General features: G+C 34.3%; 4 protein-coding genes across 4 annotated transcripts; 1 reads left to right on the top strand and 3 right to left on the bottom strand.

Annotated features, from left to right (window-relative positions):
• Positions 1 to 12288: 12288 nt before the first annotated feature.
• On the top strand, positions 12289 to 35893 carry LOC116129006 (DNA polymerase epsilon catalytic subunit A-like). The gene is made up of 49 exons (XM_031414743.1): positions 12289 to 12441; positions 12756 to 12821; positions 12911 to 12970; positions 13080 to 13175; positions 13918 to 14078; positions 14324 to 14412; positions 14525 to 14742; positions 15166 to 15252; positions 15358 to 15492; positions 15983 to 16105; positions 16371 to 16454; positions 17092 to 17256; positions 17339 to 17515; positions 20063 to 20176; positions 20541 to 20645; positions 21028 to 21146; positions 21258 to 21399; positions 21472 to 21566; positions 21784 to 21889; positions 21990 to 22069; positions 22185 to 22361; positions 22561 to 22645; positions 22804 to 22884; positions 22965 to 23108; positions 23898 to 23993; positions 24868 to 25068; positions 25556 to 25610; positions 25695 to 25837; positions 25914 to 26371; positions 26922 to 27069; positions 27151 to 27348; positions 27463 to 27537; positions 29217 to 29407; positions 30055 to 30235; positions 30316 to 30380; positions 30884 to 31016; positions 31134 to 31235; positions 31325 to 31408; positions 31648 to 31722; positions 31912 to 31971; positions 32094 to 32356; positions 32432 to 32480; positions 32732 to 32892; positions 32965 to 33031; positions 33230 to 33340; positions 33524 to 33694; positions 33796 to 34008; positions 34726 to 34832; positions 35008 to 35893. The coding sequence occupies exons 1-49, from the start codon at positions 12289 to 12291 to the stop codon at positions 35363 to 35365; spliced, it is 6627 nt and encodes a 2208-aa protein (XP_031270603.1). The 3' UTR covers positions 35366 to 35893.
• Position 35894: 1 nt separating this feature from the next.
• LOC116129049 lies at positions 35895 to 39068 on the bottom strand. Its single transcript, XM_031414794.1, has 6 exons — positions 38980 to 39068; positions 38184 to 38333; positions 37724 to 37797; positions 37451 to 37569; positions 36727 to 36810; positions 35895 to 36320 (listed from the first exon to the last, which is right to left on the bottom strand). Exons 1-6 carry the CDS (start codon positions 38984 to 38986, stop codon positions 36227 to 36229), a joined length of 528 nt encoding a protein of 175 aa, XP_031270654.1. The 5' UTR covers positions 38987 to 39068; the 3' UTR covers positions 35895 to 36226.
• A 9881-nt stretch (positions 39069 to 48949) lies between these two features.
• On the bottom strand, positions 48950 to 49615 carry LOC116129005 (secreted RxLR effector protein 161-like). The gene has a single exon (XM_031414742.1). The coding sequence runs from the start codon at positions 49613 to 49615 to the stop codon at positions 48950 to 48952; it is 666 nt and encodes a 221-aa protein (XP_031270602.1).
• An 18960-nt stretch (positions 49616 to 68575) lies between these two features.
• Positions 68576 to 69283, bottom strand: LOC116129004. The gene is made up of 2 exons (XM_031414741.1): positions 69172 to 69283; positions 68576 to 68991 (listed from the first exon to the last, which is right to left on the bottom strand). Exons 1-2 carry the CDS (start codon positions 69281 to 69283, stop codon positions 68576 to 68578), a joined length of 528 nt encoding a protein of 175 aa, XP_031270601.1.
• Positions 69284 to 72089: the final 2806 nt, after the last annotated feature.

The following is a 72089-nucleotide window of genomic DNA, read 5'->3' as shown; positions in this document are numbered from 1 at the left end:
TGGTGTTTGTGCCTTCTTTTTGTACTTGATACTTAGCCGCTTGAGGCTCTTTTATTTTCTAAGTAGCCGTTAGTGGCTTTTGTGTTTCTACTTGTGTTTCTGTTTTGTTGCTTTCCTTGTGGATGGATAATTTGGTTGCTTGATTGTTTGTAGATGTACTAGGGGTTGAACCGACTATTTGTGCTGTGATTTTGACGAGGCTAAATGGCTGGGTCGCCAGTGTCGTGGCGGTGTGTCTTGCGATCAACTGAATGTGTAAGATGTTGGGTTGCTAGGTCGATCTAGACCATCTAGTGGGTTGGGTCAATGACTCGCTGATTGGAGGTGTAAGTCCTCCAATCGGTCTAGGCCGATTGAAGGTGTAAATCTATAAATCGATCTAGGCCGATTGAAGGTGTAAATCAATAAATCGGTCTAGGCTGATTGAAGGTGTAAACTTATGAATCAGTCTGGGCTGATTGAAGGTGTAAATCAATAAATCGGTCTAGACCGATTGAAGGTGTAAATTGTTCTATCGCTAAATAGTACTTGTACTGAATTCGGGCCATGAGGCCGACTGATGGTGAAGGAGGTGGATAGGCCGACTGACGGCGAAAGAGGTGGATAAGCCCACTCATCCTTTTAAAAACAAAAACAAGAAAGCAGAAATATCAATGAAAGAGTTAGACTAAAAGTAGTAACGTTTGAGATGGACTGCATTCTAACTGTTGCTGATGTCTTTGCCTTTGAGGGTTTGGAGTTAGTAGGCGCCCTTCCTTACTTCCTTGGAGATCTTGTAAGGACCCTCCCAGGTGGGGCCGAGCTTTCCACAGTTGATCTCTTTAGCATTTTGAAAGACCTTACGGAGGACCCAATCGCCTGTTTTGAAAGTTCTAATTCGGACGTTGTAGTTGTAGTGTTGGGCGGCCTGCTGCTGATAGACTGCACTACGGATGTTCGCCCGCTCACTTAGTTCGTTGACGGTGTCCAAGTTGTGGCAAAGGTTTTGGCTGTTGGTTTTCTCGTCCGCCGATTAGAGTTTGGTGGAAGGGATTGATACTTTGGCTGGGATGACTGCTTCAGATCCATATGTGATGGATAAATGAGTTTCGCCCGTGGATGAGCGGGCTATGGTCCGATAGAACCAGAGGACCCTGGGTAGTTCATCTGCCCATGCACCCTTGGCTTTCTATAGGCGCTTCTTTAAAGTCTGCATGATAGTTTTGTTCAATGATTCGGCCTAGCTGTTGGACTGGGGGTTGCAAGGGGTAGAGAAGCTAAGGTTTATCCCCCACATGTCGTAGAAGTTCTGAAGCCTGAACTTATAAATTGGGATCCATTGTCGGTGATGATCTTCTTTGGTATCCCAAACCTGCAGATGACGTGTTTCCAGATGAAAGCTTTTACCTCTCGGTCTCAGACTTGTGCGAGTGCTTCGGCTTCGATCCACTTAGTGAAGTAGTCGATGATCGCCAACATGAAGAGTCGTTGCCTGGTCGCGGTCGGGAGTTTTTTGACTATATCTATTCCCCATTTCATGAACGGCCAAGGTGTGAGAGTGGAGTTGAGTCGCTCGGGTTTGGTCAGGGTTGACTTCTATCCCACGCTGAGTTACCATGTACCCCAAGAATTTCCCTAATGAGACCCCGAACAAACATTTGGCTGGATTCAACTTCATGTTATACTTCCTTAGGATGGTGAATGTCTGGCTGAAGTGGTCGAGGTGTTGCTCGGCCATGAGGGACTTGACGAGGATGTCGTCGATGTACACTTCCATGGTGTCCCCGAGGTATTCGGGGTATCGAGATGGCAAACATTCACTGCTTGTAGGAGGTTATGTGGTCATCTGGGTCGGTTGTGCCATCGTAGGGCTTCATGTTAAGGATGGTGAATTTGTGTGGCATCTTGGCTAGCGCGATTGCGTCCATGAAGGGTGAATCGGCATAGCTGTGAGGCCGGCTCTTTTTGGTAGGGATTAACATTCCTGGTATGTGCCTCATCATTGCTTCTATGTCAGCCAGTCTTTTAGCCAATATCTACTCCATGGGAGAGGCAGACACACTAAGTCGTCCTGATTAACTCGGTTGGCCACATGATTCGCACTCAGTACATTTTGTTAGGTCAATCCACGTAGTGTAGCCTGATGGGTCATTCCGTCGTGTGTCACTTGGTAACCTGGATCCCCATTCATTCCTTCTAGTTGGGTGACTCTTATTGTGACCAATCAGGTGTTTTGCCCTACATGGATGGTAAGAGGGGTTATTTGGGATTCGCTCGGTCTGTTGGGATGGATGGACTCGAGCGGGATGGTAAGAGGGGTTATTTGGGATTTGCTCGGTCTATTGGGATGGATGGACTCGAGCGGGATGGTTTGAAGGAGTGGGAGACCATTCGACTCGCGAGGATAAGCCGAGCCGAGTAGGGTTTGGGTAGGGATGGTTGACTGAAGGTGAGATGTGATGGCGAGGATGGATGACTCTTGTTGTAGCAGGCTTTCTGTCACTTGGACGCCTTGATCTTGCGCTTGAAGTGGATCGACCAAGATTGGTTTTATTGGCAGCCGCCGTTCGCCATGAGTTAGGGTTGAATTGTCAACTAATGATGAATAAAGTTGGCACGACCTCATATCCGAGATCATTGGTCTGTGCTTTGGAGTTTGGAGAGGTTGCATAGATGGAACTGAGGCGCAAAACTAATTAGGTTGTACCTAACAAGGCAGAAGCTCAAGATCATAAAACTAACTTACCTTCTCTTTTAGATACTGGTTTTCGGCCCTGATGGAGGTGTTTTTGGTCTGGATGGTAGTGTTCTCAGCTTTCAGTGCGGCCACCTTGTCTAAGTGTTGTTACATGAGGGCGGTTAAAGCCTCCAGTCTGGCCTCGAGTGTAGGATTAGTGTTATCAGAATTTTCAGCCATAGAGAGTTTCTTTACGTAGCAGGGTTTGTGAGACGAATGATTGCCAGAGGCCCCATGGTGCACGCCAAACTGTAGATACAAAAATCTACCCTTACGGAAGAGGGACTGATCCCGTGAGGTTGTGGCCACTAGCGATCTGCTGCCCCTGTACACATAAGAAAACAAGCGTGAAGCGGACGAAAAACACCAGGGTAGTGTTTGCTGTACGCACTTCGATGCTCAATTCAGCAAGGCTGAATGAGGCTAGTTTAGTGAGGGTCAGGGAGAGGAAAGGTTACCGAAAGTCTAGTCGGAGATTGTGACTGCAGCTGTAGTGCAGAGTTCTCAAGAGTGGGAACTCTAGGGTCTGAAGGTGTAATGTGTATGTCCCTTGTGAGAGAGCTTGCCTCTGTTTAAATAGTGATTGCAGGGTCTTCGAATCCTGGTGGGATTGGGAGTCCTTGCGGCGATGGTTTTTATGAAAAAGTGGAGCCTTTGGCTCCCTTATCTCAATAGGAAAGGGAGTCCCAGCATGCCTAGGATACAAAACTTAGATGAATCAAGATCGTGATTGACTTCTTTAGTAGAGTTCAAGTAGTACTATAGTTCGTAGGCGACTCTAGGCTCCGAGTTTATCGTAAGTCCAAAAGGTATTTTAGGATCAGATGGCCTGGGTCCACATAAGCTGGCAGTGAGGCCTGAACGGATCGGGGCTCTGCTGATTGGGTCCAAATGGTGAGCAATTGGGAAAGCATATCGAATGGGCCTCATCTGCAGAACTCTATTGTGGGCCCAATCAGAATTGGGCTCTAGCTTCCAGCCTTGTTGAATGTGTCTTCGTCTTTGAGCCTATTTGGGCCAAGGACATTTTTTGGTCCTAACAATATTCTTTTTTAATAAAATGAATTTTTATTAGTATACAATTTTTTTTTTTTTGTTGGAGAACAAAAATAATACTATAAAGTGCAATATACCTACAGTCACATTTTATCCAGAAAACTAAGATACACCTAGAAAAAAACGTAGTCAAAACCACTAAATTGTTCAAAAATATACAAAATTATATAATAAAAAAACCATAATCAAAAGCTTTAAATAGTCAAAAGCCAACAAATTTATGTAATCTCTGCTGTCGTGTCTTATCTATAGTCATATTTAGATACAAGTTTCAAAAAACCATAGTCAAGAAAAAATAAGTAACATAATCATTACTAGGTGACCTAATGGTAAAAGAGCAAAAGATGATCTAACATGGTCTTTCAAGTTTGAATCCTCTTAATAGTAAAAGAGTAAGAAAATGATTTAGTATAGTCTTTCGAGTTTAAATCTCCACGACATATAATCTCTGAAGCCCAAAGCAAATTTTGAATGCACATCAAAGGCTCCAATGGATGAGGGTGAGGTCTACAAAGATGTGCACTTGGAGTTATACCACCCGTGTTAAAATGCAGACTAAGAAGCAACAATTGATGCAAAAATAACCAAAATATATTTACCAATGTCAGCTGAGTAGTTTTTCTTATATAGTCTTCCACTAAGTCAAAATCATAGTCTTTAAAGTTAGGTTCAACTGCATCCTGAAGATATGTGTAACCCTTAATCTTTCTCGTATCACTAACAACAAAAAGATTCACATGCTTTTCTTCTAAAACCCAAAATCGATGAAACATTCTTTGATTTTTATTCTCTAACTAAATAAGTGTTATAAAATAATCGACAACTACATTTGTAACTGCAAATAATAAATCTATTAAATATAAAAACAATATAATTAAATGTCAATAAAATAAAATGATAATACAATAAAATTAAGAATACCAACAACGTGATCATGTTTAGGAGATCCTTCAGAATGACAGGAAAAGATCTGGTACAGAATACAACCTTAAGATGAATGTCAAGGCCTATGTAACATATAGTTTCCTTAAAATAGATTTGCCTCCTTCACTCGGGTGCACAAGGATTTGAGTAGCGTCTATTTCCCAGAATACAACAACAAATGAATAGCAAGAGAAGCAGCACTCTTATATTCTAATGAACCGAATTAAACCTTAACTCCAAAAAAGGAAAACCTTAAAAGCTAGAGAGAAAATGAGAGATTGAAATTTTGGTGTGTTTGAAATGAGAGGAAGAACACCTTTTTATACTACTCAAGGTGGGACAAAACACTGAATTCCACCATTATTTTCCACCTTTTCATTTTCCAATTCTTAAAACCTCCTCCATTAATCCACTAGCCTTTCATCTTTCAAATTCTCAACTTACACCACCACTTTTATTCCATTTATTTCATTCAATTTACTTAATAAATTCCAACAATCTCCCACATGAATAAATTTGATAGATCTAGACATAAGACACAGTGATGGAGTTTAAACGGTTGGATATAGGATAGGTAGGTGTTACCCTTTGAACCTTCCCTTGTAAAAGTATGTTTACTGACTGATTAGTGGAAATGATGTCCTTGAACTAATGTGTCATTTATGTAAATGATGACATAGTTCATACAAGAATCCTCCTTGACATTATTCAATTCTCATTATTATGTTCATTTGGGCTATAAACATACCCATGTTCCAACGAAAAGTTCTTATGAATTGAGCCCTATACAATTCCCTTTAGAAGTGACCCTACTTCTTCCTCACATAGGTGATTTCTTTAAGAGTAACCTGCATTACTCTGCTTGGAAACCCGATGCATAAGAATCATTAAAAGCTTTTGCTTAACCTTATTCCTTACGGGCATCATTGTTTCATTTAATCATAGGAATGAACTGAGAGTAACTCTCACAACTATCTATCAAAGTCTTTATAATTAAATTGTCTTTTTGAACCTAAATCTTAGGATCTCTAGTCAATTAGGTTGAGTTTCCATTATATCGACTTATTATTTCATGGGCTTTAGTCCAAATCCTCTCGATGATTTTTTAACAACCTCTCTAACCCTTTGGTTAGCGGATCCGCTAAATTATCTTTTGACTTCACATAATCAATATAGATAATTCTCATTGAGAGTAGTTGTCTAATGGTATTATGTCAACAACGTATATGTCTAGACTTACCATTATACATATTGCTTTGTGCCCTTCCAATTTGCATATTAATTATCACAATGAATGCAGATTGCTAGCACATGCTTTGGCCACTTTGGAATATCCTCTGAGAATTGCGTTGGAACTTTTTTGGCTTCATAAAGATGCCTCATTTTGGCCCCAGCTTGGCCTTTTTGCCCTATGTTCTTAAAATTAGAACTCTGACCATGGTCCACAACATTTGCTTTTGCTATTGTAGGAATAAACCCTCTTTTTTCATAACTTCTGTTGTTTTCTTCAATCCGAAGTCTAACAATGAGTTCTTTAAGGTTCATCTCCTTTCGCTTGTGCTTAAGATAGTTCTTGAAATCTTTCCATGCGGGAGATAGCTTCTCAATAATAGTAGCTACTTGGAAAGTTTCACTTAGCACCATCCCTTCAGAATGAATTTCATGTAAAATCAATTGGATCTCTTGCACTTGACTGATAACAACTCTTGAGTCCATCATTTTATAATCAAGGAATCGTCCCACCACAAACTTTTTGGACTTAGCATTCTCAGTTTTATATTTACGGCCTAAAGACTGCCATAATTCTTTGGTCGTTTTCTTCGAAGCGTACACATTGTACAATGAATTTGTCAGACAATTCATGACATAATTTCGACACAAAAATTCAAAATGTTTCCAAGCATCAACAACATTGATAACTTGAACATCGTGCTCATCTTCTTTAAGCGTAAGAGCATCCTCAGTCAAGAATCTAGCAAGATTCAAGGTGGTCAGATAGAAAAACATCTTTTGTTGCCACCTCTTGCAATGCATTCCATTGAATTTTTTCGGTTTTTCTACATGGTTCATAGGAACAGAGACTGGTGCCACATGAGTTGGTGTGGTAGCCACAACTTGAGTCGACACATCACCCGGGTTTGATTCAGATGCCATTTTCAACAAAATCCAAACCAAAAATTATTATGTGAATTTTTTTGCAGTAGTCAATAAATAATTTCTAGGAAACATTAGAGAGGTCACAGGCGGCCCCTCTTAAAATCTAGTCTCCTTAGACATAATTTCTCTAAGTCATACTGTTAAAATTTCACCACCACAATATTACTGCACAAGGACAACAACCTTTGGGAATATCAATTTCCAATGTTTATAAAAACAAAATACAGTTACTAATAAAATCGAATACAAAACAATATAAAAATAAATCTATTGAAAATAAAAACAATAGAATTTAATGTCAATAAAACAAAATGACAATACAATAAAATTAAAAATACTAATAACGTGATCACGTGTAGGAGATCCTTCAGAATGACCGCAAATAATAAATCTATTGAATATATAAATGTTGGAGTATGTGTCATAGATCCAATCAATTATTGTGGAATTGACTCTTTGTAATAATGTTTATTAATCAATAAAAGACATTATCTACTATATCATATAAATTACAGTTGTATTGATAAATATCCTTAGGATCGTAGAATCGTGACGAGAGTATCAAGTGTTTCAAATCTTGATAGTGAGAACTCAATGAGCACATATGATGGTCATTATAGAAATGTCCGTAGCCCCAGTATTATTCTGACCAAGGACACAAATAATACAGTAAGACTATCATAGTGTTGAACGACCTTGTCGAAAGGCAGTGACTAATCTCACTTGTCAAGGATGTTTGCCGACAACCTAGTGTAACACATGGGTGCTTGCTGTAGGTAAGTTCACTATACTGACCCACCAGAGGATTTCATATAGATGGTAACCCCAGTGTCTATGGAAAAAATTCTCTAATGAATTGTGGTGCATGTGATCCTTAGACTTGAGATCACCGGAGCGTCCTGTGCATCAATTGGTGTAGTTTGACAGTAGCCTAACGCAGTTCTATTCAGAGCTGTCAATATGGTAGTGATTAATTGCATCAAGGAGTATATCAAGACTATGGTAGATTGACAAAGGATTCACCACTCTTAGGTACAAGAGAAGTTATCTCACGACGCAGTTCAATTAATGACAACAACAGTAAATCTATGATCATAGTGGGATTGAGTTGTTGCTCAATCTAATTTATTATTCTGGTCATTGGTCTAATAACTGAATATAAATATATCGAGGATAACTGAGGTTGACACTATTTTTATGCCCCAGTCTCGATGAGATAACAGATGATGAAAAGATTTAATTTCACGGCAACCATATCGTTGACAGGTAGCTATTTCGCTGAATCCAAATCTATCGGGTGGCCATAATGCTTTGCTAGAGGCCAATCTTGGTCTGTGTGTAGTGAGACAATTGATTAGTGTCAATCGCGATCCTACTCACTGCCGGTATGACGAGGAGCCTATGGGTCACACACTAAAGAGACAGTTTAAGGGTGGTTAACTATGGAAGGGTATTTTCGTCTTTTGGACAAAAGGGCATATTGGTAATTTTATTGTGTAATTAAATTTACTGAGGTTGTAGCCTGTGTCCAATTTTATTGGAATAATTTAGCAAAATTACGAGTTTAATTATTGAAGTTAGTATTAATATTTAATTAAACAGGGACCTATGTGCGATTTCACCTAAGTTTGCGTTATTGCTAAACTTTGGGGGTGGAATTGATATTTGGCTTTTCTGTATAAAGAAAAGCAAAATAGGTTTTCATTGAATTCTTATTCATTTGGCCGTGGGAGTGAATTCATTCATTCACTTTTGCTTCAGTCGTGGAAGAGTGAAAAGATTAGAAAGAATTTTTCTCTCTTATTTTCTTCATCTCTTTTCACTCTTTGTCCTTCCAAACCTTGAAACCTTAAAGTCAAGGATTGGTTCTAGCAAAACCAATCTTTCTCTGTTGTACTGTCTTCGTGTGGACGGCATGAATTCGGTCCTACACTTGGATCGATAGTGAGATCGCGTTCATAGATATTGATAGAGCCTCCAAACGTTGGTATGATCCGATCCTTTTTCGGTTTTGTCTTGTTTCAATTTAAGCATGTAAAATATATACATATCAGACTCTGATCTTGGGTTCATCGGAGTAATCGATGGGAAAAACTTTTGTTACCCACTGTGTTTACCCCATCGATTTACTAACAAGAAACAATAGAATTAAATGTCAATAAAATAAAATGACAATACAATAAAATTAACAATACCAACAGCGTGATCACGTGTAGGAGATCCTTCAAAATGACTGCAAATAATAAATCTATTGAATATAGAAACAATAGAATTAAATGTCAACAAAATAAAATGACAATACAATAAAATTAACAGTACCAACAATGTGATCACGTGTAGGACATCCTTTAGAATGACAGGAAGAGATCCGGTGGTAAATAATACAACCTTAGGATAAATGTCGAGGCTTGTGTAACACACAGTTTCCTTAAAACAGATTCACCTCCTTCACTCGGGTGCATAAGGATTTGAGTAGTGTCTGTTTCCCAAGATACAACGACAGATGAATAATAAGAGAAGCATCACTCTTCTATTCTAACGAACTGAATTAAGACTTAACTACAACAAAGGAAAACCTTAAAAACTAGAGAGAAAATGAGGTATTGAAATTTTGGTGTGTTTGAAATGAAAGGAAGAACACCTTTTTATACTAATCAAGGTGGGACAAAACATTGAATTCCACTATTATTTTCCACTTATTAACTTTCCAATTCTTAAAACCTCCTCAATTAATCAACTAACCTTTCATCTTTCAAATTCTCAACTTACACCACCACTTTCATTCCATTTATTTCATTCAATTTAATTAATAAATTCCAACAATAAGCACATAAAGAACTGATATTTTGCTTATGGTAACTTGCTGCATCTTAGTAGATTTTAGGATCCTATAAGAAGTTAGAGCAACAACTTTTTGTACCTAAGATGTAGAAGTAGAACAATTACTACAGCTAACACTTAATATATAGCATCCCATTATTTTTCAAAAATTTCTACCATCTTCACCGCAATGTACTTTATCTCAGCATAAGGGGAACTAAACTAAACCACCTTACTCAATGATAACCCCATGTCACAAATCAAAGATAAGAAGAGATTGTTAATTGGTTATTTAGAATCTAAAAAGATCTTTGTCAAATTGTTTAAAAAAAAAAAAACTCAAAATGCTCAACAATTTCCTTAGCCAACTCCCATTTTGAATATGTAGGCAAACACTTACAATTGTTGCCTCAAAGAAGGTAATTATTTTTATCTTTTATCTAAATAGATTGATTTATAGTTAATGATATTGCTCAAAGAAAAAGACACGAGAATTTAACCTCCGAAAGAACCGTAAAAGATGAAGAAGTTTGAGCTATGACAATGAGAAAAAAAAATGAGTAGGATAGGACAAAAAAAGTGAAACAAACAGGCCATAAGCTTTCAAAAAGAAATTGAACGTTTGTTCTATATAGCTGTGATGATACCATATAATAAATGTTTTTGTTTGTTTTTAGAGCTCAGATTACCATATAATAATAGTTTTGTATATTGCTATATTATATGTAATTTTTTTGGTAACTAGGATATTCAGGTCAGCTTACACGTACTTCAACTAATCTCCAAGGTTTATTGAATACCCTACAAACCCAAAAGACTAGGTAAGCTATAATATTATTATGATAGGTGGTCCCAAGATTTTAATCCAAGAACTCAAAAAAGGAAACAAACCTTCTTGATCATCAGACCAACCTCCCTTGTAGTTTGCTATATTTTATGTTTGTCTACATTTGCAAGTAGTTATAGAGAAAATAAAAACTGTACAAGGGAAAGACAAAGAAAATCCTTGTAATTACTCTAGACATTATCATGCAGCTAATATCCATGAGCTATCACATAGCCAAACAAGGAGCAATTGTAGAGCAAAAATTAATAGCACTTGTCTCTTCACTCATTTTGTTGTTGATTTTTTTGGTCCTTTCATTGGGCTGCATTTGGTTTACTTTTTAGACACTATCCCATCTAATCTAATGAAATAATTACTTTTCTATTCAACTTAAAATCTAATATTATTATATTCAACTCAAAATATTTAGCCAATATTTTTCTCAATAAAAGTTTATAAATTAACAAAAACACTTTCACCCACCCAACTATTGTCGATAGCCGGCCACCACTGCTAGATGGTGGTCGAAAGTCACCGAAATGGTGCACGACCGGTTGGATCTGACTGGTCATGCTCTGATATGGTTGTTTCCAGTAAGATCAACTATGGATCTAGCTGGAAACGGCTAGATCTACTACCAAAGATCTGGTCGTTGATGACCAAATCTGGCTATTAATGACGGCTATATCTTGGCTATCATTGACCACTAGATTTTTGGCCGTTGTTTGGTCGTTAATGATGGCCAAGATATGGCCATCGTTAATGGCCAGATCCGGCTAGATATGACCATCAACAACCATATCTTTGGCCGTAGATCTAGTTGTTTTTTACTAGATCCATGATGAGATCAGTCATATCTAATCAGTTGTGTGCCATTCTGGTGGCTTTTGGCCATCGTCTGGTGATGGTGGTTGGCTGTCGACAATAGTTGGATGGGTGTGGGTGTTTTTGTTAATTTATAAATTTTTATTGTGAGGGGCATTTAGTTAAATTAACAAATATATGGGGTTAAAAAATAATCTAAATAATTTCAGAAAATATTTTCTAAAACACATTCTTAGAATCTTATTCTATTTGATTAAATAATATTCTATTATAGAATACTATTCTAAAAATATAAAACAAACGCCAGCCTTAGTCTTTCTTAATAATTTGATTTTCATGTTTCTTGACCTTTCTTTTTCTATTTATCGACATTTTTTTGTTTTTTCTTACTTCTTGTGTGACATAATTTGGGTTTGCTTATTGACTTTAATTATCTTGTTGTGGTATATATATATTATAATATATATATATATTATATATATATTGATATTGCTTTTGTATTTCTTGGATTACTTATCTATTATTTTTTTTTAAAATCATTTATGATAATTTTTGGTTTGATTTTCAAATATATGGCAAAAGAGTAATATTACACTGACAAATACTTCTTACTAATTTTCTTTAACAAATGCAACATGTCAATTCACAATTAATCAATTTATATGAGTCTTATCTGACCAAGCTAATTGTGAATTGTTACATCGCATTTGTAGGAAGTGTTTAGGAGACTATCTTTATCTATGACAAAATTATCAAAATGAACAATTATTATTTAGTTAGCCAACCCAAGTCAAGTCGACAAAACTCGGAGGGCATTTACGTCATTATAGCAATCTATATCTTAAAAGGTATCACTGAAAAGAGCGGGAAAATGCCCTTGCCTGCACTTCATAGTGCGGCAGTGTGAGTATCTGAATCAGATCACAAGGGTTTTGCAGAAACTCTATCTACGAAAACAGAAAAAATGGACGGTCGAAGATGGGAGCGTCGAGACCCTAGACTCACCAAGAAGCAGAAGTTGTTTCGTAGCGCCGAAGAGGAGCTTGAGTCAAAGCTTGGCTACGATCTCTTCTCGGAAGGCGACAAGCGCCTTGGTTGGCTACTCACTTTCGCTTCTGTGAGTCACTTAATGATCCTTCTAATCGCCAATTCAGCAATTTATTGGACTAATTCATTTAAATTCATTTTAATACCTCTCTCTCTCTCGTATTTTTTCTTGTTTATGAATCGTATTTTTTATTTTTATTTATTTTTTTTAATCTCATTTGGTAGCCGATTGAAAATTTAAATCTTAGGGTAGGTTTTAGGAACACTTAATTTATGATTTTGTATAAATTGAGTCTTATATGGAATGTTATTAATTTATTTGTTTATAATTGCAGTTTGAATGCTGTTATTTGAAAATTATTTATTTTTTACCGTAATTTGCAGTCATCTTGTGAAGATGAAGACAGCCACAAAGTCTACAGTTGCATTGATCTTTATTTTGTTTCTCAGGTGAGTGTTGCTTGATAAATTATTTTTAAAACTTGTGTTTGCAGTAGTTGATAGATGTGGAATCATTTAATCGTGTATAAGCATTGCAGGATGGTTCTACTTTTAAGGCAAAGTACAAGTTCCGTCCTTATTTTTATGCAGCAACGAAGGTATAATTATAAATTTTTATTTGAACGAATCTTTTTAATTGCTTGAACAATAGATAGCATCTGGTATGATGGTGTTGATGATAAACCTGCAATGATCCACTTATTACAGGACAAATTGGAAATGGATGTTGAGGCATATTTGAGGCGACGTTATGAAAGTCAGATTGCTGATGTTGAAATTGTGGATAAAGAGGACCTTGATCTGGTAAGTTTTGTTTTCCCAACATGACAAACTTTTTGCCTTCTTTCATGTATCAAATCTTGGCAATGCTTTGTTTTGAATGTGGAAGCTGGAAGGAAAGATCAATACAGTATCTATTCTGAAAAGCTTCAATTATGATGGACAAATGATGCTAGCTTTTCAAATTATAACTTCCATTCAAGATACTAATATCATGAGTTTGAAACTAGTTTCAGAAGTATATAAAATATAACTGACCATTGTTAATTTGTCGCTTGAAAAGCTGAATTAGTTCTGAAGATTATATTTAGGCTATGCGAATTGATGAGCCGTTGGATTTCTTACAAAGAGAGCACTACAGTTTATGATTATTATGTTTATTCGTTGATTGCTGTAATGCAGTGAGCTCTTTTCTTTGCCAAATTTGTGCTATGTACTGCATTATTATTATTTTTTGGTTTTGATTTCCCATTACCAATAACTATACTCATATGTCGTTGGGTAAGATTGTGTAGTATATTCATGTATTCTATTTGTAATTTTATAAGTTTGCGCCGATAGATAGGCTGTTGAGGTGGTAGATCAGGGAGTGAATAGCTTTCTTTGCTGCAGTTGTAATTATCATATTGGGTTTGTCTAGACTGATTAAGCGATTTTCATGGTTACTTTCTGGAATAGTGTAGTTGTTCATGCTTGAGTTTGTATGATCGTTAAGCATGTACTGCGCTAAATGAATATATGATTGTTTCTTCTGCTCATGGAACAGAAAAATCATTTGTCTGGATTGCACAACTTTTATTTAAAAATATCTTTTGATACCGTTCAACAACTAATGGACGTGAAGAGAGATCTATTGCGTGTTGTTGAAAGAAACCAGGCAAAGTTTGATGCTGCAGAAGCATATGAGTCCATACTAACAGGGAAACGGTAAGGCTTTCTAGTGCAGGGTTGATTTCAATTTGCGTAAACATATGTTATTTGATAATTTTTCTTTACTTTTTTTCTTTTTTATTACTTATCATTTGATTGACCACTGGCATCTAGTTTTAAAATGAGTTTTGTTGTTTGGTATTTTTTTTTTTCTTTTTCGTTATCACTTGATTGACCAACTGCATCTAGTTTTTAATGAGTATCTCTTTATTTGACCTTAATTTTGACGTTCTGACGAGCAGAGAGCAAAGACCTCAAGACTTCCTTGATTGCATTGTTGATCTCCGTGAGTATGATGTTCCTTACCATGTCCGCTTTGCCATTGACAATGGTAATTACCTATTTTTTTTCTGTGGATTTCCTAAGTCATTATAGTACTGCTGAAGTTCTAACTTAAAATTGCATATTTACTTTTCTGACACCAAGTATTTCATGCTGCTCAGATGTGAGATGTGGACAGTGGTATGATGTAAGTGTATCTAGTACTGGTGTTATGCTTGAGAGGAGGACTGATCTTTTGCAGCGTGCTGAAGTTCGTGTTTGTGCATTTGATATTGAGACCACAAAGCTTCCTTTGAAATTTCCAGATGCAGAATATGATTCCATAATGATGATATCATACATGCTTGATGGACAAGGCTACTTGATTATAAACAGAGAGGTACATATGGGTTTTACTTTTCTGTTATCACTTGTTCGAGAATATCATTTTCAGGTTTTCTGTGGTGCATGGCTTGTATTCTTACTTCAGATTGGAACTTTGTAAGACTGCCATGGTGGTCTGTTATCAAGCACCAGCAGAAACTTACGTATGATTGTTATGTATTTCAACTTTTTAACCTATGAATTAAAACATAATTTCTTCCTCCATTTTCAAGGCTCAAGAATTATTCATATGTTATCAATGTTTTACTATTGTGATCTTTTTAGACATCTGTTACTATTTATGTGGGTGCCAACTTTTTTTTTTTTTTTGGTTTGCAAGTCATTATCTCAACTGTTATTGCAATGTGTGTATTGGATCGACATATTTTTTGGTTGACTTTAGTTTCAAATTGATCCACATGTATTGCATTTTCTTCAGTGTGTCGGGGAGGATATAGAGGATTTAGAGTATACTCCAAAACCAGAATTTGAAGGGTGTTTCAAGGTGACAAATGTGACAAATGAGGTAACACTAGGCTCATCAATTTTTTTTTTTTTTTTTCATGTATCATTTTCAGGATGCTGATGCACATAATTTCGTTTCCATAATACAATTAGCTGTTTCTTGCAGGTAGAACTTCTTAGGCAATGGTTTGCTCACATGCAAGAGGTCAAGCCTGGTATTTATGTTACATACAATGGTGATTTTTTTGATTGGCCATTCGTTGAAAGAAGAGCAGCTCATCATGGGTTTAAAATGAGTGATGTATGTAGCCTATCCCTGTTTGTGACGTTTACATAGACAATGTAATAACTTTGTCCTTCAGCTTGTGTAAAATATCGAAATGGAAATGCTTAATTCCCTGCATGAGTTTTGTTTTTATGTTTCTCAGTTTTTCCGGCTCTGGGCTCTAGTATTCATTTTTATTCTGTTTAAGAGTATATTAAAATATTGAGCATTACTATTCCAGGGAAATTATGCATCCCATTTTGTCTCAAGATTATTTGACTTCTTGTTATCTTCGCAAGCGTTAGTGTTAGGATGAATTTTTGGAATTGACTGGCTTATTCAGAGATTATTATTTTCCATACTACTAGGACTCAGGTGTTTGGATGCCAATCGTTCTATATATAATGGTCTTAGTGACATTTTCATTTTGGTTCTACTGAAGGATGTCTTTAGTTTTTAGCATATGTCAAATGCTTAACTTACTATTGCTTTATATTTTTTTTCTTTTTCCTTTTTCATCTTTCAGGAGCTAGGATTTCAATGCGACAAAATTCAGGGGGAGTGTCGTGCAAAATTTGCTTGTCATTTGGATTGTTATGCATGGGTCAAACGTGATAGTTATCTCCCTCAGGGGAGCCATGGCCTAAAGGTTCAAATGTCCACTTTCGGTTCACTTTTCATATTAGTTGAGTTTGTTTTTGTTGTATGCATAGTTAATAAAATTAAATGCTGTGGTTTTCCATTGAAGTGATCTAGCTAATGATTGACATTTTTAAGTTTCTGCATTATTTGTTATCATTTATTAATTAAAGAAACAGTAGTGTTGAAATTGCAAGTAATGGATCTTTCTTTTGCTTACATGTTTTCTTATTTGCTGGAAAAGCTGACTCATCTTCCTTTTGGGTATATGTCAGTATGTTACAAAGGCAAAGTTGGGCTATCAACCACTTGAGGTGAATCCAGAGGATATGGTTCGCTTTGCGAAAGAAAAGCCTCAGGTATGTGGCATTTTCAAATAGTTTATGTGGTGTTTACCTAGTTGTTTTGCCTTCTAGATTTTTTCCTACTTGTGTACTGTTGATGGAAATTGTTTTGTAGACAGTTACTACAAAATATGGACTTTAGAAATTGACTGCAACACTGTTTGGGAATGGTAGGCCATGATCAAATATGTTAACCTTGTATTAACAGCTTCCATTGGATTGTAAATTTTAAGAAAATTTTCCTGTAGTCAGTACTTGATTCTGTAATATATCAGTCTCTGTTTATGTGAATTACATACTTTTTGTGCTAATTTTAATGTTTGTTTTCCTTTTCACAATGCAGTACCCTTTTATAATATTTTTGGTAATTCCTAGCAGTAATTTTGTGATGCAAAAAGGCTTTCTTTTTCATATGGCTGTAATGATTTTCTAATGATCAGCATGGCTGTCTGAGGTAGCCTGTTCTGAGATTTTTGTATATGTGTAATGCTTTCTTAGCAATAATACTAAGCATTGCCATACTCCTTTTCCCTGTTGATGTACACCATCATTGTTAGTTACAATTTAGTGGACATTTCCAATTAAGTATTTATGCAGCTTGTTTGAGAAAATGTTTCTGATATTCTTTTTGTTGCTGAAAACTATATGACAGATGATGGCCTCCTATTCTGTTTCTGATGCCGTTGCAACTTATTTCCTGTATATGACCTATGTTCATCCCTTCATTTTCTCTCTTGCCACTATAATTCCCATGGCACCGGATGAGGTTTTGCGCAAAGGTAGTGGGACCCTATGTGAAATGCTTCTAATGGTCCAGGTGTGTTGTTGTGCTCATTTACCCTGAAGCTTTGGAAGTTTTCTTCCATCTATGGGTTACTTCAATTTTTTGTTTGTTACAGGCATACAAGGCAAATGTTATCTGCCCTAACAAGCATCAATCTGACTCGGAGAAGTTTTATAAGAACCACCTTCTTGAGAGCGAAACATATATTGGTGGTCACGTGGAATGCCTTGAAAGTGGTGTTTTCAGATCTGACCTTCCAACTAGTTTTAAGCTCGATCCGGCAGCCTACGAGGCAAGTCATATTCATCTGCCTTATTGTTTGCTGTTCTATTGAACTCTCTCATTCTCTCTTTCTATCTCTTAAAATCTATTTACCATCCATCGAAAATTGCTGACAGAGCTGGATGGATCAATTGGCACACTAATTTAATACGTTGCCTGGTACTATGAATTGGATAATTTCATTTGCTAAAATTGAAAATGCTAACATTTCTGGTGATATTCAAAGGCTCCTAGCAAATTTTTTGTATTTTACTGGTTTATCTTAACACTGACCAATGTATAAGTAGACAAATTGGTCATTTTCATGAGAATGTGCATCTTTCTAATGCGATGAACTTATCTATTAATTAAGATGTTAATTCATGGAAGTAAGAATTCTTTTTCTTCTTTATTCATCACAATTTGGAAGGGTTCTGGGTTGATTTTGTTGGTTTACTGGATTTTTGTCCTAGGAAATTTGCTATAATTTGTATTTACTGGTTGAACTTCATTCATTTTTTGATTCTTTATGGAAACCTGGTCCACACCAGATCTCCTCATCATGTTTACCTGAATGCAAAGATTATTTTTTTTATAAAGAAAAAAAGAAGATTTTTCTTTCTTCTTTTAGGAAACAAGCAAGATTGTCTCTAATGAAGTATTATTTGGTTAAGTGATCAAAATACTTAATGTATTTTCTTAAACTCTAACATGTTAGAGTGTAAAGAACAATTCCCGGTGGCAGGAATGTTTCATTGCCGCCTCAATATTCAGTATGACATATTAGTGATGTTAAGACTGAAATAATTTTGCCAAGTGCTTATCCTAAGTTTAAGCTTTTAGGTCAAGTAAGAACTTTACAATTGAGTGTCTAAGATATTCTGAACATAGATTGAGGTGGGACAACAAAGCTTGTTGCTTGAAGAATAACACAAATTCTTAGATACTCTATTACTTCTGAGTCCTCAGGTTGATTTCATTATTTTTTAAGATTCTCATGAACCTTATCCTTATTTATATACTTTGACTTTGAGAAGTGTTGTAGATAATCATGCAAAATCTTACAGATATTGCATGATTAAGTGTATAAATCTATAATAGGATATTAGGATTGTAATCAATACGTAATAGGAACAAATCTGTAAAATAGGAGTGTATAAATCTATAATAGGATATTAGGATTGTAATCAATACATAATAGGAACAAATCTGTAAAATAGGAAGTTAGATTTTTTTATTTCCTAGATTAGATTATTTATTTCCTAGATTAGTTCTTTATTTTCCTATATATTGATGTATAATTTGTCAATACTATATGAGAAAATTACAATCAGTTCTCTGTTTGTAACAAGAAGCATTACTAGATATTAACCTCATAGACCTTGCAGATTCATTAGATTTTAAGCAATGCTTTATCGCAGTCAGAAGAACTTCTGCAGACTTTTTTAAATGACATTTTAACTAGAAACATGGCACTGATTTCATTAATGATATGAATGGGTTTAAAAATGGTAAACTGGCAGTCTCATCACAAACTAGCAGTGAAATCAGGTGAAAATATTCAAAACGAACATAACACTTGAACCAAAACAACATTTAAATCTCTATGAACAAAAAAAAATTAATATCCTGAAATTTTTAGAAACTGAAGCCACAAAGAATCAAAGAGGCTCTCAAATAAAAAGTCATCCTATTAATAAAAGAAAAATAAAAAAAATCCTCTATTTCTCTCTAAACATAAAACCCAAAAAATAGCCAATACTTAAGTAATCTGCTGTGTGATGTAGTTGACTTGGTTTGACAAAATATTATTCTCAACTAATTGAGTTACATCCTGGTAAAAGTATAAAAGGTAGTTTGGTTATGGTTGTTTTTTGTTTCCTTGTTGAGTTTACAAAAATTAATGTTCTGTAAATATATTTGGCAGTAGTCATAAGCAAATTCTAAGAGATGTTTTAATGAAAAGAAAAAAAAGACCTCTGGATATAGTTGTCTTCCCTCAAACATTAAGGTCACTCTATCACCTATTCAAAAGTTTGTCTATGGACTACCACTTAACGATTAAAGTATAAGTTTGGATTTACAGAATAAATTGTGATTATTGGTGATTTCTGATTTTAAGTGTAGAAAACTAAAAGCATCCCATCCTTTTGAAGTTATTGCCTAATTACTTTTATTTATATAACATTTATGATGATTGCTATGATATAGTGGATTCCAACTCATCCTAGTCATCTGCTTACCTTTTTGTTGAAGCTCATTGCAAAACCTAAATGTTCTAATATAAAACTTCCATTGAAAAAGCAACCGCTATAATATTATTTGTTTCAAAATAGGTCATTGTTTCTCGTAATTGGGAATATTTAGAAATATGCATTAAAATTATTTTAGGTGATCATCTTTGTGAATGCATATGCTCCGTTGCATCAAATTCTTGTTATGTTGAGGAGTATGGGCTTGTATTGGTGAATAGATTATGTTTGGACATAATCCATTGGTGCTTAAATACAAATCACTTAACATTAAGATTTTTGTTTCATGAATTTATTGACTAACTTTGAAGTGCTTCTTTATCCAGCAATTAATCAATAACCTTGATCGAGATTTGCAATATGCTATAAGGGTAGAGCACAAAACGGATCTGGAATCAGTCACCAATTATGAAGAAGTGAAGAATGCTATAATGGAAAAGGTGATAAATTTTGTTATCAAGCCACTGACATACGTTGTAGTGCTTGTGCTTGAATTATTCTTTTAGAACTTTTCACTGATTTATATTTCAGTTATATTAGTTGCTCCAGTGTCTTGTTAATTTTTCTTTATGTTTTTGTTGTTATGGTTGCATATAGGTAACAAGTCAAAAGTGTTTAGTTCATAGGATATATTATGCCAAAATCTTCATTAATTTTGTCTTGAAAAATATTCCTATACCTTCTTCTGCTTGCTTCAATATTGTCATTTACTTTGTTATTCGCCTGAATTTTAATTATGAAATATGAACATGCTATGTACTGGAAAATAATTATTTATTTGTCTTTAATACATTCCGTCTGCAGCTTTTGAGGTTGCGAGATGAGCCTGTACGTGAAGAATGCCCCCTTATTTATCATCTAGATGTTGCTGCAATGTATCCAAACATTATTTTAACAAATCGGCTCCAGGTATGCTTGTCAGGATAAGATTTCCATGACTAGGTTGAGTAAGACCAATGAGATTATAGATTAGTTGTCGAATTTATTAGTACAGTTAAGATGTTCTCTGATGTATTTTTATTATTTTAATTAATATAGTTATCTTATTATTTCTATAACGTTTATTCTTTCTAAGAGCTATCTTCCTTTTCATTTTGTTAAAGAAACTTTTTCTGTCCATTCCCTGCCCTTTATGCACACATGGACACACACACACATTGGTTCTACTATAATTATTCATTTATTTAGTCTACCAGCATCTTATAAATATTATCTTTGTTGTCATTGAGTTCTCTCCTATGTGCGAAGTAATTTTAATTCATATTTAGTGAGGTTCCTTGTTCAATTCCAGCCACCATCCATTGTTACGGACGAGATCTGCACTGCATGTGATTTCAACCGTCCAGGCAAAACTTGTCTCCGAAAGCTTGAATGGGTTTGGCGTGGAGAGATATTTATGGCAAAGAAAAGGTCACTTTTTTTCTTTAGTTTTTATTATTAAAAAGACATTTCCTTTTGTTTTTGGTGTAAGCAAAAGTCTCATTGATAATTGTGCTTGCAAATAATTTTGAACAATTTCAGTGATTATTATCATTTGAAGAAGCAAATTGAGTCTGAGTTTGTTGATGGCACCAATGGTCAGTCATCAAAATCCTTTCTCGACCTTCCAAAGACGGAGCAACAATCAAAGCTCAAGGAGCGTCTAAAGAAATACTGTCAGAAGGTATAAAATGTCCACAATGGACTTCTTTGCATAATAAATGCATGCAATTCTTAAATTTTGTGTCATCCTCAGGCATATAAACGTGTACTTGACAAGCCAGTCACTGAACTTCGAGAAGCAGGGATCTGCATGCGGGAAAATTCATTTTATGTTGACACTGTTCGCAGGTAAGATAAATTTTGACAAACAATGTGATTTTTCATATTAATCTTTTAGTTAGATATTCTTTTTTGTAACAATTTTTTCTCTCTATTTTCTGTTGATCTTAACTGTTGAAACTCTGGGTGTAAATTAAGCAAGGTTGAATTCTAGAGATCTTGATTATTTTACTTTTGGTTGCTATTCTATACTAAATGAATAGTTTTTCTTTTTGAATGGTTCAAGCTTTCGTGATAGAAGATATGAATACAAGAAACTTAATAAGGTTTGGAAGGGGAAGTTGTCAGAAGCAAAGGCTAGTGGAAATTCCATTAAGATCGTGGAAGCACAGGTATTCATTTGTTCTTCAGTTTGTCAAAACTTTGCAACGTAAGTCTATTTGCAATTTCCCACAGCTAATTTCTGTTGGCTTTGCTTACTGATGCTTGCAGGACATGGTAGTGCTTTATGATTCCTTACAACTTGCTCACAAGTGTATCCTTAATTCCTTTTATGGATATGTCATGCGCAAGTGAGTTTGTGACCTTCCCGTCGTTTTGAAATCTTAGTTTGTGGTTTCAATTATTTACATAGCATTACTTTTGTCATTATGTTTTAACTGATGTGTACACATGCTTTTTAACCAGGGGTGCTAGATGGTATTCAATGGAAATGGCTGGTGTAGTTACATATACTGGTGCAAAAATCATTCAAAATGCTCGCTTGCTTATTGAAAAAATTGGAAAACCACTTGAATTAGACACAGATGGTATCTGGTGTGTACTTCCTGGATCCTTTCCAGAGAATTTTACTTTCAAAACAAAGTAAGCTTTTGCTCTTCACTAACTGAGGGACTATATGCTCAATTTAATTTTAGCTAGTAACTGAATTGTCATGGCTTAGTCATTCATTATATTTATGACACATGTCAGCATTACTGCTAGTACTACTGTATTATGGTTGTGACCTACTTGACATGATATACTGAGAGCATTGACCATGATTTGTGAATTCAAATTTCAGAGACTTGAAGAAACTGACAATCTCATATCCATGTGTAATGCTTAATGTTGATGTTGCAAGAAACAATACAAACGACCAATACCAGGTTAGCTTGGAGTCTTTTTCTGTATCAGGATACCTAGCTAGTTTACCTGCAGATGTACTTTAAATTATCCTGATGCAACTGGTTTAGATTTCTGAATAGCTATGTTTGTCTGTGCAACAACATTTTCCTTCTGAGTTTCTAACCATAATTTTTAACAGACACTTGTAGATGCTGTCAACAAAACCTATGAAACTCATAGTGAATGCTCAATTGAGTTTGAAGTGGATGGGCCATACAAGGTAGCAAGGAATGATAGACCATTACAGATTTTAACTTATGTTTTTCATGGTTTCAGATTGATTCATTATCTTTTATGTAGGCAATGATTCTTCCTGCCTCTAAGGAAGAGGGAATTTTAATTAAAAAGCGATATGCTGTTTTTAATCACGATGGAACCCTTGCGGAGCTAAAAGGTTTTGAAGTAAAGCGTAGAGGGGAGCTGAAGCTCATTAAAGTTTTCCAGGTATCCATTGTTTTCAAACATACCTTGTCTTGTCAAACGTAGATGGTTTCCCACTATATATCTGGGTAGTTGCCTCCAAGCTATGCTCTGGTTTATATCTTTAGAAGTTTCCACCAATGTTGTAAAAGCTGGGTAAGTTTTCAACCTACATTAATCACTATGCTATCAGGATATGAGAGCTATATAAAATGATTCACCTACAACATATCCAATTAATCGTTTATCTTCGTATTTAAAAATTGATCTTTGTTTTAATAAGATTGTTTCCACTGGTTAAAAAGCCTAGACGTTTCATTTTGAGGGTCAATGAAATCACACACCTATTGATAATTATAAATACTATCATTGCTATCCTTTCATGCATTCTGACAAGAATGGAATTTTAGATGATACATAATGAGGATACTCTGCTAACATAACTGTTGGTGGAGGTTTCTTTTTTAAAGTGCTTCATAAAATGTAGTTAAAAATTTCAAAATGCTCTACAAGTATGGCTTATTCATGTGTCTGTGTCCTCAACATCTGGAAAGGATACTGTTGGAGTGCCTCTACATTGAGTGAATGCAAGAAATAGAGAGTTTATTTTGGAATTATGCTCATCTCATGAACACCTGTCTTTTCTTTTTAATTTGAAGAAGTATTTGTTAATAGAATTGTGATTCTGTTATTCTAGCTACACGTATAAATGTTAAAAAAAATCTCTTGGAATAATTCTTTGTTTTATCTTTTCCAATGGAAGAATCTTCATAGCAGTTGACTTACATGTATTAATATTTCATATGTTTTCAGGGTGAACTTTTTGATAAGTTCCTTCATGGGTCAACCTTAGAGGAGTGCTACTTCGCTGTTGCTGCTGTGGCGAACCGGTGGCTTGATCTTCTTGATGTATGTGAAATTATAATACATATTCTTTCAGCAATTTTAACTTTTATTTAGGCATTGCATTGAGTTCCCAATTGCTGTCTTTTTTTCCTTTTCTTTTTATTGTTTTCTTTCCTTTCTTTAGATGTTTATTGTTTCATGATTAATCATAGAAAGAATAGTGGGGATAGTTTAGGGTGTTTGTTTTATTATTTTGGATATGATTTTTGAAAAAGTAAGAGTTGGGTGATTATTACAATTTAGGATTTGAAAATTAACAAAAACACCCCCTTAGGTTTGTTAATTTACTAAACACCCCTGTAATAAAACATTGAAAATTAACAAAAATACTCCCACCCATCCATTAAATACTGGCAGCTGGCCACCCTGTCTGAGGGTGGCCGGAGTCGCCGCATTGGCCTTTTCTAGCCAGATCCATTGTAAATCTGGTCGGTTGTAGATCTGGCCGTTGACGGCCATATGTGGCCATGTTTGGTCGTCAGCAATGGCCAAAAATATGGCTGTCGTTGACGACCAGCTACGGCTAAAGATCTGGTTGTCTTTGGCTGTGAATCTGGTCGAAAAAGGCTAGATCGGCGCATTACTGGCTAGATCCAACCGGTAGTGTGCTATTATACCAGATTTCGGCTACCTGCCGACGGTGGTGGCCGGGATTTGGAAAATGTGGGTGGGTGGGGGTGTTTTTGTCAATTTCTAAATTTTTTTTTGGAGGTGTTTAGTTAAATAACAAACCTAGGGGGTTTAAAAATAATTGAATAAAATAGAATAAGATTTTCAAAATGAGGAAACAAATGTGTATTTTGGGTAGGACAGTGTAAAAATATTGAAACAAACGCACCCTCAGATTTTGTTTTTGCTTTTTCATTTTCTCTTTCAGAATCAAGGAAAAGATATCGCAGATTGTGAGTTGCTGGACTACATATCAGAATCAAGCACAATGAGCAAGTCTTTGGCAGAATATGGTGAACAAAAGTCGTGTGCAGTGACCACAGCAAAGCGTCTTTCTGATTTTCTGGGTGATACAATGGTTAAAGATAAAGGACTCCTTTGCCACTATATAGTTGCATTTGAACCAAGGGTATATCCTCTGTTTTAGGTCAAGGCACATCAATCATAAACTCTTTTTTCATGCTTGGATGCTATCCATCTTCATGTCATTGTTGCTATATGATCAAAATGACAAGTTTTGCTGTTGCTAAATCTACCGACCTTGAAGATGAACTTGAAATTCACTGGCACTGCCCATTCTGTTTTAAATGTCATCTTCCATTAAGTTTTTCTCTCCCTTGCAACTTATTGCTAATATATGTTGCAATTTCCTTATTTTTCTTTTTCTTTCAAGTGGGATACTCCCTTTTCCTTTAAGTACACTGTGCATAATTTTCGTGGTTTTTAACTATAATAACTAATTTTTTTTCATGTTGGTCATTTTTTTTTGTTGCACTTTTCTGTTTTTGTATATCATCACTGTAATGCACTTGACATCATGCATCTAATTTTTTATTTTATTTGTTTCTTTCATGGATGCTCTATTAAAAAAATTCATCCAATTTTAATGTGATCAGGGAACACCTGTTAGTGAGCGTGCTGTTCCTGTTGCAATATTTGAAACTAATCCCGGTAAATTGTGCTGTTGTTTATTTGGACTATAGTTTATCCTTCTTTTTGCTTCTTCTATGCTAAAGTGAGGTTTATATTTTGCAGAAATAATGAAATATTATTTACGCAAGTGGTGCAAAACTTCATCAGACGTTGGCATTCGATCCATTGTTGACTGGTCTTATTACAAACAACGGCTTAGCTCAGCAGTTCAAAAAATTATTACTATTCCTGCTGCAATGCAGAAGGTCCTCTTATTCTTTGTTGTTCTTTTTTAAGCAATCTATCCATTTTTAGTCTCTAAAATGATTGGAATTTGTACAGGTTGCAAATCCTGTTCCTAGGGTTATTCATCCTGATTGGTTGCACAAAAAGGTTCGTGAGAAGGAAGATAAATTTCGTCAAAGGAAATTAGTTGACATTTTCAGTGCATTCAACAAAGATGATTTGTTAATGAAGACTGGTGATGCTTTTACCAATAATCATGTGATGGATGAGAATGTTGAAGATCTGGAAGACTTTCGAAACAAGAGTAGTTCAGTAAAGGAATGTAGGCCAATTGTCCGTTATTATGAAGTCAATAATGAACAACAGGCAGTCAAGACCAATGGGGAAATATATGCCTTGCAACAAAAAACTGATCCTAGTGAAAATTTGCTTAAGCAGTCCTCATCATTGCAACACAATAATGAAAACATTGACAGAAATGTAGATTACCAAGGATGGCTTGAATCAAAGAAGAGAAAATGGAGAGATAATTTGGACAGGAGGAAGAGGCAAAGGTACATTGTTCTCTATTACCTAGCAAAGGGCCATGTTGGTGTTATGAGTACTATTTTATGCAAAACGAGATTAGGTATAATCCAAGGTTTTAAAGATTTTCTTCCTTTTTAGGTTTGTTTCAAATCTGAAATGTCCAAATCACAGTGATGCAAATTCAAAGACAGCCACTTGTATTTGTTGTGTGCATATGGAAAAGATCTAGGATTTGATTAACATGATGATCACTGCAAGGTCTTGCATGTTATCAATCCCTTTTTCCAGCTTCCCAGTGCATTTAGAAGGAATACTTCACTTTTGACCCTAAAAATTATTTTATTATGAGTGGGTCCACAATTTGTGAAAAAAAAGTAATCAAATCATTTTTTTTCGACGCGTCGTTTTTGGTTTTTTGAACTTTCTACTTCATATAAATCAGATATCCTGTGGGCATCTGCATAAACTGTGTGTTTACATCCATGGTGGGTGGTTGTTGTAGTTTGAGCATTGATTTAGTTCTGCTTAATGGTTCAAGTAACGTGCTTTCAAGCATAACAGCATTCACTTTTTCAGGTTGGGCAGTCTAAGGACCTCACACCATGCCAATGGTGTTTCTGAGCGACTAGGTGGTGTGACAAACCGTAAAGAGGTTCAGGACAGAACTGGTGTTGGTTCATATTTTAGGAGGCATGAAGTAACCCTAACACAGGGCCATTGGCAGGTATTGAAATTTCATTCAGTGTAAAAGATGTAGATGGAAGTGTAGTTTGAGACCACTTAATGTTATCTTTTTATGGTTCAGATTATACAACTAGTTCCAAGTTCAGAGAATGGTGTACTTTTCGCTTGGGTTGTTGTTGAAGGAATCATGTTTAAGATTCCTATAAACATTCAACGGGTATTTTATCTTAACTCCAAAGAGTCCATTACAGAAAAGTTTCCTGGAAGGTGCGTCAACAAGGCTCTTCCTCATGGAAAGCATAGCCATAACCTAATTGAGGTATATGTCATACGTAGTTTTATTCCTCTTCAAGTTACAATTATGATCCCTTTAGCCCTTTATTCATATGATATATTTCGATGATTTAGTTCTTTTTGTTTTGAAATTTAATAGGTTATGATTCATGAAGATCTATTTAGGAAAGAGAGCAAAAAGCTTGCTGCCCTCCTTGCAGATCCAGAAGTTGAGGTCAGCATATTATAATGCATATATTTGGTCTCATTTGGGTAACTTATGCAGATTCGTAATTGGTCTTTAGCATGACGACCTTCAAAAGTTCTTTTATTTTGTTTTTTACGGGTGCTTAAGCCATATTATCATTTCATGCTATTGTCAGAAAATTTTCTTTTGTTTTTTCTACTTTTATGTATGGTTTTTTTTTTTTAAATTTAAAATTTGTCCATGGTTTGATCTTTATCTATTGATGTGCTTAGCAAAGGGCCCCAATTCCTCATGCATGCTTACCAAGTATCTAAGTGTATGATGAAAATAGAAAATAAAATATAGTCTACTAGATTCAATAAACTAGGAATTAAAATCACTCCAAACACCATTGGAGCAAATATTTCTCAAGGAAAAATCAATGAAAAGTAAACAATTTTAGAGAAAACATTAATTTACGTATATATAATAATGAAAATATGATTACAATGGGTGAATATTGCCTCCCTTTTTAGATGGGTTACTGTTGTAGGAGTGGATTTCTGATCCACTTTCTAATTTTTTTCTTTAATACATTTTTATGTTTCCTATCCCAAAAAAAAAAAAAATTGCCCCCCTTTTATAACACTAGCCTATTATATTCTTTACTCGACTTTTAAGGTTCTAAGGATGCACATTTGAAAGCCCTTACATTTTTTAAATTTCATTGACTATTGTTCCACAAAAGCAAGTTTGACTCTTGATTCTTATCTAATACGAATCTCTCTCATGCATTTTGATTTGACTTTTTGTTGAATCATGTATTAAATTAAAATTCTATCCAAACACTTTTTTTTTTTTTTTCTTTTGATAGGGAAAAAAAAATTCTATCTAAACACTATTTTGATGTCTGCTTCATTCCCTCCTTGGAAGACACTCGGCCTCATATTTTGTGTGCTATTGCTTCTCTTACTTTCTTATGAATATATGGATATAGATCTAAAATGTTGAATTTTGACTTAACTCCAAACTGAGCAAAAGAAAGGATCAGTTGAATATAGATCTTTGAAGGAATCAAATCCATTAATTGTACCTTGCTACTCATTAGTACAACAAATGTAATCAAACCCATTAATAGCCTTAAAAAGAATATGGGTGACCTTCATTAGAATGAACCACCATGAGTACTGTTGTTTGTCCTTGTTTGTTAGGTTAAGAGTTTAAGTTGAGTTATTTCTAATGAGGGCTTAAAACAATTGTAATTCTTGATAATGGTTTTAACGTTCATTTTTTTTATGGTAAATTATGATTCATTCTTTCATGTGTGGATGTAAAATTTCAATCTTCAACTTTAAATTTATGTCAAATTTTTTCGTCTAAAATTTTGGCTTATTGTTATAAAATCCTGGTTCTTCCCTGACAGTTTAATTTTGATATTGCTGGTATTATAGATGTGTTATTTCTCTTTTGTTGCTCTTATCACTTACTGGAAATTGAAATATTCCTGTCATACTTTTCTTTGAATATAATTGCAGAGTCTTTTGGGAAAAAGAAAAGCAAATTAGAAATAAGCCTTCACCATAAGAATAAGAATACTAGGACTTGGGAGTTAAAATTTTGAGTATCTTGGGGCTATTATTATTCATTGGCATTTGATCTCTGTTTTCTTATGTTTTATATATCTATGTGGTTCGATTTTGTTTGATAGTGTGGAATAATTTGATTAGGGGATATATGAAACAAAGGTGCCACCAGAGTTTAATGCTATCCTCCAGATTGGTTGTGTATGTAAAGCGGATAAATCGACTAGGAAACGAAATTCCCAGGATGGTTGGAGCCTGAATGAGCTGCACATGAAGACTACAACAGAATGTTCTTATCTGGAGCATTCGGTCTCTTTCTTTTACTTGTATCATAGGTAAACCCTTGTATCATATGAGGATATGGCTTCATGATCCGTATGTGTTGTTCTATGGCTTATTCAAAGCAATGCCTGACCAGTTAATATTTAGCTAGGAGGAGAATCTGCTTTCTCTGAGTGATATCTTTCCATTTCTTAAGTTCTATGATGAGCCTCTTAACCTGTTGTTTAGGGCCCTTTCCATTAATATTTCAAATAAAACACATGACCAGAATATGGAAAGGTAAGGCAGACTAGATTTATTTTTGATTCAAATAGGTATATATTATTATACATTTATTATACATATTGGACCTATGTGATGTACTGTTACTAAGCATGGTTGCAAGTGGTTGTTAGATGCCTTATTAAGATAGAGGAAGAGCAACTGTAGGATCATTACCATGTAATATATATGTCCCCTCTCATTTAGTTTCTATAGGTTATGAGCACCTTGCCTTTTTTTGTTTTTGTTTTAGTTTTTAACAGTACATTAGTTTTTCATTTCTAATTGTCAAATTCATGTTACTACTAAAAAATAAAGAATCCAGGACATAATTCCTTTGATTCGGCTATCATATTTCAACTCGCTTTTGCTGTCCTGCATGTGATCTTTATCTTGAAAGGGGAAAAAAAACACTGATATGTTTGTTTTTTATCTTCAGCATATCTGAAGGACGTGCTATATATGTTGGATATTTTCCTACATCAAGAACAGTAACAGTTGTGGTGGTTAGTCCTCATCAACATAGAGAATTATCACCTTCCATCCTTGAAAAACAATTCCGTGAAGCATGCCGAACTTTGTCCACTGAATTGCCTCCTGGGGATCGTATTGTGTTCAAGGTAAAGTTTCAAGGGCTTCTCTATTTTCTGTTTTACTTAAAGTGGTTCTTATCAATGTTCTACTTGTATGCAAATTTCAGGTGGATTACGTGGGATCTGTCAAGGATGCTGAAAAGATTTTACAAAGAGCAATAAGTGAAAACAGGTTTTACCTTCTATTAATTTCTTTTCTGAAAATTCAATTCAGAGGATGGCATTTGGTTATACTTCCGTGTTTTGGATTTTAGGAGCTTTGTTTAGCACCAAAGTTTCTAACAATCACACATCTTTCAAAAACTAGAGCTATAAATATGGTCAATGAATGTGACTTCATTCTTGTAGCGAGTTTGTGAGGATCCCAAACATTGTGATTTTGGTTAAATATGATATTAAAATTCTTCAAAGTAGGCTTCTCTCTTGACTAATGGTTACAATAAATATGGTCATGTGTTTAGGATTCTGAAATCATTTGAAGTTTCACTTATTTCATGTATCCTTCATTGACTTTTCAAGTGTCCCTTTTGAGGGCTTTCAAATCCTAGATTTTCCGATTTTCCCTTTAGTTGAGAAGTTGAACAATATTCTTTCCACTCATTTACTGCTTAGATTTTAGTCTATTTGTTTTCACAAAAGCAATTGAAATTGCCTGATGATTATGTTGGATGACAGACATGAACATTATGGACCTACGATTGCAGTTATTGAATGCCCAAACTCTCAATTATTGAGGTCAGGTATACGAGTTCTTGATGATTTCCCTTGTGTGAGCATTCCTGCTAATGCTCGTGATAGTCAATATCAGGTAGTACTATTCTTAACTAATAGTTCCTTCACATGGATGTGCTGATTTCTGCATATTGAGTGCGTCAATGTACCTGATCAAGCTCATATTATCTCTCAACATTTATGCTCTTTACAGGTTCTTGGTTGGCAACAAAATGCTGCGAAAATTGGAATGCATCGTTGTGCTGCATCAGCTCAGTGGTTTAATGAAAGAATTTCTCTTGCAAAATATGCTCATGTAAAATTTTTTTAAATGCATGGTAAACATGTCTGCCTGCGGATATTATTGGTAATATGAATATGAACTCTCTAAATTTGTTGGGGCAGGTACCATTGGGAAATTTTGAACCTGACTGGCTTATGTTTACTGCTGATGTCTTCTTTTCCAGAGCATTACGTGATCAGCAGCAGGTTTGATGGGAAAGCTTCATATAACTTTAATTTAATTTCTCCAATTTAAAATAATTTGTCGAAATGTGGTTTTTAAAGTCCTTGGATAGCTTGTTGCTAACATATTAGTAACTTTTTTCTTTCTGGTTATAAAAATGTATCTTTTGCATTTTCTTAGAGTTTGTCTTTCTTGAATTTCAATAGTTTCCCGCTATTATTCCCATAAATTTCCAAAATAAGTCGAATATTGGTTCTCACAGGTACTTTGGATATCAGATGATGGCATTCCAGATTTAGGAGGCACTACTGAAGAAGATACGTGTTTTGCTGATGAGGTTGATTTTGAATAAAAATCTCTATATACCAGGACTGTGATCTTTTTTCTTTTTTGTATCTTTTCTCACCTTGAAAAGAAAGTGAAGTTCATTTCTGCTTCTGTCATTCTTTTGTTTTATTTCAATTAGAAGCATCTAGTTCTCCTTTAGTTTTTTCTGGTGACCTTAGTAGTGTTTACTTTGAAATAGGTCCATCAACCTACTCTAACATATCCTGGAGCATATAGAAAAGTTGCTGTGGAACTGAAGGTCAACAAAATATCATTTCCTCTCTCTCTACCTCTTATTTGTTTTTTTTTTTTCAGAGAGCGGGGTGGAAGGGGGTCGTGGTGATTTGGTTAATTGAGCTGATTGTAAATGTTTTTTGACAGATTCATCATCTATCAGTCAATGCACTTTTGAAAAGCAACCAAGTGAATGAAATGGAAGGAGGTGGTTGGTTAGGATTTGACCAGGATATGAATTTGAGATCTCATACTGATAATGGACAGTGTGGGTTTGATGAGAGTACTGCATCTGCCCCAGCACTTCGTGTCCTGAAACAACTTATCCAGAGGTGCCTTACAGATGCCGTTACTTCAGGAAATGTGTTTGCTGATGCCATATTGCAACATCTATATCGTTGGCTTTGCAGGTTGGTCTTTCTTAACATATGTCACCAAATTTTCTTCTTTCACTCATAATTACTCCTTTTACTATTATATTGCAGCCCCCATTCAAAACTTCATGATCCAGTGCTTCATCGCATTCTTCACAAGGTAAATGTTGTAGTATAATATTTCATAAAGGGAAGTGTTCTATGAAGAAAAAGAGCTACTAGTGTAATCTGATAATTTGTTTCATTTGTTTTCTATGCCAAACTGTTTGATAATCCTTGCTGAAATTTATTATAGATATTTTAGTGAGATCATTTTGATAAACATCATTTTTCTTATGAATGCTACATTAAACTTTTCACATATTCTGTTGCCATGCAATTTTATGATTTTTTTAAAATTAATTTTCATAGGTCATGCAAAAGGTGTTTGCGCTGCTGTTGGCTGAGTTTCGCAAATTAGGTGCCACAATAATATTCGCAAACTTCTCAAAGGTCATTATAGACACTGGAAAATTCGATCTATCTGCATCTAAAGCTTACTGTGATAGCTTGCTGAAAGCTCTGCAAACTAGGTTGGTGTTGGCAAGGATTTGTTAGATGTTTTCAGTTATCTCCTCCTCTGTAATATTTTTTCTTTTTTGTAGAGAACTATTTGAGTGGATTGAGCTTGAACCAGTGCACTTCTGGCATTCCTTGCTTTTTATGGACCAGGTTTGGTCACTTTACTGCTTTCTATTTTACTGATGAAAAATTTCAAAATCTGATGCTCAATCTGACATTGAAAATTAAACAATGGAAGAATTAAAATTCTTATCATTTGGAATTATTGTTTGCTAATATACCAAGTAGAAATTATTTGGGCAATTTATACTTATTTAATAATTAAGGTTATTCTTGATTCTCTGATAGTATAACTATGGTGGAATCCCTGCTCGAACTGATGAAATTGTTGATGATAACTCACAAGTGGATATTGTATCAAGCTGGAATATTGCTGAATTTTTACCCAAGGACATTCAAGTAAGTCAACTCGTTAAAGTTTCTATCTTTGATGATAGGCGTACTTGAGGTACATTATTATTGGTCTACTAATATCCTAGATTTTGACTTGTTCATGGTTAATGTCTTAGCCTTTCTAAGCTACGTCTGGGTACTGGTCTTGCCACTCTGTTTTTTTCCAGTAATCTTCTGGGCTTTATGCAGGATCATTTTGTTCTAGTTGTCTCTGAGTTTATGTACATCCCTTGGAAATATGCACAAAAGCAAGCTGTAAGTAGAGCATCTTTGCGGGATGGCAACTTATGCACTCCATCAATCACTGTTGCAGCTGCAGAGACCTTTGAGTCGCACATGGCGGAATATCTGAAAGGCGAGGTACAAATCAGGGTTTCAGTTGCCAAAAGTTGCACGTTTATTGATTCCTTGAAGTTCGTAGGTCAAATTTGACTGATTTGAATTTTGAATGTGTTGTACAGATCAGCTCTTATTTCACAGGCAAAATTCTCGGGATTGTTCGTGATAGTATTCATCATATGAAGAGGATAAACAGATCTGAGAGTGATAAACAAAATTCACACGAGGTTCTGCAACCTGCTGGTAGTATCCACAAAGTTGATGCTGCTTTGGAGTTCATTAAGCATGTCTGTGCTGTTTTTTCCCTCGACCAAAGTGTTCAGCATGATGTTCTGGTAATATTTCCATACTGATTGAGCCATCATATAATTTAAATCAAGTCATGCAGAAACTACCTCTTAATTGTTGCACAATATTAATTTCACATTAGTGGAAGAAAAAAAAAATTAGTGCATGTCTTCTTGTCCATTGTATGGGGTATTGTTCTCTTCCTCTGCCTCTCATTCCATTCTTACTATTTCCGTTCTCTCTCTCTCAAACACCTAACTGGGGTTTGGAATTTTTCCTTTCTAATCTTTATATTTTTGTTTGAATCCATAAGTATTTATATTGATATTTACTCTGTATAATTTATTCTCTCTCTCTCTCTTTTTTTTTTAATCATTGATCGTGATGTTATAGTAGCATTCCATATTGTCAACTTGCATGCATCCAGATGCGGGATCCATGTCCATATGTTGAATAATTTGAAATATGTGTAGATCTTTTTGTGAACCTTGGATCTTAATTTTTGTGGACAACTTGTTCACTCTTGTAATTATATTTTCAATGATATTGTCATAGTTTCTTCAAAAACAAAAAGAAAGAAGAAAAGACATAAGAAATAATAATGATAATAATAGTAATAATTTGAAATATAAGAATTTTGGTTTTGTTTTACTTTGTTTCAGATTTTCTAGTTTATTTTGTTCATTGTTTTGTTTGTGATTGAACTCTTCAACAAGTATGCTTAACCTTCAGTTCCTCTGAGCTGTTTCATACTGGTGTTACAGGTGATGAGAAAGAATCTTTTAAAATATGTGCGTGTGAAGGAGTTTGCTCCAGAAGCTCAGTTTCGTGATCCCTGCCCTTCCTTCATCTTACCAAATGTGATTTGCAGGTAACAAATTTGGCAACCTATATCTATGTATTGTGTTGACTAAAAGAGTTCTTACATTATAAATGTTGAACTTAAGGGACGTTTTCTATCATTTATGAAGTCGTTAATTGAGAGAATCTGGTTTAAATATTCTTACGTACAAATTTTTTGCTGATTCTTGGTTTTTCTTTAACAGCTATTGCAATGACTGTAGAGACTTGGATTTGTGTCGTGACTTGGCTTTACAGGCTCAGGAGTGGCGTTGTGCCATGCCGCAGTGTGGCCAGCCTTATGATCATGAGGTGATGGAGAATGCTCTTCTCCAAATTGTACGACAGAGAGAGCGGCTCTACCATCTGCAGGATCTGGTATGCATGAGGTGCAACCAGGTGAAAGCTGCACATTTAGCAGAACAATGTGCATGTGCTGGCTCATTTAGGTGCAAGGAAGATGTGTCTGATTTCCGTAGCAAAATGCAGATCTTCTTAAGCATAGCTATTCGTCAGAAGTTTCAACTCCTTCAAGAATGTACCTCGTGGATTTTGGAAGTTTGATAGCTATAAACCTTTGCTCTTGGTAATCATGAATCCTATTTTCTTGAGTACATATTACAACCGTCCCTTACCTGTCCTAGAATTCCATCTGGAATTCCGGATTAACATAAGAGTGTAGCACTGCACAGAAGATTGGGGACCATGCAACGGAAGCTGCCGTTAACGGTTCTGAAACATTGGAAAAGCTCATATTCAGGGAGGTGGTAAAAAGCATGGAAATGGATCAAACCCAAAAAGAAAGCAACCAAAGGTTTTGAATCAGAGTGAACCTCTTCCCGTTTATGCTGACATGAGTTGCCATTGAAGGCAACCAATCAAGGGAACTTATTGACAGGTCAGGATCTCTAGGTTTTCAATCACAAGGTTTCTATATCCTTTCACCTTGTCTGTGGTAAGAAATGGAGAGCTGATATATATTACGTTTTAAACTGTATGATTGCACGTATATTTTCTATTTGTTCATAAAATGTAATATATAGTGAATGGTGTATATAATATTATAATTCTATCTATTTTTTTTTTCCCGAAATGATCAATAAATTAAATTATTTCATGAAGTGTGTATACATGCTGCACTTGAGCTCTGGCTAGAAATTTTCCTAAACAACACATGCTTACTCAGTTACTTGATATTAGAATATTCAAAATATATATTTAATAATTTAAACAGGAGAAAACCCTGGGCTACATCACAGTTTTCACTGCATGTTTTAAGAAAATTGATAAGGCAGTCAAAGGCTTCACAGGAAAGTTTTATGATGCAGCAGACTCACGTGAGTTGAAGCATGTTGAATGCGTGGAGTATATTGTTTGTTTGTTCTTGTCTGCGTGATGAAATTTAACAAAACGCTGCAACACCCTTCACCAAAAGAACCATTTTTTGCCAGTTGGAACTACCGCTGGTTCATCCTTTTTTCTATTCTCCATTCCCTGCTTTAAGGACTCTAGCCTCTTCCTGCAAAAATATTAAGAAAAACCATTTAACTAGACTATTGCAGAAATTGATAACTGTAAATAATCAATGACTATATAAGGTCTAGTTGTTCATAGTTAAGAACTCGCAAGACTTATAAAGCTAATAGTTCAGGCTGATTCAGGGTATATCCAATTCGCATATCTAGATATTTGTAGGGAATATGGTCCTCTCAGTGAAAATCCATTTGCCTGATCTACCTTTACCTCACTAGATTTTAATTTTGGACAGCTCATACATTTTTTACTATCTTCTTTTAAAAAAAATTAAATAATAATTTTAGACTTATGAAACAAAAGACTTATCAATCCAATGGTTAAGCTCCTAGTAGTAAGCCACCAATAAGAAAGGCCTTCTAAGCAAGATTTATAAATGTTACAAAGATTACTTGGTATCTGTAAAACGACCATGTAAACTCCATCTCTGACGAAATCCTTCTATTCCTTCCATTCCACTAGCAAGAATCAAGCGTCTGCAAATATCAAAGTAATAAGTGCCAAGTAATTTCCAAAGAGAAAATCATACAAAAAGAATTTTTTTATTTTTTTTTGGGTACTATAGTAGAGAGATATGCAATTTAAATAAATGAATATGACTGGCTATCACTACTTTTGACTGTTAGGTCCTTATGTTTCAATACTGATCCAATAGGTTAAAGACAGGTAAACTGTTATTTGAATCATAAGGATGTAGCAGAGAGAGGCAGGAGCAGCAACAAGGCAGAGGATAATAATTATCTATATCACAAGCTATAAATTGTCAAAATGATCGCAAAAGACAATCCGTCAAATTGAGTCTGCTAAGTGATATAGAAACCATACTATGACAGGGATTATATCTGCCAGGGCCCGTGGACCCATGGATTCAGTGATGCAATTATCTCCGCATCTACATTTTATTTGACAGATATCAAAGCGCAGGGGCAAAACCAGAAAATTTTAGGGAGTACATTTAACAATAAGAAATTTTCCACATAATTTAGCATTTATCCAATTAAAAGAAGTTTAATATAATTTCTCTAACTGACATGATTGAGTCATTATACCATCATTAATAAAATTTCATGAGCCTATAAACATATGAAGTAAATAATCCATCACTTCAGAAATCACCTTTCCAGTGATGTGACTTCTGATTCAAGCTGAGCAGCTCTTTCCTTTGCTTGAGCTAAAGGCATTGATAATCCCAATTTGTGCTCACTATCCTGAAGCCTCTGCCGTAGTTCCTTATCCTGCAACTCAATTTTGCAGAGAAATTGACATAGCAGTATGAAAAATAGAGACGTTTCAGAAAAATAGAGACGTTTCAGAAAAGCCCATTTTACATATTAAACATTGGGGAAAAGAAAAACAGAGCAGACACCAACAGAAATAACAGTTTCTCACCCTCTTTTCAGAACATTCTCGATACAAAGCAATCTCCTCCTGACAGAATGGCTCAATGTCATTGATTTGCAAGCCTATAATAAAAAGAGAGATAAATTACTCTTAAAAGCGTATTTTGATTCAACTAAAATACTGGAAACCATGAATGTGGTACCATTACAAGTCAGACACACTATAGAATTCAATGTTGACCCAATTATTCACTCTGATACTGGATTTCGTTAATACACATTCAAACAGTCATTATTCAGCAGTCATAGACGCAATTACTATATTTCAGGTTTATTAAGGCCTCGCAGAAAAGGACCTTAGTTCTCCACAATTTTTATTATGGTGCGAATATAAGCAGCATGGCTTACAGACCACTTCATAGAAAGACTTAACCTGACACTAGCAAAATATAGAACCATTCCAAAAGCTAATTTGAAACATTTTTCAACTATTAGAAATAAAGACTTACAGAGGAACAGATTTCTTAGAATCCCATCACATAAATCAACACCTTCAAGAACATGAGAAGCAATTTCTGGTGGGATGATAGGGGATGGCGGCCCCGTCATTAGATCATCACCAACCAAGATAGTTTCCTCCATTGTTGGCTGTGAATCAACTGAAGCCCACAAAGTAACAACCAAAGTCATGAATCCAATTATAGGTCTAAAAAGTAATTAGCATTTTTAACATGCAAAGGAATTAACATAAGGCACGTAACAGAGTGAGGTGTAAACCTTATGAGGCAAATATTAACTTAGTGGGAGGAATTCAAAAAATAAAATAAAATCAAGAACTAGATTATAGGCCACTGAAATGAAAACTCTTAAAGGCCAAATAAAGAATTGATGAAACATAAGAATAATACTACACATACAACATTCTCATATAACATTATGTGGCAAAGGATGGTTGGATGAAAATTTAATTTAATTTAAAATCAGCCAATCATATTTTATCACACATAATGTTGTATAACAATATTGTATGTGTAGTATTACTCGAAACATAAACACCATCAAACTTACTAGGGGCACATTAACCAAAAAAATCTAAAATATATTTTCAACCACTCATTCTATTAGGCGTATGAGTTGCAGAAAGTTATAAAAAAAAAATGGAGTTTGAATGTGACAAAGTTTCTTGATGATTCACACACCGAAATGTTTCTGTTAACAATAATAATAATAGGTTAGGATTTTTATTTTTATTTTTATTTTTTTGATACGAAATTGATTATAGAAAGTTTAGCAGCTTTTACATACCATCCATGTTTGCTCTCAGTTAAGCTTCTACAGCGAGTTAATCAAAACCTGTAATCTGCGGGACTAAAAAAAGAAGAAGCAAGAATGTAAGAACAAAAACAATAAAGTAGAAGTAAAAGAATGAATGAATAGAAAAAATCTAAGTTAATGATGTGAAAAAAGAAACTATCAAATGAAGCATAAAATATATGCTTATGTAACACAGCAATTCATTATAATGCATCAGCATTGGAGTGTGCAAAATGAAAGAAATCCCAATTTGGGTGTTTCATCGAACAGGTGAGATGCACAAGCGAACTTGTAGAATTAGCTGTTAAAAATGATCGCTTGAAGAAATTGTTTTCCTGATGCACTTTTTATTTACTATTCGTTTGTCGAAACTTGCCGCAAAATTTAGTTAAAATAACTGTTATAGCTACAACGGTGGTAGATTTACCGGCACAGGTGTTTGAGTCGATGAAAAGTGAGAAGGCGCTACGATGATTGGGCGCGATGGCCGCAGTACCTTGACCCTTCTCAAAAAAAAAAAAAAAAAAAAAAAAAAAAAAAAAAATCGGATTTATTTGTTTTTAGTAAATTTATGTTGAAATTAGGTGATTACCACTTAACCCACATAAATTTGGAAGAAAAAAAAAACTAAGGGACAAATTCGTATATATATAATCAATTCATCAATTTAATAAAAATTAATTATTATTTTTATTTTACCCCTTAAAAAAGGGTTTATTAGAAAGTTCCCACAAACTACTAATCCTACACTTACACTATTAACATATAACATTATCACTAGTTGAAGGTCGACGTGTTGCTTTTGAAATTGGATTTCGACATGTTGTTTATCTTTTGGATCATGTTTATTTGGTTATGAATTTCATTTTGACATTATTCAAGTTCCATTAATGAATAATATTTTATTTTAATTGCTATAAATTTTGAGTGAAAAGAAATATTTTATTATAGGTTTTTCTGATACAGTGGATAAAAATTAATAATAGTATTTTTTTCATTATTACACATTTATATATCTTATTTAATTGAATTTGCTAAAATTAATCGTATGTATACTGATTTGGATATATTACGTTTCAAATTATATATTGTCAAATATTTTAATCCAAAATGGTAATATTAATTAAGTGTTTTTTGAATTGGACACTTTTGGAATAATGTTAAGTTGTTATTTTTTTGGACCCGATAGTTAATGCACTATCATTGTTGGGCTGGTTTTATTTCAAATTGGTTCACTATTTAATAGGGTATTTTTTAGTACACTTTCAGCGTCATTACCTCGCCGTTTTGTATGTGTTAGTGTCTTGCCTCCGTTTCTTCGACTATTGCTTTTGGTTTGTTTAAAGCTTCTGCAGTATCTAAACAACATTTGTAAGAATGTAAGTATATTTATTTCGCTCTTTTTCTTTTTTGTTTGCAAGTCTTTGTTTTGTTGAAATTTGATTGCGAATACATTTCCGTTATGTTTTTGTTTTGGTATGTTGATAGCATGGAGACTTGTAATCAGTGATGAGGAAAGGGAAGCTTTATTTCGTTTCTTTTTACTTTGAGTTATTAAACTGTTTGTTTATATATATTGTGTAGCTTTGTTTGATATACATCGGATAATGAGAGTAGGATTAAGTATGTGTTTGGGCTTAGTTTTGCAAGATTGATTTTTGAAATTTTATTGTACATGGAGACCTGAAGTCAAGTTTGAAGAAATGGAAGCTTTATTTGGTTTTTTCTTATTGTTTGAGTTATTAAACTGTTGTTTATATTATATTATGAGCTTTGTTTGATATGCATGGATAATGAAGTGATGATTAAGTATGTGTGTTGGGCTTTTATATTTTTGCAATATTGATTATATTATGTTTTTTTTTCTATGAAGTAGTAGGTATGTACCGTTGATAGCATACAACCTCAAATCAAGTGTTGAAGAAAGGAAAGCGCCTTGTTATAATTAATATTACTGTTCTGCTCATTTTCAAGAACAGATCTTGAAAGGCGAAATGAAGATATTGAGCATCTGATTGTTCTATTATTCATAGTGAAAGTGAAGAGAAGATCAAGACTAACATACTGAGTATGGAGAGTTCTGAGTCCATTAGGAAAGAGAAAAATCTGGAACAGAAAATTGATTACTTGATATAACTAATAGAAAGTACAAGCAAGGTTACATCTCATGATAATTCTTGTACATGTCAATTCACATACATAAGTTTATATTTTAGTTCCCAAACCATCTAGTAAAGTATGTTTTTTATAATGACCTTTAATTATTGTATTGATTTATTTTTTTTTTTTTTTTGTGTGTGTTGTTTTTTATTTAAAAAAAACACATTGAAATTTTAACTCAGGAGAACCATAAACTTGCTTTAAAGCTGGAAAATGTGCTTGGTAAACTTGAAGTGGTATGTTTGTTATGGAATTAATTTGTTTGTATTTGTGTTGTTTGCAAAGTGTGTTGAAAACGTATTGTTGGCAGAACATATAAATGATACAATTGGGGTGTTTTGTCTGAGCTATGAAAATTAGCTTATAAGCGACAAGTGCTTATAAGTTAATTTTAGCTTATAAGCATAAAATTTTAAGCAATTACGTGTTTGGTTAAAGTACTTAAAGTAAATGATAAGTAATTAACGTGTTTGGTAAAATGTGACTTAAGTACATTTTATTATAAAATAACTAAAAAAGGTACTATATTAATAAGGGTATACTATGGAATTTTAAATTAATAAGGATAATGTGGTAATATACTTGGTCAAACTAGCTTAAATCAGAGTGCTTTAAGTGAAAAAAAAAAAAGTACCTCCCCCTCAACTTATTTTTTTTTTGGCTTATAAGCTCAAAAAGGTTATAAACACACACGTCAACTTAATTTTAGAGTTTATAAACTTGTTTGACCGCTTATACTCTTAGACAAACACCTCCATATAGTTTTATGATTTTTTTGCCGCAATTAAGACAGTTTGATAGTTTTTTGGTTTTAAAAAGTATATAGAATATTTGGTTTTTTGGGAATGTAGAAGCATTTAAATATATAGAATTTGATTTACATTATTAATCATATATGCTTTATATTTGTCTGATTTATTTAATTATTTTTACGGTATCATGTTTTTTTTATGTGTTGTTTGAAACTGTTTTGAAGATATGTTCTTTTGCATACTATATGCGTTTGTTATATTATAGAAATAGTTTATTTTAATTGAATTTTTGATTTTTTTGAGAAATACTTATAAAGTTTGGTTTTATGTACATGAAAACATATGAATCATATCCTTTTCTGTGGAGAAATGGAAGGATATGTTTTAGTTCAAATGTTTCAAAATCTGCTGAGGGCAGTAGATATACCTCGCCAATCAAAACCTGGGAAAAAGCATGGTCGCAAAACCAAAATTTCAACAATCCGGCAAAGGAGTTGGATAAATAATTATATGTAATTTTCTTTGTGATAATTTGTTGTTTTTTTTCATAAGGTGCAGTGTTGAATATGATATTTCCATTTTTTATAATTATGATTTTTCTTATTCATTCACCAATTATAATTTATCATGCTTAAAATTAATTTTAGGTGGGTTATTTGTTACGGATTTATTTTTAGGTTATAAAATGATTTTAAGATGAACAAGTATATATTTTTGATTCTTTTAGGTTAATGTTATGTATATGTTATTTTTCATTGCTGAATATTAATGTGTTGCTAAAATTATTTTATGAACTTTGTAACTATTATTGTTCGGAATATGGGTTGTTACCAAAAACATAAAAAACTTAAGATGTTATTGGAAAATGTAATATGTAATTATGAGAAACATAAGCCATTGATTGTATTTTGGAATTCAATGTATTGTTTTTATTTATTATAGATTAATTATAAAAGAAAGTGTACTTGGCATTCTTCATTTCTTATCCTGATGATTTGTCAGTTCCTTTCGTTTGCAGCAATCTATATCCAATCATTAGATTAGAAATAATAGTGATTGTTGAATGCATGATATCCAACCTATCAATGGATGTTTCGCTTTCTGTCTTTCAGTATTTATATTCTCTACGTTGGTGCAAACATTTTCTATATCTATCTCAATTCCATTGTCTGCTATAGGCTATTCAACTATTGAAAATAAGAAAAAATTGTTAGTTTTATGAAAACTAAACAATATAAGAGGTTTGTATATAAAAAAACATAGCAAAATGAGTAAAATGTTGTTACCGGTTTCCAAGTTCTCAGATTTGATGTTTTGTCTGTCATTGCAAAATAAACAGTAGAAGCAAAGCACAATACAAATTTAGTACTTTCTGAATGCATTACGATACAAATTTTCTTAACCTTATAAAGAAATAAATATCAAAAGTCGGTTTTAATGACGATACAAAATGAATGATGAAAACGAAAAGACATATGTTAAAAAATAATCACAGGTTCAGAAGATAAAAAAAACTATTGTATAGCATGCAATGAAACGGTAATAAGTATTTATTGGTAGTTTAATTATTATTATAAAAGGTTTGGTAAAAATGTTATGGCAGTAGATCAAAACAATTGTTCGAACAATGTGCAAGGAAACATTTCAATTGTTCGACACACACAGTTATCAAATCGATTAATATCCGTTCTATAACGTGTATAAACTGTATATTATATATTAAATGTAATATTGACATATATTTATAAACATAGGATATGAATGTGTTAATAAATGTTTATACATTTTTTATTTGAATGTGAAGTGTTTGTTTTTAGGTGTATGTTAATGATTAAATATATTGACAAACTTTTAGAATGCCGAATTGTTCTCCGAGTTGAAAATGAAGTTTCAACTATAAAAATTTAATAGTTGGTATTCGACAATCAAGTTTAAAAATAGAACATTTGTTCAAGAAGTGAAAAAACTTTTCCTATAATGTCAAATTAACGTGCAACATTTATTTATTAATTATAAATCATTGGCAGGGAATGTGAAGCATTAGTTTTTTCCAAACCTTTCATTTTACATTAATATTTCTAATTCTTCACATTATTATCAAATGCATTTTAGGTATAAAACGTTTTAGGTTTATATAAATTTACGTTATCTAAATGAAAATATTTAATGTGAATGTGAAGTTTGGTTTTTATTTAATAGGGACATACATGATTGATCAGCTTCACTAAGTAAGGTTATTATATATGTCATTATACCAAAAATATGAACACGAATTATATTAAGCTATATGTGATAGCAAATCTTTTTTATATATATATTACAACTCATATCAATGACATGCAGTCAAATGTAAAACAAAAAAATCATGGCTAATAACATGGTATCATGTGTTGGAAAATCTTTTGCATGTTATGTTAATAATGTACTTTATTATTGGTTTTACTATTGGCTTATCACAATTAGAAATTGTTTAGCACGTGTTTTGAATATGAAATAGTAGTGGAAATTGTTGGATTTATAGTATTTTCAAAACAGATAATTTAATGTTACAATGGTTAGGATACAGGATTATGCGACTGGAGATTTTTTGTTGAATAATATAATTTGGAATGCAGGTATCATCAGTAGGGTTAATTCTAAATAATCATTGATATATTAAAATTCAGTAATATGTTATGAAGATTCTAATTTGATGTCCTTATATTTGTATTACAAATTGTATTTTACACATACTATTTGGTAATCTACACAACAATGTTGGCAGGTGGTATTTTCTGGTGTTGTTATTCTATCCCAGTGCATAACACTTTGATCTTGTTTGTCACAAATCCCGAATATCTTTCTTCTGATGAGAATCCTTGCTGTTGGAGTCACGGATTTGAAGGTTTCTCTGCAATTTCTCATCCTAAAAAAATAGTTTGGCTGTTTAACCAATTTGAGTAGAATTTGTATACCTTTCCATTCATATATGGTTAGCAGAGCAATTGCGAAGTGATATAGTGCTTGCATTGTATTTTCTTGCAAGCTGCATTCAGCATCGGTAAACTTGTGTATACATCACGTTTGATGAAGACTAAATGCGTTCCAAGGAATAATAAAGCATGTACATATTTTTGCCTTTGCAAACGTTTAAAATTGAAAGTCCTTGCGGTGTGATTGCTGGTAGCTTGTATCTTTGCTTGTAGATATTTCTTTCACAAAGTACTTTCTTTGTATTTGCTTGTTTGTTAAGATATTTGCATATGCAAAATGTTAGATAAATAAAGTGTAATTTATATCTTGTGATAGTATTTTGATATAGTAATCAATACTGTTGGTGTTAGTAATACTTACGTCAACCGAATTGCGCATAGAGACTGGTTGCTTTAACAATGATTTGTTGTACTATGTTTGCCGGTAGTTGTAAAAAATTATTGATTTCCGTTGTTGAAACTTCGTCGGCCATCCTAAGATTTTTGTTGTGGTTTTTTTTTTTAAATGTATTAAAATTTTAGATTTTGATGTTTGCATTGTAGTGTATATAATTTTTTGGTTGACAGTGAATAGTTATTATATGTTATTGTTTTAAATAAAATTCTTAATTGCATCTGACTTTTAGTATTTCTGGATGTTGATTATGGTATTAAATATTTATTGAGCATTGAATTATAATTTTTTTAAATGTATGAATCTACTTTTTTTTTTACATTGTAGAAAGAGATTTTAATGATTCTATTTAATTCATGATATTTATTTTGAATTGGTCCATTGAAAATTAAATATAATTTTATTCTTATTTTAAATTTGCATATATTTAATATTCTTTCTTTATATATGTAAATATTTAATTTTAATGTGAATTGTTTGTGTATTTTTATGTAACTCAATTAACTTTTAGATTCCCAAAACATTATCATAACTCTTTAATTTCTTATTGTGTAATAATTATTGTTATTGTTGGAATTTTTGTAATTGTTCAGCATATGTCAAACGGTTTATCATGTGAAAATGGTTCATCAAAGATAATCATCCAAGAAGATAAATAAACTTTTCGAATAATGTGCAAAATGTTTACGGATATGTGATGTAAATGTCAAACATTTGGTTTTATGTTTAAGTTAAGGAATTAAATACATTGAACAAACTTTTAGATTCCCAAAACATTATCATCAGTATTGGTTGATTATTAATGTTTATTAATTATTGTTTGGCGAATGGGTTTGTAATAATGAATTGCGATGGTTTTGAATATTGATTTGCTGTTTTCATTTATACAGTGTAGCTGTATAGATAATAATGGTTCGACATTGTTGTTAAGGTATTAAACATATTTGTTTAACTTCCTATGCGTATTGATTATTTAATAATTGTTGTTATTTTTGGATTTTTTTGAATTCTTCAGCATATGTCAAAAAGTTTATCATGCGAAAATGGTTCGGCAAAGACAATCATACAATAAGAATATACCTTGATATAGGTGTGTTCCCAAAACATTATGTAATAAGTAATGGTTATTGTAAGATTTCTTGTAAATATTCAGCATAGATAATACAATGGTTCGGCAAAACGTTTGTATATGTGATTCTGTTATTGAAAAATACAGTTTACAATGGCAGGAGTATTGCTTATTAAAATTGTTGATGTATATGATTGATAATGTCAAGTTTTAATTCTATTTAATAAATTGTTCAGTTTGTTCAGCATGTTTATTGAATATGTAATTGTAATGTTGATGTATAATATTTTATTAGAATTGTTTAATTATTTAACATTTTGATAATTTGCATAATAAAATGATGTTTATCATATAAGAGGTGTAATCATTCAAAGTTTATAGATTTTTTTTTAGTTTAAACGGTGTTGTTAAGTAATTGCTCAGCATGTAGGTTATTACACAATAAAATGGTTAAACTTTTGTTCTTAATATTTAATAATAATGAGTTATTTATCTTAGTGTGTTGTTTTAAATATTTTTGCAAATTTGGACTGTTTTTGAATGGAATGTATTTAGCTTTTTATTTATTGTATTGTAAACATCAACAGATTGTGTACATGGGAATTTTTTATTTCTTCTGCTGACAAATTCCGAGTTCTAATTCCTTTGCAGCAACCCCCTAGTTAGATAAAAAATAATACTGAAGGTTGACTGCATGATATCTAACAATCCATCAATTATATCTTTCAATTTCTGTCTTGTAGCATTTAGATTCTCCATGTTGGTGTCAACATTTTGAAGAATCTGTTTCAAGTCTAATTGTCTGTAATTGAAGCAGGTTCATCTGTTAAATATAACAATGAATAATTGAAGCACGTTCATCTGTTAAATATAACAATGAAATTTTGTTAATTTATAAAAAATATAAAGATACAAAGTTTCTGTATAGAAATGAAAATATTAGAATGGTTTAGATGTTTATTATTCTTGGGATTTGATGATCTGTCGGCCATTTTGAGATAAGTAGAGAAAATAAATCAAGTATTTTGTAAAGGCAAAACAAATAAAAATTTACTTATCCTTATATATATTTATTAACATGAGAAGATATCTTAAATGAGAATAGAATATGAAAAGTTAGGAACCCAACCGTCATCTATTCATAAATAAAGACATTCATTTAAGATGGTGAAACTTTTTTTTTGGAAAATTTGTAAATTTGATATTTATATATTTATATATTAGATAAACGTCTTGTCGAAGAACGATTATCATGTTAATAGAATGTGAAGAGACAAAATAGGTACATACAACTCTTTGTAAATAAAAAGTCATTGAAAACGATTTAATTGACTCTTTGTATAATGTGGAGTGCAAAAGTTAGAAACGAACAGATTTCTGTTAAAAAATAAACAGTGACATTCATGAGGATAAAAAAAAAAAAAAAAAAAAAAGTCTTGGATAACGTGCAATTAAATAATAATAAGTATTTATTGTACATAAAAATTTTAAAACATTACAAATACATATTGATATTGTTATGTTTTTAAACATATAGAGATATTTACTTTGAATTTAAATGGTTTGTAATTATGTGTATGTTATGGGATTAAACACATTCTAAAAAATTTTTAGATTTCTAAAACATTCTAACAACTATTTCATTTCGTATCTACATGTCTATATGTATTTATTTATTATATGTACTTATTGTATGAAATGTTATGTTTATATAATAGTGATCATAATTTTATTTTATTTTCATGTAAGTTTTGGTTTCGTAGTTTAATTATTTTAATTAAAAATTGTTTAACGTGTTTGTTGAATATGCAATAGTTATGATTATTGTTTCTTTATTTCTAGTTTCCCGTGATATTTCAATTGGTTTAATATAATACAATGGTTCACTAAAACACAATTATGGAAATAGATGAAAACAAATGTTCGCATAATACGCAAGAAAATGGGTATATAATTATATATTAAATGCATTGTTACGCAGCTCAGCACAAACACAGATCCTAAATCACACAATTAATCAAACAAGATCACCAAGAACAACACAAAGATTTAACGTGGTTCACTTATCCTTATATGGATAAGTTACATCCACGATGAACTCAGGAAAGGTATGAGCTCGCTGCACTTACTATTACCAGAAGAATCAAGATTACAACACTTCCAAACAAACACCCAAATAACCCATACAATATAACCTGTAATCAGCCAAAGAGAAACCCACTAAGAATCCCTAACCCGAGAGAACAACACTCTCACCCAAATGATTAAGACCCCTAACCACTCAAACCTGATTACACAAACAACAGCAAGAAAAGTTCTCAACCCTAACTCCTCAATCGCACGAAGAAACCCTACAGTGTTCTATCTTTGTTTCTGCAAAAAAGTGAGTTTATATATGGTTGACTAAGTGGCTGTATTCTGGCCGTTGGATCTGGAGTGAATCCTGCGGTCAGGATTGATTTGGTAGCTTGTCTAAAATGACGTCGTCCTTCTTTACTCAAAACGGCACTGTTTCAGGCTTCCATTTAACAATCTCCACCTTGGAAGCACTGGAAACAATGTTTCTGTGCAGCTTGCTCAGTTCCATTCCGTCATAGCTCTTTGTCACTTCAGACTACTTAACATGCAGCAAGTTCAAGCAGTGCTTGAACTTGGCTGGAGTGATTATCTTAGTGCCCATGTCTATTGGATTTTCTTCTGTGGGCACCTTCTTAAGTTCAATGATTCCATTTGTAACTTGATCCCTCACAAAATGATAGTGGACATCCACGTGTTTAGTTCTTTCGTGATACACTGGATTTCTGCTTAGATGAATCGCACTTTGGCTGTCGGAGTACACTGTCACCTTCCCACTAATTAAATTTGCCTCTGTCAGGATTCCTTTTAACCATAAAGCTTCTTTAACTACATCAGTTACTGCAATGTACTCTGATTCTGTTGTCGACAAGGCTACTATAGGCTGCAGTTGCAACTTCCAGCTTATAAAATTTCCACCCAGTGTAAAGAAATATGCTGTAGTTGATTTCCTGGTATCCTTATCTCCTGCAAAATCAGCATCTACAAACCCAACCAGATCAAATGCAGTATTTCTTTTACAATATTCAAGACCAACACATACAGTACTGTTTATATATTTCAGCATCCATTTTAAAGCTGTCCAATGCTCCATACCAGGGTTAGACATATATCTACTCAACATGGAGATGGCAAAGGCTAAGTCTGGCCTAGTACTAATCATGGCATACATCAGTGACCCCACAACATTAGCATAAAGGGACATGCTCCATTCTCAACAATTCTAACTTAATTTTAGGGCATTAGGACTTGCTGAGTATAAACTGGCTGGTCAGGGGCATTAAGACTAGTTTGGCACCAGCCATGCCAAACTTTGTGACTAATTTCAGTAAATAGGATTGTTGCTGCAGCCTAAGTTCACACTTTCTCCTATCCCTATTTATCTCCATGCCTAGAATTTTCTTGGCATTCCCTAAGTTTTTCATGCTGAATTCAGAATTTAACTTCTTCTTTAATTCACTAATCTGGTTTTTTGACTTGCTAATCAACAACATATCATCAACGTATAACAGTAAGTAAATAGACATATCATTGTCCAATTTAAAGTAGAAGCAACTATCATATTGACTTCTAGTGAATCATATCCCTATTATAAATGTGTCAAACCTTTTGTATCACTGCCTAGGGGACTGTTTTAGCCCATATAAGGACTTTTTAAGGAGACAAGCATGGTCTAGAACCTCAGGGTCAATAAACCCCATAGGCTGGCTCATATAAATTTTCTCCTCAAGGTTTCCATGAAGAAATGTAGTGGTAACATCCAACTGCTCAAGTTCCAGATCTTGGTATGCAACTACTGACAGCATCATCCTAATTGTTTTGTATTTGACCACAGGGGAGAAGACTTCATTGAAGTCTATCCCCTCCCTTTGGGTATACCCCTTAGCCACAAGTCTGGCCTTAAACCTAGGTGGGTCTACTGTGGAAATGCCATCTTTAAGTTTGAAAAGCCACTTACATTGGGTTAGCTTCTGGTTTCTTGGTTTTGGAACCAGTGACCATGTTTCATTTATCTTTAAAGACTGCATTTCCTCCTCCAGAGCTTTTCTCCATTTGTCTTTATCTCTGGATTCCATGGCCTCTTGATATGTCTCAGGTTCAGACCTTAGACCCTCTGTACATGCAAGAAGAGCAGTGTAAATTAGTTCTGCGTATGAGTATCTTGAGGGTGGTCTTACCTCTCTTCTTGTTTTCTCTCTGGCTAACTGGTAATCTATTAGTTCATTTTGTTGTGGTTCCAGGAACTCTTCAGTTTCTTCATTTGCACCTTGATCAGATTCCTCAGGTGCTGTATCAATTTCAGGCTATTGTGGTGCTTGTGCTTGAGCTTGAGGTGGATTCAATTGTTGGGTTGTGGGCTCCACCTCAATCTGAGTAGCACTAGTCTGAATGGTGGCTGTTTCTGTGCTTTTGCTGGTGCCTGCATCAGGGTTAGATCCTTTGCATGGGAAAACTCCCTCATTAAACACAACATCCCTACTTACTATAATCCTGACCCCTGGTGACTCTCTATCCCATAATCTATACCCTTTTGTGCCCTCAGGATATCCAAGGAACACACACCTAGTGGATCTAGTTCCAGTTTGCCCCCCACTGTGTGTGCATAAGCTGCACAACCAAACACTTTTAGGTGACCTAGTTCTGGCCTTCTTCCAGACCATCTCTCTTCTAGACAGGTTAGACCTAGAGCTGTAGAGGGGCTCCTATTCACTAAATAGGTAGCTGTGGAAAGTGCCTCTCCCCAGAATGTTTTTGGGAGGTTTGATGTGATTAGTAAACACCTGACTTTATCTAGGAGTGTCCTATTCATTCTCTCAGCAACTCCATTTTGTTGAGGGGTATTTTTGACAGTCCTATGCCTCAAGATCTCCTGTTCATTACAAAACTTATCAAACTCCAAGTTACAAAACTCAAGCCCATTGTCTGTCTTAAGGGCCTTGACCTTTCTAACCACCTGGTTTTCAACTAAAGTCTTCCAGTCTCTAAACTTAGCTAGGGCTTGATCTTTGGACCTAAGTAAAAACACCCAGACTTTTCTGCTGTAATCATCTACGATTGAGAGAAAGTAACTGTTTCCACCATGAGATTTAACCTTTTCAGGCCCCCATAAATCAGAATGTAAGTAATCTAGATAGTTATTAGCAAGGTGGACTCCCTTAGGGAAACTATTCCTATGCTGTTTACTAAGGACACAATTCTCACAGAACTCTAAAGTAGTGACATTATCTTTCCCAAACTGTCCCTATCTATTTAGGACGTCCATACCCTTCTGACTCATATGACCTAACCTCAAATGCCACTTTTCAGTTGCAGATAAATTTGGAGAACCAAGTGTTGAGTTGTTGCAATCAGAATAAAAACTCCCACAGAGTATATAGAGACCATTTTTCTTCTCTCAAGTTAAGAGTAGTTTTTCATTCTTATAGACATTTAACCACCCATTGTTGGCCTTATAGCAGCAGCCTGCTTCATCCAGGTACCTAGGGAGATAAGGTTTCTTTTTAGGTCAGGGATATACCTCACTTTGGTTAACCTGATCAGTTTTCCCCCACTTAATCTAAGGGTTATGCAGCCTATTCCCTTAACCCTACATGCTTGGTTGTTCCCCATGTAAACAGTCTCATGTTCAGTACTCTCAAAGTCTTGGAACCAACTCCTATTAGGGCTCATATGGAAAGTATAGCCTGAATCTAATACCCATTCCTTTGTAGTGTCAGATATTGACACTGTTAGGACTTCAGGTTCATCTGTTAGGTTACTAGTGGTGGCCAGGTTGTTCTCTGTATTTCCTAGTTTCTGTTTCTTCTTCCAGTCAAAACAATTTTTCTTTAGATGGCCTGTCTTGTTACAGTAGTAACACTTCCTAGTTTCAGTCTTGGATTTATTGTTCCCTTTCCATTTCTTCTTGTTCTTACCTCTCTGACTAGGCTGGTATCCTTTACTAGGTTGACCAGGATTTAATCTACCATTCACAAACAAAGTATTATTGTTCCTCTTATGGGTTTTAAGCTCTAACTCCCTAGCCTTAAGTTCAGCAACTATCAAATCAACATTGGGTATAGTACCTGAGTACTGAAGGGCATTTTTGACTACTTGGTAGTCATCCATTAAGGAGTTAAGCAGTATCATATCAAGACTTGTCTCTCCTAGTTCTTGGTCTGTGCCTTTCAAAATTAAATTCATCTTAAGGAATTCATCTAAATTCTCCTCAATAGACTTTGCATTATCCATTTTATATGAGAATAAGGCTCCCTTTAAGAAAGCTAGATTCGGTGCAGACTATAAGGCATATAAAGATTCTAACTTACCCCATAAGCTAAGTGGAGTTTCGAATCCATCTACCTTCCGAAGTACACTGTTAGAGAGATTAATCATGATCAAGTTGTATGCTTCTTCATCAATCTCTTCCTTCTTCTTCAGTCTTTCCTCTGACCATTTCTTGGGATCCTTTTCCAGTGCGATTGCAACCTTGTTATGTGAAAGGAGGGCTTTCATCTTCTTCTTCCAGCTTCCGAAATCGATCTTTCCATCGTATTAGTTTATTTCTAATCGTGTGGTGGTGTTTGTGGTCATTTTGGATTGGTTTTATAAAAGCCCCAAATTGTAAACCCTAGTTCCTCTTGCCTTGTTCTTTGTGCAATTTCTGGAATCCTAGTCTTTTCCCAAGATTTGACTCCTTAGATCTATTTGGAGACTCAAAGAAATCAATGATTAGAAAAAGCCCCAAATTTCTTGGAACCCTAATTTTACGAAACCCTAATTTTTGCAAACCCTAATTTCGCAAAATCTTTTCTATCAGGATTACGAATCGTTAATCACCAGATCTAGACTCCAAGAAATGGCTGTGATACCACTGTTACGCAACTCAGCACAAACACAGATCCTAAATCACACAATTAATAAAACAAGATCACCAAGAACAACACAAAGATTTAACGTGGTTCACTTATCCTTTTATGGATAAGCTACATCCATGATGAGCTCAGGAAAGGTATGAGCTTGCTGCACTTACTATTACCAGAAGAATCAAGATTACAACACTTCCAAACAAACACCCAAATAACCCGTACAATATAACCTCTAATCAGCCAAAGAGAAACCCACTGAGAATCCCTAACCCGAGAGAACAACACTCTCACCCGAATGATTAAGACCCCTAACCACTCAAACCTGATTACACAAACAACAACAAGAAAAGTTCTCAACCCTAACTCCTCAATTGCACGAAGAAACCCTACAGTGTTCTATCTTTGTTTCTGCAGAAAAGTGAGTTTATATATGATTGACTAAGTGGCTGTATTCTGGCCGTTGGATCTGGAGTGAATCCTACGGTCAAGATTGATTTGGTAGCTTGTCTAAAATGACGTCGTCCTTCTTTACTCAAAATGACACTGTTTCAAGCTTCTATTTAACATGCATAAATTCAAAAACATTGAAAAAGCTGATTGATAACTGTTGTTAATGGGTTTGCAAGCACAGTTATTAATTCAAATATGTTCACCAATAATTGTATATTGCTGGGAATATGTTCTCTTGAATAATAAAGTTTACAACAGTTAAAGTTTAACAGTTGGTATTCGAAAATAAATTCGAGTTTGACAAACAATTTTTATAGAAAAGAAAATTTACTATTAGGGATTTTATAATGTTTTATGAGCAAATGTTATGTCTGTCTTTTCTAAAATTGATTTGCCTATTCTCCTTTCTTGTTGATGATGTTGTACACCTGATTTATTTTGTATTGATATATTCAACTCTTTATGGTATTGGTTGATTAGTTGTTTGATACAATTAAAAATTGGTCATCGTATTTTTTTATTAGCTAGTATCATCAATGTTAAATATCAGTTGTTTTTATTATAGTTTGTTAATGTTTGATTGTATTTTGACAAAAGGAATTTAGAGAATGTTATAATTAACTATTATTTACTATATTTTTATTATAGAGATGGTTACATTGTTATCTCTTACTATCAGTTATGTTTGGATGATGTAGAGGAAGGATCTTGAATTTTCTGTTCAAGAATTTTCAGTTCCTCTGTAGCAACCAAACACTCCCATTTACTCAGATAAGAGATAATGACCATGGCAGAATCCATGATGTTAAACATTTTATTCGTAACATCTTTCAGATCAACTCTTGCTGCATTTAAATCGTGTAGGTTTGTCTTAACTTTATGCAGAATTTGCTTCAAGTCTTTTGATTCGTCATTCTTATCCATCAGCGAACCAACTGACAAAAAAAAGAAACCCATGACATTGTATCAATTTACAAAATGCTACAAATACAAAATTCCTTATAGTTTAATTTAGAGAAACATCATCAATGTAAAGGGATTGGTTTCTTACCTTTTTGTTTCTTTGTTGAAAAACTTGAAGCATCTTCGTCTGCTTTTTTCTTGCCTTTATTTGCCATTTTAAGAAACGTGATGAAAGCTTGAGTAGATAATTAAACCATAATAATTTATAAAACAATACAGATGTAGTTTTAGTTATCCTTATACATAGATATAAGCATCAAAGTATCATTTTAATGTGTACTAAAACTGAACAGTTAGGAAACGAACAAACGTATCATAATAGATAAATTGGGCGATTGAAGAACTTGCAAAAATTGTTTGGAAAATGTGAAAGGCAACGGTTATGATATTATATCAAATTTAAAACCAAGTAAATTTTAACAATTTATATTGTAATCAGTATTTTTATTTATTATAATTATAATGTTTGTTTCAAATTACTAAGTTTTTATTCGAATTTGGATCTAATGTTCTAATGAAAGTTGAAAAGAAAATCAGATGACATTTTAATAAAATATTATATTTTTTTCAATAATTATTATATTTGTTTAGTGATAATCATGTTTATTTTATTTTATATTGTTCTGTGACAATTGGATTTCAAGAATTTATAATTGTTTATATGACAAATTATCCAGTGAAAATATTTTTTTTAGATAAAAATAATTACAGTATTTTTAAATGTTATTATTGTTGTATTCATTAAGTTTAAAGTAAAATATGCAATTATTATTATACCGTGTTAAAGAAATTATTGTTGTATTCATTAAGTTTAAAGTAAAATATGCAAATTATTATTTAATGATAAAAATCTGGAATTATTATTTTGGTGTGCGATGTCATTTAGATTGGTAAAATTTATATGTTGTTTAAACATTGTTGTTCAATATATTTATCGCTTTTAAGGACATTTCATCGATTAAGAGAATTTTTTCAGCCTGATTCAAACACTCTAACCCTAACGTATCTATTTCTGTTTCTTTTTTTGTTTCTATTGCACTACATTTGTTGCTGTGATTTCCAGCAAATCGATAACATCAAATGGTTTTGTAAAAAATTCTTTCAGTTTGCACAACTTTACAATGGTAAAATTTATTTGGATATGCATTTACACGCAATCTGTTTAACAAAATGTTGAAGTCAAAATGAGTTAGAATTTTCCAGATTTGAATGGTTTGTAATCGCTTTGAACTCATGATTGTCTGAAATTTTGTTTATAATCTGTCCTATTGTTGTTTTGCTGTGGCATTTGTTAATGCAATTTTTTGAGAAGGTACGAATAGATCTTTATAGTTTTATTTTTCTTTGCTGAGGATTTTAGGCAGATTGGAAATATTGTTTCTTTAGGTTGATTGATGATTCAGTTGTTTATTTTTCTATAAAGTCATGAAGTGTACTTTTTAAATTCTAGATATGGCTTCTGAAAAATTGCTGAAGTTTATGAATAGAGTCGAGGCCAAGTCAGCATCTAATACAGGACCAAGCATTGCTACAACAATGAAGTTGATAAATCAATTACGGACTTCTGTTTCACCTGTATCAGTGCCTAATCCTATTGTATCCCATTCTGGTTCATGTCATGTTGAAGTTATTGAAGAGAAAGATGATGCAATAGAAGAGGTTCCATTATGTAGGTTTATCAAGTGACAAAAAACATCTCAGCAAGAGAGTGAGAATATAAAGATTGAGAGGAAATTTGCAACACTATATATGGAAGATTTAGAAAATAGGATATCTTTTGTTGGTAATCAACTATTATTATTTTTGAACATTTTAACGGTAAGTTAAATTTGTACTTTTTTTAATCGTGTCTCATTGAGATTTTATGTTGTTCCTTTGTCTTTCTGCAATAAGGTTTTGAACTTTGGCAAGAAGCCCAGGAGTGTTGGCTAGCACCGGAGAATGTTATTTCAAAATTGCAAAAAGAAATTGAAGTTCTGAGTTCTGACAACCAAAAATTAGAAGAGGTGAGAAAGGTTTTGACAGAGAGGTAGATAAAGCTGAAGATGACTTAAATCGTCTTCACGAAGCATTTAAATCTGCTGAACAATCAATTGAAAATCAACAAAAAGAAAAGGAAGTTGTAATAAAAAAATTGAACGAATTGTCTAATGAAAATACAAAGATCCGATCTTTGGTTGTCCAAGCTGAAAAAGAGAAGAATGAACCTGAAGATTTGGTGGCAGACATGTTTATGGCCACCAAAAAAGCGTGTGTAGATGCTTTTAAGTCAAAATTTCCAAATGAAACTCCGAATTTTTGGAAAAAGTTGTGTTGAAGAAACGACAAAATCCTTCTAATGAAGTTTGTATTAATTATAATGCTACTGAAATTGTATCTACACCATGCAATATTACTGGTACAAATAATGAAACTGTATAATGGTGTTGTGAAATATTTGGCAAATATTTTGTATTTGAAACTTTGCATTGTTACATAATCAGTACTATATCTAATTTTCTATCCTGTGGAACACTTCTTTGAAACAATATTTCTCAACTTTTCTTCTGGTTCATCTTGTTAGAGTAGGTGCCCTAGAACCAAACAATTATTGTAGAATTGACTCTTTGTAATAATGTTTATTGATCAATAAAAGGCAATTTATTCTATATCGTGTAAATCTTATCTATATGTATCGATATATGTCCTTAGAATGGTAGAACCGTGACGAAGGTATCGAGTGTTTCAAATCTTGATAGTGAAACCCTAGCTATGAGCACATATGGTGGCCATTCTACAAACGTCCGTAGCCTTAGTATTATTCTGACCAAGGGCACAGATAATACGGTAAGGCTATCATAGTGTTGAACAACCCTATCGAAAGGCAATGACTGATCATTTGTCAAGGTTGTTTGCTGACAACTGGTGCAACACATAGGTGCTTGTTATAGGTAAGTTCACTGGACTGACCGACCAGAGGATTCCATATAGATGGTAACCCTATTGTCTATGGAATAAATTCTCTAACGAATGGTGGTGCATGTGATCCTTAGACTTGAGATCATCGGAGTGCCTTGTGCACTGATTGGTGTAGTTTGATACTAGCCCAATGTAGTTCTATTAAGAGTTGTCAATACGGTAGTGACTGGCTGCATCGAGGAGTGTATCAAGATATGGTGGATCAGCAGAGGATTCATCACTCCTGGGTACGGGAAAAGTTATCTCATGACACAATTTAGTAAATGACAATGACACTAAAACTATGGCCACAGTGGGATTGAGTTGTTGCTCAATCTAATTTATTATTCCGGTTATTGATCCAATAACTCAATACATACATATCGAGAGTAACTAAGGTTGACACTATTTATATACCTCGGTGTCAATGAGATAACAGATGATGAAAGGATTTGATTGCACGATAACCATATCGTTGACAGGTAGTAATTTCGCTGAATTCGAATCTATCGGGTGGCCATGATGCCTTGCTAGGGGCCAATCTTGGTTTGTGTGTAGTGAGACGATTAATTGATGTAAATCGCGATACTACTCATTGTCAGTGTGATAAGAAGCGTATGGGTCACACACATTGAAGATGATTTAAGAATCAGTTTGTGCAAGGGGCGTTTTTGTCTTTTAAGGTGAAATGGTATTTTGGTAATCAAACAGTGCAATTAAATTTGCTGAGGTTGTTGCCTATATTTAATTTGATGTTAAAATTAAATAAGTGAGATTATATTTAAATATATGTAACCATATATTTAGATGAATTATTATTATTATTAAATGTTAATATATTTTATAAATATATTAATTGATTTTGATTAGAATAATAATAATTAAAATAAAATACAAATTGGGAGTGTTTGGACATAAGGGCTAGTTTGGGTTGGAGCCCAAGTCTATTCTTCATAGGAATAGGGTTTTACACATGCACTATATAAGTGCATGTGTATTGAGAGAAAAAAATGAATTTTTCATTTGTGTGATTATTCAATCATTGAAAGGAGGCAGCCTTCTCTCCCATTTTCTCTCTACTCTCACTCCGCCCTTGGTTTATTGAATCAAAGTTTTCTTTGATTCAATTTGGTTCTTGAAGCTAAAGAGGATGTAGCAAATCCCTCTTTAGCTCTTCGGGTTATCTTCATGTGTATTACCGCTGGTTCGATTCTATTTTGAATCGGTAGCGAATCCCAGTCAGAGACAAGTTTGAAGGAGCCTCCAAACGTGCGTATGAACTCTAATCAGAGCCTAGGGTACTAGATTATATTACTGCTGCGTTGGGTATATCGATTCCTTACAGTGGTATAAGAGCCTAGGGTACTAGATTATACAGTTAAATCTGAGATTTATAACATGTATTGATTGATAACATGTTATTTTGTTAAATCTGCAAAATCTGTTTTTAAATTAGTGATTCGATTGATCAATTGATTTAATAATGTGTTGATGGATATTATATTGGTTGGTTGGTGTCTTGATCGAATGCTTGTGCATTCGATTTGATTTGGATACACGTCATTACACAAAATGCAAAAACGCGAATTGTATGATTCATTGATTTGCGGATAACACTTCACCGCAGCAAGATGCGAAATAGTGAATCTCGTCACGGCGAAATAAAACTTCGCCGCGGCATCGTGCCGGAAAAGAGGATCTTACCGCAGCTAAATAAAACTTCGCTGTGGCAAGAATCTCTCTGGAATTTTTAGAGTTTTCTTGAAATTTTGTCCTGCCGTGGCGAAATAAAACTTCGCCGCGACAATAAAGTTGCTGTCCCATTTTGTGTTTTTTGCGAAGGGACCAAACTACAATTTTTAGAACCTTTAAAGCCAAAAACCATTCTGCACATTTAAGAGGGTAATTTAATAATTTCACCCACCTAATTCAAAAATTGATGTTTTTGAATGTATGCAATGTACTGGTTTGAATGTTGCATGGTGCTCGGTACATGAGTCTTAGACTTATGGTGAATGTTTTAAAGTATTTTTGGGTATGTATGATTGCAATATTTAAATAGGGATTGCGTGCCCTACCTCTTTCCCTTTCTCAATGTATGTTCTCTTCTCATCTCATTCCCCACGAATGTAAATTGAGGTTTCTAAATTTATTAATGTAAAATTAGTTTAAGATTAATTTCATTATAAATTTAGTATGATGTTTTACTTGAAGACGAAGCAAGGACGAGGTAATCATACTTGAAGACTCAAGATATTTGTTATAAGACCCCTAAGTGACCCACCGATTCCTCTAGGCTCAAGGAAATCGGTTTTAGTTGGGCCATGTATTGGCACATTTATATTTTTGTTTAGAATGCATGCTAAGGTTGAATGTTCAAGAACATGCCAATAAATGTCATTCTAACAAAGATAATAATCTAGTAAGACATAAAATAAAAACCCTCAAATAAAGTATATTAAGTCACGTAAGCCTTCCATCACCATGGGTTTAATCAAACCATTGTTTGTCAAAACCTTGTTTGCCAAAGCGAAGGGTACACTTCTACCAGTGGGAGGTTAAAGTTCATTGGAGTTTTCCTTAATGGTAATGGGTCGACTTAAAATGACAGTTTTGCTTGTTTGCCAAAGCGAATGTTGATAAACATGTCATAGGCATAGTAGAGAAGTACACATGTTGTGTACGTGGAGACATGTAGTGTCCACTCTACTAATACTGGGAATCACACTTGAGGACGATGGCTAGGCCGTTGGATTATGTGATTGGCTTGTTGGCTTGCTTCACATTTGAGGCTGATAGTGGGAGCCATCAATTGGTGTGGATTAAGTTTGTTGGCTTACCTAATCAACCCATTTTGGCTTGTTCGCCAAAACGACGGTTTGAAATGGGCTAGATGAGATCTCAGTCCACCAGGAAAGCCAACGGGCTTTCCCGAGTTAATAGTGAGGGCTATTGACTTAAGGAAAATAGTGGGAGCATTTTAATAAAAGACCATATTAAACGTTAATGAACATTATAATGACTTTTACTTTTTTGTAATTGTAGATTCACCAAAATGAGCATTATGAACCTATGACCGATAATCGAGAAAGAATACATGCTGGATGGATCCAATTTCTCAGATCAGTATCATAATCTTCGGATTATACTGAAGTCCAAAAAGAAGTTGTATATCCTTGATAAGCCATACATGGCTGAGCTTGGTCCTAATGTCACTCAGGAAGTAAAGGATATTTATCAAAAATTCCTTGATGATATGATGGCGTTCAATGCCTTATGTTAGCATCGATGACATCTGAGCTGCGAAAGCAACATGAGAGTATGGACGCTGCTACCATTATTCTGTACCTCAAGGAGTTTTTCGAAGGAAAAACTCGACATAAGAGGTACAAGGTGTCAAGTGAGCTGTTTAGGAGCCTTATGACTGAGGGAGCCGAAGTTGGCCCTCATGTGCTCAAAATGATCGAGCACATGGAGAGGCTTGAGACTTTGGGTTTTGGGTTGGATGCAGAATTAAAAGTGGATTTAATTCTGCAATCATTACCTGATTCTTTTGCACCATTCATAATGAACTTCAACATGAACACAGTGGTGAAATCCCTGTTAGAGCTTCCAAACATGCTGAGGACTGCAGAGCAGGACATGAAAAGGTCCAAGCCTGTTTTACTGGTTGCTGCCAGTAAAGGAAAGGGTAAAGGCAAGGGAAAGGCCAAGGCCAAACCCAAGAATAAGCTCAAATGACAGGATGCTCTTAAGCTTGAGAGTGGCATTGGGAAGGGCGAGAAAGTAATTTGCTTCTATTATGGCAAGCCTGGCCACTAGAGAAAGCACTGCAAGGCTTTCCTCGCAAGCAAGAAGAAGTCAGAGGCTTTGACTTCAAGTATGTTCATGATTGAGATTAACTTCTCTCCTTCAACATCTTAGGTCATTGACACAGGATGTGGTACTCACATTTGCACTAATGTGCATGGCCTAAGGCAGAGTAGATCGCTCGCCAAGGGAGAAGTGGACCTATGAGTTGGAAATGGAGCATATGTGGCTACATTGGTTATAGGAACTTATTGTTTATCTTTGCCTTTGAGCTTGTTGTTGGAACTTCATAACTGTTATTACGTACCTTCTATTTCCAGAAATATTATTTCAGTATCTGTTTTGGATAATATAGGGTATCATTTTGAGATTTCTAATGGATTGTTGTCCTTTAGTTTGAATGGTATTCTATTTAGAATTGCAAGGTTATATAATGGGTTATATGTTCCTAATTTAAACAATAAAGATATTCTCAATGTTGAAACCAAGAGAGCTAAACATAGCGATCGAAACTAGACATACCTCTAGCATTATAGATTGGGTCATGTTAACCAGACTCGTATTGGAAAACTTCAAAGGGATGGAGTTTTGGACCCTTTTGACTTCCAGTCATTTGAGGCATGCGAATCATGCCTTTTAGGCAAGATGACCAAGTCTCCTTTCATAGGACAAAGTGAAAGGGCTACTGAACTGTTAGACATAATCCATAGTGATGTATGTGGTCCACTAACAGTTGAAGCCAGAGGTGGATATTCATACTTCATTACATTTACTGATAATTTCAGTAGATATGGTTATATCTATCTTATGAGACATAAATTTGAAGCCTTTGACAAATTCAAAGAATTCAGGAATGAAGTACATGATATGTTGGGCAAAAGTATTAAAGCTCTTCGGTAGGATCGAGGAGGTGAATACTAAAGCTTAGGGTTTTCTGAATACTTTAAGGAATGTGAGATAGTATCATAATTCACTTATCTGTACACACCCTAACATAATGGAGTGTTTGAAAGGAGGAATAAGACCTTACTTGATATGGTTAGGTCCATGATGAGTTTTAGTGATCTACTTGCATCATTCTAGGGTTATGCCCTAGAGTCCGTGACTCATGTACTGAACCGTGTGCCATCAGAGTCTGTAGATAGGACTCCATACGAACTATGGAGTGGGTGAAAGCCCAACTTGTCTTATCTAAGGATTTGGGGTTATGAAGCTTATGTCAAGAAATTGACTTTGAACAAGTTGGGCTCGAAATCCTGCAAATGTATATTTGTGGGGTATCCTAAGGAGACCAAAGGATACTATTTCTAGCACCCAAAAGAGCGTAGAATTGTTGTCGCTCGTACTAGTGTCTTCCTAGAAAAAGAATTTCTTTCTAAGAAGTTCTAGTGGAAGAAAAGTAGAACTCGATGAAATTCTAGTACCACAAGATACATTAGATGAAGGACGCGAAGATGTGCCACATGAGGTGGTTGAACATCGCGAGGAAGTTACTCCATAATTTGTGGATCAAAGTGAACCACCTCAGGTAGTACAGGAGCTATGTAGATCTGCAAGAGTACGTCGTGAGCCTGAGAGATATGGTTATCTCGTGACTCAACATGGTGACGTACTGGTCTACCAAGGCAATGAACTCAGAATCTACGAAGACGCTATATCAGATCCAGATTTTGTTAGATGGCTTAAAGCTATGAAATTTGAGATGGACTCTATGTACCAGAACCAAGTGTGGTCTCTGGTGGATCCATCTGAAGGGGTAAAACCCATAGGGTGTAAATAGGTCTTTAAAAAGAAGACTGACATGGATGGCAAGGTGCATACATATAAGGCATGACTGGTTGCCAAAGGTTTCAAACAAATTTATGGTATTGACTATAAAAAAACCTTTTCGCCAGTTGCCATGATTAAATCCATCCGGATTATGTTTGCGATTTCTACATATCATGACTGTGAGATTTGACAAATGGATGTCAAAACAGCTTTCCTAAATGGAAACCTTGAAAAGGATGTGTATATGACACAACCCGATGGTTTCATTCTTGATGGGCAAGCGAACAAGGTATGCAAGTTGAAGAGGTCCATTTATGGACTCAAGCAAGCTTCAAGGAGCTGGAACATTCATTTCGATGAAGCCGTAAAAGAATTCGGTTTCATCAAGAAGATGAGCCTTGTGTTTACAAGAAGGTGAGTGGGAGCACAGTGGCATTCCTAGTGTTGTATGTCGATGACATACTTCTAATCGGGAATGATATACCAAACTTGTAATCGGTAAAGACTTGGTTATCCAAGTGCTTCTCCATGAAGGACTTAGGAGAAGTAGCCTACATCCTCGGAATAAAGATCTATCGTGATAGATCGCATAGGTTGCTTGGCCTAAGTCAGAGCAAATATATTGACAAAGTACTGAAGAGATTTAGTATGGAAGAATCCAAGAAGGGGTTTCTTCCAATGTCACATGGTGTCTATCTCTCTAAGGATATGTGTCCTAAAACACCAAATGAGAGAGATAGGATGAATATGATCCCATATGCATCGGCAGTTGGATCTATCATGTATGCCATGCTATGTACTTGAATTGATGTCTCATGTGCATTAAGCACTTGTAGTAGATATCAATCGGATCCAGGTGAGTATCACTGGATGGCTGTCAAGAACATTCTTAACTGCCTGAAGAGGACTAAAGATATGTTCTTGGTTTATGGAGGGGAAGATGAGCTCACTGTAAGAGGAAGTAGTGATGCTAGTTTCCAAACAAACAAAGATGATTATCATTTGCAATCTGGGTTTGTATTTTGTCTCAATGGGGGCGCAGTGAGCTAGAAGAGCTCTAAGCAAAGCAATGTAGTAGATTCTACAACAGAGGCTGAGTATATTGCATTATCTGATGTGGCCAAGGAGCCAGTCTAGATTAAGAAGTTTATCACCGAACTTGGTGTGGTCTCCACGATTGTTGATCTAATATATGTCTATTGTGAAAACAATAGAGCAATAGCTCAAGCTAAGGAGCCACAGTCTCACCAAAAGTCTAGACATATACTCGGATGATTTCATCTTATCAGAGAAATGGTTGAGAAGAAAGATGTGCAGATCAGTAAAGTGCATACTAATGACAATCTTGCCGATCCACTAACAAAACCTTTGTCGAAGCAGAAGCATGAGCAACACTTGAGGTCATTTGGTATTAAATACATGAATGATTGGCTATAGTACAAGTGAGAGATTGTTAGAGTAGGTGCCCTAGAGCCAATCAATTATTATAGAATTGACTCTTTGCAATAATGTTCATTGATCAATAAAAGGCAATTTATTCTATATCATGTAAATCATATCTATATGTATTGATATATGTCCTTAGAATGGTAGAATCGTGACGAGGGTATCAAGTGTTTCAAATTTTGATAGTGAGAACCCTATGAGCACATATGGTAGCCATTATAGAAACGTCAATAGCCTTAGTATTATTTTGACCAAGGGCACAAATAATATGGTAAGGCTATCATAGTGTTGAACGACCTTGTCGAAAGGTAGTGACTGATCTCACTTGTCAAGGTTGTTTGCTGACAACCTGGTGCAGCACATAGGTGCTTGTTGTAGGCAAGTTTACTGAATTGATCAACTAGAGGATTCCATATAGATGGTAACCCCAGTGTCTATGGAACAAATCCTCTAATGAATGGAAGTGCATGTGATCCTTAGACCTGAGACCACCGAGTGCCCTGTGCATCGATTGGTGTAGTTTGACACTAGCCCAACGCAGTTCTATTCAAAGCTGTCAATATGGTAGTGATTGGCTGCATCGAGGAGTGTATCAAGACTATGGTGGATCAACAGAGGATTCATCATTCCTAGGTACAGGAGAAGTTATCTCACGGCACAATTTAGTAAATGGCAATGACACTAAAACTGTGACCACAGTGGGATTGAGTTGTTGCTCAATCTAATTTATTATTCTGGTCATTGGTCCAGTAACTGAATACAAACATATCAAGAGTAACTGAGGTTGACACTATTTCTGTACCTTAGTCTCAATGAGATAACAGATGATGAAAGGATTTGATTGCACGGTAACCATATCGTTGACAGGTAGCAATTTCGCTGAATCCGAATCTATCAGGTGGCCATGATGCCTTGCTAGGGGCCAATCTTAGTTTGTGTATAGTGAGACGATTAATTGATGTTAATCGCGATACTACTCACTACCAGTATGATGAGAAGCCTACGGGTTACACACATAGAAGATAATTTAAGAATCAGTTTGTACAAGGGGTGTTTTTGTCTTTTAGGACAAAATGGTATTTTGGTAATCTCATAGTGCGGTTAAATTTTCGATATTTAATTTGATGTTAAAATTAAATAAGTGAGATTATATTTAAATATATGTACCCATATATTTAGATGAATTATTATTATTATTATTAAATATTAATATATTTTATAAATATATTAATTGATTTTAATTAGAATAATAATAATTAAAATAAAATACAAATTGGGAGTGTTTGGATAAAAGCGCTAGTTTGGGCTGAAGCCCAAGCCTATTCTTCATAGGAATAGGGTTTTACACATGCACTATATAAGTGCATGTGTATTGAGAGAAAAAAATGAATTTTTCATTTGTGTGATTATTCAATCATTGAAAGGAGGCAGCCTTCTCTCCCATTTTCTCTCTACTCTCACTCCGCCCTTGGTTTATTGAATCAAAGTTTTCTTTGATTCAATTTGGTTATTGAAGCTAAAGAGGATGTAGCAAATCCCTATTTAGCTCTTCGGGTTATCTTTGTGTGGATTACCGTTGGTTCAATTTTATTTTAAATCGGTAGCGAATCCTCCAAACGAGCGTATAAACTCTAATCTTTACTTTGATCATTCATATTATTGTAGAATTTTTGATTTAACATATAAACTATATAATCTGTACTCTGATTTTGGGCATTAAGGGAATCGATTTGTCCTTTAATTTTTATATTTCCGCTGCGTTGGGTATATCGATTCCTTACACATCTTGCTGTTGGCCTAATGAGATCTTGATACCTTTTCTTGAAGTTACTGTTGATAGGGCAACATATAATTGTCCATGGGTAAATACTATTAGGAAACGGTCCATGTACGCAGCGGAAAACAAAAAAAACATAACACAAGGATCGTTCCCAAAGAGCCAAGATCAAGGGTATAATTTTACAGTTTTATCTTAATAAGAATTTGCAGAAATATTAATCATGAGTTTAGAAAACCATACGCACATTTGGAGGCTCCTCCAACTTTGTCTCTGAACGTGTTTTGCTACCGACCCAAGTGTAGGATCAAACCGACATAGTCCACACGAAGACAATCGCAAAGAACTAAGGAGGGATTTGCTAGATCCTCCTTAGCCTTAAAAACAAAGAAGAAAATCAAAGAAAACTTTGATTCTTTGCAAAAGCAAAACTGGCGTGAGAGTGAGAGTGTTTTGGGGCTGTGTACTCTCTTTTTCAATGAATGAATGAATGAATGAAAAGCCTCTCTCTAATTTTCCAACTAAAACCTTTTATTTTATAGTCAAATTTCAATTGCTCTATTCCCATAGGGAATAGGTTTGGGCTCCAACCCAAACACCCCATGTTACCAAACACTCCCAATTAGATATTTATTTTATTTCATCATTATCTTCAATTAAAATCAATTAATATATATTTAATATATATATATTAACATTTAACAATAATGATAATTTATTTAAATATATGCGAACACATATTTAAATGTAATCTCACTTATTTAATTTTTTCTAACAAATTAAATAAAGGCTACGACCTCAGCAAATTTAATTACACTGTGAAATTACCAAAATACCCTTTCACCTAAAAAGACGAAAACGTCCTTCTTTCTTCTTTAGTCTTAAATTATCTTCTATGTGTGTGACCCATAGGCTCCTCATTATACCGGTAGTGTATAGTATTGCGATTAACACCAATTAATCGTCTCACTAATACACAGACCAAGATTGACCCCTAGCAAGGCATCATGGCCACCCGATAGATTCGGATTCAGCAAAGTAGCTACCTGTCAACGATATGGTTACTGTACAATTTGATCATTTCATCATACGTTATCTCGACGAGACAAAGGCATAGAAATAGTGTCAACCTTCAGTTACTCTCGATATTATGTATTCAGTTTCTGGACCAATGACCTGTATTATAATTTGGATAGAGCAACAACTCAATCCCACTGTGGCCACAGTTTTAGTGTATTGCCATATACTGAATTGCGCCATGAGATAACTTTTCCCGTACCCGAGAATGATGAATCCTCTATCTATCCACCATAGTCTTGATACAATCCTTGATGCAGCCAATCACTACCGTATTGATAGCTCTGAAAAGAACTGCGTTAGGCCAGTGTCAAACTACACCAATCAGTGCACAAGGTGCTCCGGTGATCTCAAGTCTAAGGATCACATACACCACCATTCGTTAGAGGATTTGTTCCATAGACACTGGGGTTACCATCCATATGGAATCCTCTGGTGGGTCAGTCTAGTGAACTTGCTGCGGTATATCCGCCTACAACAAGCACCCATGTGTTGCACCAGGTTGTCACCAAACAACCTTGACAAGTGAGATCAGTCACTGCCTTTCGACAGGGTCGTTCAACACTATGATAGCCTTACCGTATTATCTGTGCCCTTAGTTCAGAATAATACTGGGGCTACGGACGTTTCTAGAATGGCCACCATATGTGCTCATAGGGTTCTCACTATCAAGATTTGAAACACTTGATACCCTCGTCACGGTTCTACCATTCTAAGGATATATATCAATACATATTGCAATAATAATGATTTACGCGATATAGAATAAAATGCCTTTTATTGATTAATGAACATTATTACAAATGGTCAATTCTACAATAATTGATTGGCTCTAGGGCATCTACTCTAACAAATACTTGATGTTTTATGTATAATCCCACCGTTTTAAGTGATTGACCCTGGCTTTTGTTTAGAGTCATGCAAAAGCTAATTGCAATTGGTAATTGCCTTCTCTTCAGTCTGAAGGGCCATTTCATATCTACATTGGACATTTTGTTATTCTAAGAATCATAACATTATCACCAATGTTTGACCTTGTAATAATTGTTGCTTTGTGCACCACTTCCCTAGATGAGTTACAATCAATCTAGTCCCATTGAGCATCTAATTGATTCAGATTTCGTAGCAACATAATTGGAACTCTAGTTTTTAATTGCAATTCATGTTTTGGCATACTAGAGCACATCAAAGAGTTAAAGAACTCTATTGGATGTAGAATATCATCATCAGTTGAAGTCCCTCCTGCTTTGCAAGTGCTGTTTGAACTGTGATAGGTCTTTGTTTCTGATTGCAATTTTTGAATAATGTAGTCATTCAATTCATGTGCTGTATCATTTCTGGCTATCAATATTGCCCTCTCTTTTATATAATCAACATTGCCTATCTCAGCAGATAGATTCGATAGAGCAACATTCACAATTCTTTCTTTTGGATTGCTATGTTGAGAAAGTTTCAAATCTTCAGGAATTTCTATAAAACTTTCATCTTCTATTACTCCTGTTCCTTCACCAATTTATAGAAACCATCTGTCAAAAGTAGTCAACTCATCCAATTCTTCATTGCTTTGGAAATTCTTTTTCAATCTCATATTTTATGTTAGCTTCAATGAAGATAAACATGCTTGCATCACATCATATTTTTTCCCCTTTGGTATAACTGGTAAAATATGTTTGAAGTCTTCACCTAGTGCAACAGTTATGCCTCCAAATATTCTATCAGCATTTGACAGATCTTCATCAGACAAAATGTCCCTCAAAGATCTATTAAGTGCTTCAAAGCAATACCTATTTGTCATCAGTGCTTCACCCCAAATTATCAAAGATGCTTTCAAAATCAATTTTGCCAATTGCGTCCTTTTTTTAATCACATGTACTCTCTTTAGTTATATCTAAAGGTATGCTGAAACATGATTGGGCTATTCTTCCTCCTAGTAATAGTAAGGCAACAATTCTTGACATAGCAACAGCGAGAACAATTTTACCTTTAGACAACAATTTTGCTATTATTATTGACCATACGAATGTTTTGCCTATTCTAATATGCCCGTAAACAAAAATGGCATTCCTCTTTCATTATAAACTGAATCAATGATTGAATTGTAAATGCCTCTTTGTCCATTGTTTAGACCACTGTATAAATCATTGTGTAGGATTTTGTTGCTGTCAATATCGTAATTCAACTCCTCAGTAATCAACTTATTCTGCGTATTTTCAAATTCAGGGCGATTTGGAATTGGCAGTCCATGAAAATCAACCATTGTTTTCCCTTTTTTCTTAATGAAGTCTTCAATCTCAGTCAATGCATGATTGTGTAACTGTTCCCTACTGTATCTTGTCATTCTCATTCTTGTTTTTTTCCTGAGATTATATGCGATGTCTTCAGATAGTTGATCTACATTTGCTCGTCATAATTCTGTTGGGTTTATGACTTCATTAAATAAAAGAATTGTTACAAATAGCTGTCATAACTATGTTCCAGTAGCCCATATTGATGCTTTAGCCAGACAATCATTCCATTCTCTGTCATCATCCAGCAAGCCTAATGCATAACATGCATCTTTGAATGTAGGATGTATTCTTCCATTAACAATTCTAATATTCTCAAATGATGTTGCTCTTCTAACCAAATTTAGCAACATCTGCAAATAATATTTCTCACTGCTACCTGGAAATGCAAAGTAAATTTTTCCAATACATCTTTCACCTTCCTGTTGACTCCATCTCCTTTCTTTTTCATTCCAAACCCATTGTGTTGGGAACTCAGAATAAGTCAATGATCTTTCCTCTTCATATTCTTGATTACATTTCATCCACTTTGTTAATTTTGTTTGAGTAACAACGTTGCTCTCCAAATATTTTACTAAATTCTGATATGGATCGAAGACATCTGTCAAGTGGAAAGGAAGCCTTTCAACATCTGGTTCTCTATAGTACATATCAAATTGATATCTCCTCTAGCCAGCTTCCATGGCAGAGATATATCTGTAGACGTAGTAATTGGATTTTTCAATGTTATATTCACAACAAATCATGACAAATATTATGATAACATTATATTTTATACTTCTATATACATACCTGCAATCAACATAAGCTTTAATTTCATCCTCCTCTGTAATATTCGTGCATCTAGAATTCCCTTGGGTATTTTTTGTAACCTCCATAGAAACTGTAATTCTGTCGGGTCCTTTGTTGACATACTTGGATAGATACTTGATTGATCTATGCTAGTTACAGATCTCAACATTTATGTGACCATCGTACTTGACTGTCAGGTTTCTATTATAGGGAACAACAAAGCGGTTGTCGATTTTGACACTTTTTTTCTTAATAAATGCTCCAGTATCTCACCTTCTATATACTAGGTACCCTTCATCATCTACAGTCATTGCATTCACAAATTTATTCGGAAAATGTTTTTTGCATTTCTTTTTCTCTATGTAGGGTGAATTTGTATTTAAATTTCCACATGGACCATGGATATTGTAGTTCCCAATAGCTACATAAGCAAGAGGATTGTTTTCTTTATCTGGTTATTCAATAGATATCATCATGTCAATCTTCAACGGCGAAGGATTCTGATATGAATTCATTCCTCAATTCATATATCACCTTATTTCAACAAATTTCAACTCAACCTAAGCTAGGATTCACTTGCAACACCCTAGCACAAATCCGGCCAACACTCCACAAGCACACACAACCCTTATGACAACTTTAGAACAATAGTTTTATCTATTCTCAATCAACACAAATTGAATCACAAACAAAACAAGCCAAACCCGAAATTGAGATGAATGGTAACCAAATGGAAATAACTTACAAGAAAGATGGCCAAGGATCATTCAAGCCTAAAGAAACTCCACCAGCTTGAGAATTCAATCCATCACCAAGCTTGGCTGAAACTTGGGTAAAGGAATTCAAAGAGAAAAACAATTCTCCAAGGAAAACACTATTCATGCAATATTCATTGTCTAATTCATATTATGAAAGAGTGGCCTTTAAATAGGCTTTATAAAACATGAGAGTTGCCCTAACAAATATTACATAAATATTACAAAATCTTACACAAAATATTAAGGGATAATTCTCCACCATGCAATTACAAAAATACAAACCATACTCATTTAATGCAAAGGACAACCACTCCTTAAATTAAGGATCTATGTCCCTAATTGCAATTTTCTTGATTTTCCTTCACCAATTGAACCAAATAGCATCCACAAATTGGGCTTGGACCAATTAAGCTCCTCTCCACTTGATCTCCACGGCTTGGGCTACAAAAAAGGGCTTGTGCCATGTCTTGGACCCTTAACACATCTTGGACAAGTTTGTGAGCTTCCTTGAGTGCTTGGACCGAATGTTGTCCTCTTTGTAAGGCTTAGGCTTCTTGAATCTTCATGAACATTCTTGCACATTTAAAGAACACAATGGGCTTGGATTCTCATCAGATTCTTATATTCATGGTAGAGGAAAATCAATACATGTGCATGAGGGAGACCTCTTTTCTGGAACTCAATAGTATAAATAACTGGGAAATATAGTACAATATTGTTAGTAATTGTTGATATATTGTAATTTCATATTATAAATCACAAATGA

This window comes from Pistacia vera, unplaced genomic scaffold (assembly GCF_008641045.1).
Source record: "Pistacia vera cultivar Batoury unplaced genomic scaffold, PisVer_v2 Contig206, whole genome shotgun sequence".
Taxonomy (NCBI): Eukaryota; Viridiplantae; Streptophyta; class Magnoliopsida; order Sapindales; family Anacardiaceae; genus Pistacia; species Pistacia vera.
This window is presented reverse-complemented; position numbering and strand designations above follow the sequence as displayed.

What these genes read in the sequence shown, in the direction of transcription:
- LOC116129004 (XM_031414741.1), bottom strand. Translation starts at nt 69,283, where the DNA reads ATGACAAATAGGTATTGCTTTGAAGCACTTAATAGATCTTTGAGGGAC. An exon ending in AGGCATAACTGTTGCACTAG is followed by an intron (nt 68,992 to 69,171) that starts GTGAAGACTTCA and finishes AAATTGGTGAAG; the next exon opens with GAACAGGAGTAATAGAAGAT.
- LOC116129005 (XM_031414742.1), bottom strand. Translation starts at nt 49,615, where the DNA reads ATGTCCCTTTATGCTAATGTTGTGGGGTCACTGATGTATGCCATGATT.
- LOC116129006 (XM_031414743.1), top strand. Translation starts at nt 12,289, where the DNA reads ATGGACGGTCGAAGATGGGAGCGTCGAGACCCTAGACTCACCAAGAAG. An exon ending in ACTTGATTATAAACAGAGAG is followed by an intron (nt 14,743 to 15,165) that starts GTACATATGGGT and finishes CATTTTCTTCAG; the next exon opens with TGTGTCGGGGAGGATATAGA. An exon ending in CATTACGTGATCAGCAGCAG is followed by an intron (nt 31,409 to 31,647) that starts GTTTGATGGGAA and finishes TGGTTCTCACAG; the next exon opens with GTACTTTGGATATCAGATGA.
- LOC116129049 (XM_031414794.1), bottom strand. An exon ending in TCTAAGAAATCTGTTCCTCT is followed by an intron (nt 37,798 to 38,183) that starts GTAAGTCTTTAT and finishes TTTTTATTATAG; the next exon opens with GCTTGCAAATCAATGACATT. An exon ending in GAGAATGTTCTGAAAAGAGG is followed by an intron (nt 37,570 to 37,723) that starts GTGAGAAACTGT and finishes ATTGAGTTGCAG; the next exon opens with GATAAGGAACTACGGCAGAG.